Source organism: Bradysia coprophila, assembly GCF_014529535.1.
Source record: "Bradysia coprophila strain Holo2 chromosome X unlocalized genomic scaffold, BU_Bcop_v1 contig_292, whole genome shotgun sequence".
NCBI classification, from domain to species: domain Eukaryota; kingdom Metazoa; phylum Arthropoda; class Insecta; order Diptera; family Sciaridae; genus Bradysia; species Bradysia coprophila.
This window is the reverse complement of record NW_023503319.1, coordinates 6,203-74,801: the sequence shown is the minus strand read 5'-3', so window position 1 is coordinate 74,801 and position 68,599 is coordinate 6,203. Positions and strand designations below refer to the sequence as shown.

Here is a 68,599-nt window from a genome sequence, read left to right as displayed (position 1 = left end):
GTGGTAAAACAAGACACATTTCGCTACACATGTATGTGCTATGCAAATGGATCAAGTAAGGACACCTATCTTACCAGTGGAAAGTTCACATTAGATCGAATTTCTTTTGTAAAATTAGCTGTTACACATCGATGGGTGACAGAGAAATGACACAGATGGTGTTGTCCCCGCCAGACATCCGTTATCATTTCTCTGATGGCTTACAATTGACCTAACGCTGTTGCGTCTATCTACCCCACCTAATGTGCAATTTTAAGGAGAGTTTGCTATAACTGATACACAATGATCGTATAAACAGTTTCTCATTGCCTAACAAGGAGTTAGGTTAATTGATCACCTATCGAATGATCGCTAACCCGAAAGAAATTCAAAACTAATGTGAACTATATACAACGTATACCGGCGGCAATGAGTGGTAAAACAAGACACATTCGCTACACATGTATGTGCTATGCAAATGGATCAAGTAAGGACACCTATCTTACCAATACCGGCGGCAATGAGGGTAAAACAAGACACATTCGCTACACATTATGTGCTATGCAAATGGATCAAGTAAGGACACCTATCTTACCAGTGGAAAGTTCACATTAGATACGAATTTCTTTGTAAAATTAGCTGTTACACATCGATGGGTGACAGAGAAATGACAACAGATGGTGTTGTCCCGCCCAGACATCCGTTATCATTTCTCTGATGGCTTACAATTGACCTAACGTTGCGTCCTATCTACCCACCTAATGTGGCAATTTTAAGGAGAGTTTGCTTATAACTGATACACAATGATCGTATAAACAGTTTCTCATTGCCTAACAAGGAGTTAGGTTAATTGATCACCTATCGAATGATCGCTAACCCGAAAGAAATTCAAAACTAATGTGAACTATATACAACGTATACCGGCGGCAATGAGTGGTAAAACAAGACACATTCGCTACACATGTATGTGCTATGCAAATGGATCAAGTAAGGACACCTATCTTACCATACCGGCGGCAATGAGTGGTAAAACAAGACACATTCGCTACACATTATGTGCTATGCAAATGGATCAAGTAAGGACCACCTATCCTTACCAGTGGAAAGTTCACATTAAGATTCGAATTTCTTTGTAAAATTAAGCTGTTACACATCGATGGTGACAGAGAAATGACAACAGATGGTGTTGTCCCGGCCCAGACATCCGTTATCATTTCTCTGATGGCTTACAATTGACCTAACGTTGCGTCCTATCTACCCCACCTAATGTGGCAATTTTAAAGGAGAGTTTGCTTATAACTGATACACAATGATCGTATAAACGGTTTCTTATCGCCTTACAAGGAGTTAGGTTAATTGATCACCTATCGAATGATCGCTAACCCGAAAGAAATTCAAAACTAATGTGAACTATATACAACGTATACCGGCGGCAATGAGTGGTAAAACAAGACACATTCGCTACACATGTATGTGCTATGCAAAATGGATCAAGTAAGGACACCTATCTTACCAATACCGGCGGCAATGAGTGGTAAAACAAGACACATTTGCTACACATGTATGTGCTATGCAAATGGATCAAGTAAGGACACCTATCTTACCAGTGGAAAGTTCACATTAGATTCGAATTTCTTTGTAAAATTAGCTGTTACACATCGATGGGTGACAGAGAAATGACAACAGATGGTGTTGTCCCGGCCCAGACATCCGTTATCATTTCTCTGATGGCTTGCAATTGACCTAACGTTGCGTCCTATCTACCCCACCTAATGTGGCAATTTTAAGGAGAGTTTGCTTATAACTGATACACAATGATCGTATAAACGGTTTCTCATTGCCTAACAAGGAGTTAGGTTAATTGATCACCTATCGAATGATCGCTAACCCGAAAGAAATTCAAAACTAATGCGAACTATATACAATGTATACCGGCGGCAATGAGTGGTAAAACAAGACACATTCGCTACACATGTATGTGCTATGCAAATGGATCAAGTAAGGACACCTATCTTACCAATACCGGCGGCAATGAGCGGTAAAACAAGACACATTCGCTACACATGTATGTGCTATGCAAATGGATCAAGTAAGGACACCTATCTTACCAGTGGAAAGTTCACATTAGATTCGAATTTCTTTGTAAAATTAGCTGTTACACATCGATGGGTGACAGAGAAATGACAACAGATGGTGTTGTCCCGGCCCAGACATCCGTTATCATTTCTCTGATGGCTTACAATTGACCTAACGTTGCGTCCTATCTACCCCACCTAATGTGGCAATTTTAAGGAGAGTTTGCTTATAACTGATACACAATGATCGTATAAACGGTTTCTTATCGCCTTACAAGGAGTTAGGTTAATTGATCACCTATCGAATGATCGCTAACCCGAAAGAAATTCAAAACTAATGTGAACTATATACAACGTATACCGGCGGCAATGAGTGGTAAAACAAGACACATTCGCTACACATGTATGTGCTATGCAAAATGGATCAAGTAAGGACACCTATCTTACCAATACCGGCGGCAATGAGCGGTAAAACAAGACACATTCGCTACACATGTATGTGCTATGCAAATGGATCAAGTAAGGACACCTATCTTACCAGTGGAAAGTTCACATTAGATTCGAATTTCTTTGTAAAATTAGCTGTTACACATCGATGGGTGACAGAGAAATGACAACAGATGGTGTTGTCCCGGCCCAGACATCCGTTATCATTTCTCTGATGGCTTGCAATTGACCTAACGTTGCGTCCTATCTACCCCACCTAATGTGGCAATTTTAAGGAGAGTTTGCTTATAACTGATACACAATGATCGTATAAACGGTTTCTCATTGCCTAACAAGGAGTTAGGTTAATTGATCACCTATCGAATGATCGCTAACCCGAAAGAAATTCAAAACTAATGTGAACTATATACAACGTATACCGGCGGCAATGAGTGGTAAAACAAGACACATTCGCTACACATGTATGTGCTATGCAAAATGGATCAAGTAAGGACACCTATCTTACCAATACCGGCGGCAATGAGCGGTAAAACAAGACACATTCGCTACACATGTATGTGCTATGCAAATGGATCAAGTAAGGACACCTATCTTACCAGTGGAAAGTTCACATTAGATTCGAATTTCTTTGTAAAATTAGCTGTTACACATCGATGGGTGACAGAGAAATGACAACAGATGGTGTTGTCCCGGCCCAGACATCCGTTATCATTTCTCTGATGGCTTGCAATTGACCTAACGTTGCGTCCTATCTACCCCACCTAATGTGGCAATTTTAAGGAGAGTTTGCTTATAACTGATACACAATGATCGTATAAACGGTTTCTCATTGCCTAACAAGGAGTTAGGTTAATTGATCACCTATCGAATGATCGCTAACCCGAAAGAAATTCAAAACTAATGTGAACTATATACAACGTATACCGGCGGCAATGAGTGGTAAAACAAGACACATTCGCTACACATGTATGTGCTATGCAAAATGGATCAAGTAAGGACACCTATCTTACCAATACCGGCGGCAATGAGTGGTAAAACAAGACACATTTGCTACACATGTATGTGCTATGCAAATGGATCAAGTAAGGACACCTATCTTACCAGTGGAAAGTTCACATTAGATTCGAATTTCTTTGTAAAATTAGCTGTTACACATCGATGGGTGACAGAGAAATGACAACAGATGGTGTTGTCCCGGCCCAGACATCCGTTATCATTTCTCTGATGGCTTACAATTGACCTAACGTTGCGTCCTATCTACCCCACCTAATGTGGCAATTTTAAGGAGAGTTTGCTTATAACTGATACACAATGATCGTATAAACGGTTTCTTATCGCCTTACAAGGAGTTAGGTTAATTGATCACCTATCGAATGATCGCTAACCCGAAAGAAATTCAAAACTAATGTGAACTATATACAACGTATACCGGCGGCAATGAGTGGTAAAACAAGACACATTCGCTACACATGTATGTGCTATGCAAAATGGATCAAGTAAGGACACCTATCTTACCAATACCGGCGGCAATGAGTGGTAAAACAAGACACATTTGCTACACATGTATGTGCTATGCAAATGGATCAAGTAAGGACACCTATCTTACCAGTGGAAAGTTCACATTAGATTCGAATTTCTTTGTAAAATTAGCTGTTACACATCGATGGGTGACAGAGAAATGACAACAGATGGTGTTGTCCCGGCCCAGACATCCGTTATCATTTCTCTGATGGCTTGCAATTGACCTAACGTTGCGTCCTATCTACCCCACCTAATGTGGCAATTTTAAGGAGAGTTTGCTTATAACTGATACACAATGATCGTATAAACGGTTTCTCATTGCCTAACAAGGAGTTAGGTTAATTGATCACCTATCGAATGATCGCTAACCCGAAAGAAATTCAAAACTAATGCGAACTATATACAATGTATACCGGCGGCAATGAGTGGTAAAACAAGACACATTCGCTACACATGTATGTGCTATGCAAATGGATCAAGTAAGGACACCTATCTTACCAATACCGGCGGCAATGAGCGGTAAAACAAGACACATTCGCTACACATGTATGTGCTATGCAAATGGATCAAGTAAGGACACCTATCTTACCAGTGGAAAGTTCACATTAGATTCGAATTTCTTTGTAAAATTAGCTGTTACACATCGATGGGTGACAGAGAAATGACAACAGATGGTGTTGTCCCGGCCCAGACATCCGTTATCATTTCTCTGATGGCTTACAATTGACCTAACGTTGCGTCCTATCTACCCCACCTAATGTGGCAATTTTAAGGAGAGTTTGCTTATAACTGATACACAATGATCGTATAAACGGTTTCTTATCGCCTTACAAGGAGTTAGGTTAATTGATCACCTATCGAATGATCGCTAACCCGAAAGAAATTCAAAACTAATGTGAACTATATACAACGTATACCGGCGGCAATGAGTGGTAAAACAAGACACATTCGCTACACATGTATGTGCTATGCAAAATGGATCAAGTAAGGACACCTATCTTACCAATACCGGCGGCAATGAGTGGTAAAACAAGACACATTTGCTACACATGTATGTGCTATGCAAATGGATCAAGTAAGGACACCTATCTTACCAGTGGAAAGTTCACATTAGATTCGAATTTCTTTGTAAAATTAGCTGTTACACATCGATGGGTGACAGAGAAATGACAACAGATGGTGTTGTCCCGGCCCAGACATCCGTTATCATTTCTCTGATGGCTTGCAATTGACCTAACGTTGCGTCCTATCTACCACACCTAATGTGGCAATTTTAAGGAGAGTTTGCTTATAACTGATACACAATGATCGTATAAACAGTTTCTCATTGCCTAACAAGGAGTTAGGTTAATTGATCTCCTATCGAATGATCGCTAACCAGAAAGAAATTCAAAACTAATGTGAACTATATACAACGTATACCGGCGGCAATGAGTGGTAAAACAAGACACATTCGCTACACATGTATGTGCTATGCAAATGGATCAAGTAAGGACACCTATCTTACCAGTGGAGAGTTCACATTAGAATCGAATTTTTTTGCAAAATTAGCTGTTACACATCGATGTGTGACAATTTCCCTAACGTGATGTCCTATCTATCGCTAAATTATTCATAACTAAACTAAACCCTACTAATACCCTATTCTACCCCTCTGCGTTTTCACGGGCTTGGGACCGTTAAATAGCATGTGAAGCGTGCAATTTAGCCGCATTAGTAGATATTGGTGTCATTCAAGAGACCGACATTAAAACCTTGAGCGCAATATAAGTATGCACACAACAGATATCAACTAGCACAGCAAACGATATCAGCACAACCAAACATACAACAGTGTTGTAACAACATAGTTCAACAATTCTCTTCTGTGTCTTTATTATTCATGAGAGCCTCTCCGGATAACAAAAACAGAAGTACTTTGCTTCAATTGGTTTACATTTTGACAGCCAATCATCAACTGAAGTATACCATTGTTTTGACAGAGATGTTTACTCTTTGACAGCCAATCACCGACTGAAGTATACCATTGTTTTGGCAGAGATCTTTACTCTTTGACAGCCAATCACCGACTGAAGTTATACCATTGTTTTTTCATAGATGTTTACTCTTTGACAGCCAATCATCGACTGAAGTATACCATTGCTTTGACAGAGATGTTTACTCTTTGACAGCCAATCACCGACTGAAGTATACCATCGTTGTGACAGAGATGTTTACTCTTTGACAGCCAATCATCGACTGAAGTATACCATCGTTGTGACAGAGATGTTTACTCTTTGACAGCCAATCATCGACTGAAGTTATACCATTGTTTTGACAGAGATGTTTACTCTTTGACAGCCAATCACCGACTGAAGTATACCATTGTTTTTTCATAGATGTTTACTCTTTGACAGCCAATCATCGACTGAAGTATACCATTGCTTTGACAGAGATGTTTACTCTTTGACAGCCAATCACCGACTGAAGTATACCATCGTTGTGACAGAGATGTTTACTCTTTGACAGCCAATCATCGACTGAAGTATACCATTGTTTTTAAGGAATGTTTACTCTTTGACAGCCAATCATCGACTGAAGTATACCATTGTTTTGACAGAGATGTTTACTCTTTGACAGCCAATCATTGACTGAAGTATACCATTGTTTTGACAGAGATGTTTACTCTTTGACAGCCAATCATCGACGAAGTATACCATTTTTTTGGCATAGATGTTTACTCTTTGACAGCCAATCATCGACTGAAGTATACCATTGTTTTGGCAGAGATGTTTACTCTTTGACAGCCAATCACCGACTGAAGTATACCATCGTTTTGACAGAGATGTTTACTCTTTGACAGCCAATCATCGACTGAAGTATACCATTTTCTTGGAATAGATGTTAACTCTTTGACAGCCAATCACCGACTAAAGTATACCATTGTTTTTTCAGAGACTTTTACTCTTTGACAGCCAATCATCGACTGAAGTATATCATTGTTTTGACAGAGATGTTCACTCTTTGACAGCCAATCACGGACTGAAGTATACCATTGTTTTGGCAGAGATCTTTACTCTTTGACAGCCAATCATCGACTGAAGTATGTCCTTGTTTTGGCAGAGATGTTTACTCTTTGACAGCCTGACAGCCAATCATCGACTGAGGTATAACATTGTTTTGACAGAGATGTTTACTCTTTGACAGCCAATCATCGACTGAAGTGTACCACTGTTTAGGCGAGATGTTTACTCTTTGACAGATAATCACCGACTAAAGTATGTCCTTGTTTTGACAGAGATGTTTACTCTTTACTCTTTGACAGCCAATCACCGACTGAATGTCCTTGATTTCACAGATATGTTTACACTTTGACAGCTCATCACCGGCGGAATTTCCTTGATTTGGCAAAGATGTTTACTCTTTGACAGCTCAGCAAATATTGAGGTTAGTTTCATTGTATCGGTGATAGTGATTTAAGATGCTTAGGAAGTTTAAGAATGAAAAAAAAAACTGATCAAAATTGCATTGCAAAAATTGTTAGTCAAGGGACCTGACCCACCCTGGTGGGACCTAGTTTAAATTAAAATATTGGGATAATTTTTTTGTTTGGTTTTTTCCAAGAAACTCTATTTTTTGTAAAGCTTTGAGAATTTTAGGTTTTTTTTAACCCTAATATAAGTATCAGTTCAGCATTTATGGAATATGAACTTTTCAACATTTATAATTGCAATTGTTAACATACAATATTTATTATTTATAAAAAAAAGTTTCCTGCAGGATAGCTGACAACTATAAAAAAAACTGTTATGCGCGCGCATTTACTGCAATTGAATGCGGTAAAGAAGCGAAAGAGAAAGACGCTGTTAATAAGACGTTTAACTGAAAGGGATGCAAAAAATCGAAATCATAGATACATGTTATATACCATTACACAATTTTCCGCTTTTTCCTTCTTTCACTTTCCTCAATTCAGTTTAATATTGCCACAGACTTGCGTGTATCAGTGAAAAATATTGACATCAATTATATTTGATTATAATCAAACTAACAATTGTTTTTCATACAGTTCTTTAAGTCACTAAGTTAAATGTTTATACAAGACGGTTTCAAGTTATTCTTTGAGTTTTAAAGTGTTGAAGAAGCAGCTGTGTTTTTTTTGTAGATATGCCTGTGAAATTATCTTGTGTTGACAAGAAAACAAAAAAGTGCTTGTAAATTAAAATCTTATTACTTGCCATGAAAATGAAAATCATTGACCGGTTTAATAAAAAAAATACCAAAATGACTTTTTTGAACATGGATACAATGTTTTACATTTTGCATTATGTGTTCTTGGATTTTTTGCTTTTTTCGGGTAAGAACATTCATCGTACTCAGACATTCAGTGTATTAGGGTGGTCTAAATTTGAATGATTTTTTTTTAATTTATGTTGTGGGTCCGTTTGGTGATTCTAAATGCTCGTGACGAGAAATGAAGATTGGTGTAAAAAAAAATTGAAAACAAACGGTCAGAACAGTCAGAGCGACTGAGCCCCGTACGACCCGCGAACCTATTACGTACGAGATCCTAATAAACGGCATTAACCTTATTGCGTCCGTAATCCTAGTACGGGCTTAACTTTATTAAGTCAGTAACTATTGCCTGCATGGTCCTGGTGTGAAAAGTCAATTTTTTACAGAAATTGTTCATCTTGCAGATTCCATAGGTTTCTTTCACTTTTTATGCAATGGCAATCACATGTAATAGAGCTATACATTATGCACGTTCACAAGAATGTAACATCGTAGCCTTTGCTTTTTGTCAGTACGAAGATTGAAAAAGAAGCATTATAGTGAAATGTATTATAAGTAGGTTACTGTGAAATTAGTAATCTTATAAATTATGCATAGCGCAATTACAAAACCCCGTACGAAGTACATACCTTTCAAATATTTTTTTTGCCAAAATTCACTTAGCCCTAAATTTATTAAAGAATATAAGGAACCACCATAACGGCAAAAGTCCAGAAGCGATGTTTTTTTTAGGAAAATTCGGAATTTTGTTTTTGATATGAACATCGTAGCCGCTGACGCAATTTGTGTGTCACCGCCTTTGTGATCAACTCAGAGCTTCCTTAACCTGTTTTTTCAGATTAGTGTGATCAATACCTCCCATTAATAATCCTGCCTAATTTTTAGACCCGTACGAAGTGGAATTCGAAGCAAACTGTAAGGGCAAAGCGTTTGCCTGGGGTTATAGATGACGAATACACAATGGGCATATTTGAGTCGGTCCTTCCTGACTAAGGGCCGCCAAGTGGTTTAGGGTTTTTCGAAGATATCTCCTGACATGTAAACGCTACACTTGTAAGTGATACGTCAAATGAAAGGTATTTACAATACTGATCGGAAATTGGATGACCGATCAGTTAGAGCGTTTGATGGTAACCATAGATGCTGTTTTTCCTTTATTAGATAGATATTGACCGTATCAATCAGTGAAAAACGTTTTTGAAATTCGGTTCACCTGAGCGTGAGCTAGGTCCCTTGGGGTGGGCTCATATTCGGCTACTCTGCCGTACAGTAAACTTTGACCGACTTTCATGATTTTTTTTGTTTGAAAGGTATTAACAATTGTAAAGCGTCGCGTCAGTACTATTTCCGGTCTCCTAACAAAATGAAATATATCTTTCAAGTTAGGTCCCCATGGTCATCTAATCTCCAGACTTCACATATTATTTTACAAAAAAGGTCGAGTCTGAAAAAAAAATTGAGTTCGTGACTGACTGTCAAAGTTCCCCGATGAAGATTTTGAGACTTTACCTTCGCTACAAAATTTGATGAAAATGTGCAAAAATGTAAATTTAACATTAAATATGCTAAATGGACCACGGTGAGTCAAATACAACTTACAACCTGTCTTTTGAATTGGGATGTCTACATTTGATATTTATCTGTGATTTTGGTACATGGAGTTTTAGCGACGAGGGTAGGATTACCTCAAATCATTTTTTTTAGCTTAAAATGTATTCCCAGGTTCTGAAATAACGAATCCTTTATTTTTAAATGTTTCTAAGATAATGTATATAAGAATCTGAAAATGTAACGAAACGTACCCTTTAAAATTAAAAGATTCGTAATATCAGAACCTGCTAAAAAAAGCTAAAAGCTAAGCTAAAAAAAAAATTTGAGGCAATCCTACCTTCGTCTTACAATAGTTTGCAAGGAAAAAAAGTTTAGCTAAATCAGTCCGAGATTAGTGAAAATATATCGAAATGTTACGTAGCGCAACTAACCGCCGACTTCTTCGATCACACAAGTCACACTTCACAGGCTAAAAATACCGAGTTTTCAAACAATTTGTATAACACTCACAATGTTTATGCAGTGTATTGAGCTTGTGCGCGCAAGTTTATATCCGAAGTCGAGCTAATGCGTTGTGCATTGGAATTGTTTACCTTAAATAAAAGCAGTTCAAATATTTGGCTTTCGAATCACGATACACTCATATCCGATCATTTTAATTTTAATTTACTTTATTACAGTTAAAGAATCTTCAATTTTTCGACACTTTTTTCCAGGATGCAAAGCAGGATCCCATGAAAAACAATTGCTACACCACTTACTTGATGCGTATAATGTGTTGGAACGACCTGTAGTGAATGAATCAGATCCACTGCAACTGTCATTTGGTTTGACTTTAATGCAAATCATTGATGTGGTAAGTTTTTTTTAGAGCAGAATTATTACGCTACAGTGGCTAATAGGGGTGGTCGATTTTGTGGGATCGGAAATGGACCCCTCCAGAAAAAATTCTAGTGGCCCATAAGTACCAAAAAACCATATACAAACTTTTTTCTTCATCATCTGCAGGTGGCGATAAATCAAAATTTGAAAATTTTCGAGTAGTTGATTTTTTTCCATTCTAAAAACCACCACGACCAGGTTGTACATTTTTTTCAACCTTAAAACAGCATTCTATCTTTCCACTCTAACATATAAAAAAGAAAAAAAAATGAAAAAGTTTGCTGGTCGAGTTTTTGTGAGTCATCAAGTTTCGCCGAAGTCCGATTTTCCACAATTTTCAATATTAAAAAAAATGTTTTTTTTGGCCGAATTATTTATAAACTTGTCTTGCGATAGCTCATTGGAAAGGTATTTCCTTAGCGGACGCAGAAATAGATCATTTTCATTAAACGGTACTTGTCAACGTAACCCCACTTAATTTTTCGTCAAGTAGTCCTTAACCTCAATCAATTGACGTTAACTGCGTTCAATTTACTGATTTTTATATGAAAATCGTTCGTTCAATTCATTCGATACTTTTCGACATGTCTGACAGTTGGGATCGTGTCTGACGTTTACAAGGTCATGAAACAAATGTTCGCACGATGTTAGTGATACATTCGACTCATATGAGACTCTCTTTAGTTGTATTGTTGACGATAATAAACAAACCACTGTTGCCATTTTTATCTACTCCTGATTATAAAATTAAGTTACTTTGTTTACATGGACCAGCTGGTCGAACAGCTGAATCAAAATAGTTCACAAAATTGAAGGTCCGCCACTGTAGTCAAGCTTTCGGACCACACTGGCATATCACTGGACACGTTTATTGCCATCGACAAAAATCAAACTCAAGAGCTTTGCACCAGGAAATTGTTCGATCGAGCCAATTTCGACATGATCAATCTGGAAATCAACAGAAAACTGAACGAGCTTTGTATTTCGACCACTTCCAACCAAAGTATATTAACACTGAAGGTAATGCAAATTCACAGTTACACAAAGATCCAAACTTTCAGGTGAATTTAGCTCCGTCATGTTGCACACGTATTGAATTTGTTTGCGTCAAGTTGCATCTAGTGGTGAATTTGGAACGATTTAGCGGTGTCATGTTGCAAACATATAAAATTCGTTTGCGTCAAGTTGTATTTAGTGGTGAATTGAAAGGATTTAGTGTCGTCATGTTGCACAAGACTAAGTTAGACAACATACGAAAATGAATTCACCTGAAAGTTTGGATCTGTAATTTCTCTGATCCGCTGAGAGTCTGCATTACCTTCAGTGTTTATATACTTTGCTTCCAACATCCATCGTACTGATATCGATGCAACGATTTCAACGCTTCACAACGTTTTTCAGTCCGCTATAGAAAAACACGTCCCGACGAGCTCAGTGAAATACAATATCCGAATTTAAGAAAAACAAAGATTGTGCCGTTTATTGAATAGGCGACGAAATAACCAACGAGCCAATCAGCAGGAATTCGCCTCGATTCACAGTTCGATCTCTCAAGTTAGTATTAAGAACTCACTCTGCGATGATTTCAGTAAGTTCTACCAACGTAGACTGCAACAAATTCGTTCCAACAGAGATGTTTTCAACGTAGTCCGACAGTTCTCTCAGTTTAAGCGCAAATCGACCGACATAAGCAACATTTTTCTCGATGCAAATAAACAAACTTCAGTGTCAGATCCGTCTGAAATTTTGAATGAATTTGCAGCCCAATTCCTGAAAAATCACGGAGCTTACTCGTAACAATGCCAGCTCCACTGACCCAATGGTGCAGCAATCTATCAACGAGCTAGATGGCATGGATTGTACGATCGTTTTTAACGAAGAAATCAGAGCCGACATTGAGACTGAAGAAGAGGCAAGAGAAGTAGATAAGCTTCTCCCAGAATACCAACGTGGCATTGTCACATCTGTCGAGGAGGTAACTGAAATCATATTACAACGACAAAACAAATCGTCTGCTGGAAACGACGACTTGCCGATAACAGTGCTAGAGAAATTTTCGTTTGCAAATCTGCTTAGCATCACAATTATTTTCAACCAATTGTTAGCGTCTACAATATTCGCACCCGCTTGGAAACACGCTATTTGTTTTGTTTCCAGTTCCGAAACCGGGCAAAGACTCTTCATGCATTTCTAACTGAAGACCCATATCGCTGCTCAACTCAATTTCGAAAATCTACGAAGTCATCATGAAAAGAAGAATTCGAAAGCACTTCAGCGACAAAAACTTGTTTTCCACCGATCAATTTGATTTTCGTCCCAAACGTTCTACTTTACATGCACTGGCAAGACTACGCGATAACATCATGGTCGGATTAAATAATGGCAAAATCACTACCGCCTACTACTCGACATACGAGCTGCATTCGACACTGTCTGGCATGACGGATTAATTCACAAATTGATGTTGTGCGGTTTGTCTCCGCTGATGTGCAAAATTGTACAAAGTTTTTTGGTTGGCAGACCATTCTCGGTCAAGTCAAACGGAATGTTTTCACATCGACGACTAATTCATGCGGGACTCCCACAAGGAGGTTGTGTTTCAGACATTTTATTCTTGGCTTACATCAACGATATGTCATCCCATCCCGGCATCAAAAAATCTCAATTTGCTGACGATTCACTCTTTTATCGCATTCATCGAGACTAGATTCTAGTGTAGAAGACTTTCAACTCATATCTCGGACGCATCGCTAAATTTTTCAAGTGTTGGAAATTGGACATTTGTGAAGGAAAAAGTCAAATGCTTAATATAATCTGACGTTGTACTGACACTAACCGAAAACTTAGATCGGATGCCAAGAAAATTGTAGTGACCATCAAGAACAATGCTATCGAGAAAGTTGATTCGATGCGCTATCTGGGTCAGTGGTCCATGAATATGCATCAGCTAAATCACATATCGATAAAGTCTTAAAAAAGTCCAACGTCGTAACCAGCAAACTACGTCGTCTACTACAGAGCAGTCTAATATCTCCTAACACAAAGACAATGTTCTACAAATTCATCATAAGACCGATTGTATGCTACGCTTCACCGGTTTGGGCAAATCCGTCAACCACGTCGTCTGCACAAATGAAACGAATCAGACTTAGCGAAAGAAAAATTCTACGATCCACCACAAACACGTATCGCGAACGTGGAAACTTCGTGTATGCAAACAACGTTTTGCTGTACCAAAAAGCCAAGACCGATAGAGTGGATCGTTTCATCGCAAACCAGGCCCTAACCTTCATCGATTGTTGTGCTGAAAGTGAGGATCGTGACATAAATGTTATTGCCCGTTTTGATGGAACGATTGACCCCAAATATCTTTCAGTGGCTTTCTGGGCAAAGTGGCGCTCAAACGGATCACTCATTGACAACGATGAAATGCTCATCTACAACCGTAGCCAAAATGGTGCACCGCGTCAAGTTTACAGTACGAACCAGTGAGGGCGTAAAAGTAAATTTTTTAAATATTTTTTCTGGCAAATTGAGGTTTCTGTGTTTCCTCTAAATTTTTTGCTTATGATCAGTGTTAATGTCCGACTTGTTTTTGCTTTTGTATTAGTGCAGATTTTTTAATTACTTTTCATTCTCGAAATTTTTTCGCTGTGATATTTTATAAACTTTCTCTTTCAAACGCGACACTTTATAATGAATCTTTGTCAGCCGGATTAATTTGTTCCGTGATATCATTTGTTAGATTTATTGTATTTGTTCTATCAAACAAATAAAGAAATAATAAAAAAAATAATTGCCAAACTTATCTCGTGTCAACGTCATACAAAAAAAAATATGATTGACATGTCTTTCTCTTCCTCAATAGTGAACTTCAATCTTGGATGGTAACTGTTCAAAGCACTCAGTAATTAGTCTATCTTGTCCTCAGGAACGAAAGCCAATATGTCATCTTCTGCCTCAATTGGCAGAATTTGGGGCAGTCACATATGACATGGATGCCCGTTTTATCTTGCCGCAGGTACATTCGGACATGTCCAAGAGTCTCATCTTTCTAACGTGCTTATTCAATCCACAATGTCCCGTTATCGCCCAACAACTTGGAAGCAGCACTAGCCTCAGTCAGAGCTTGTGCAACAGTGAGGACTTAAGGTTTACATTAAAATGGCAATGACAAGCACGAACATTTGGACGTTACCATACGAATTTTGCTTAAGCAAACCAGTTTTCAAAATCAATTATTAAAAATTTGCAAATTGATACAGTCAAAGGCAGTCAATTTTCAGCATAAATTAGCTTCAGCTGTTTTTCAGCTGATCCATACGGTTTTACCACTATCATGCGCGTGGGTGTAGCAGCTTCAACCGTATGAACAAGGAAAACCAGTTTTGATTGTATGTGTGGATCAGCTGAAGCAAATTTATGCTGAAAATTGACTGCCTTTGACTGTAATGAATTTACGAAAATATAAATTAAATTGATAATAATTGAATAAAAATCGAAGTTTGATTAAAATGTTTAATTTCATTTGAGCCTTTTGTGTCTCCAACGAAATCAAATAACGATATTTTGTTATTGGGAATTGTACTGTTAATTTATTTCAATAAAACAAACAATAGCGTTATGGACGCAGTAGGGTTGCTGCGGACCTACTATGATTACGGACGATCTAGGGTTACGAACGCAATAAATGTACGGGTCTAACATCGCTGTGTGCGGTACGCTCTCTACTCATTTTTATCCGAATGATATCGAGGACCATAATAGCTTAGCGTCAGTACTGGTATCAGTGCCTAAAAAAATGACCTCCATCCGCCATTTGGATTTTAGTAAAACCGATATAAAGTCAATTTAATTAAAATTTTTACTTAAACATTATACGGCTTTAACTTTTTTTTAATCTCAAAACTATTCCAACTATCCAAAAGAAAAAAAAAAACGTGCAAAATCCGTCAAAATCCCTATGTTATAGAACTGGGAAGATGGTTAACCATGTAGAGGGAACCAATTTACTCCCACCCTCATAATTCGTAAATTCCAGCGGAAAACCTGAATAAAAAGTATCCACTTCTTTTGGCAAGTTTGTCCTCCTCATTGAAGTCTATAATCGCCGAGAACATATTTCATTGTAGTAATAAACACTTTTTTAAACGTAAAAAAATAAAAATTTGATTTGTTTCAGGATGAAAAAAATCAACTATTAATAACAAATATTTGGCTTAAATTGGTAAGTCTTTTAACAAAAAATATTAATAGCCGCTACACTTGTCAGCATTGAAACATAGATCTTGTCACTCTGTGTTATCGCCCAAAACCACTTACAGTGGAGGTGTGACGCAAGTCCTGTTATCCACTTACAAAAGAACTGATATCGGTGTAGGTGACGCTTACAGAATCGATACGCAAAAAGATATGCGTCACAAATGGCAGTAGGGATGGGCGATAATGATTTTGATAATCGATAATTATCGATAATCGATAATTTTTTTATCGGAAATTAATCAAAAAAGTATTGATAATCGATAATAATTGGTATATTATCAAAATATCGATATATAGATCCATCGATATTTTCTTATAAAAACCCGATATATTTCGATATGTTGTTAAATCATCATTAATTTTCCGATTAATATCAAAAAATCGATATTTAAATAGTTATCGAATAGTTATCAAATTATCGATAATGATTTGATTAATCAATTATCGATAATTTCTTTCGATCGATATTATCGATAATTTTGAACGTCTCCCATCCCTAAATGGCAGCTGATGAGGAAAGTACGCAAAAGTTTGATCAACAAAAATTTTACCCGAAAAATTTTAGAAAGAAAATTATAATTGCGTTATAAGTGGCAGATGTTGAGGAAGGATAATTTTTAAAATTGTGAAATATATTGCTTTAAAGAATGGAATTCAAACGGAAGAAAGCCGTAATACTTTCTCGAGTTGATTGTGAGATTGGATCGGCTAGGATCATAGTTGATCATGAATGAAAGAAGCAAAATTTCTTGTTTTTTTTTTCAGTATATTTCGGATGTTATTTTGTCATCCATCTTCAGCTATAAATATAAATAACATCGTAAGGATATAAGCTAAATACAGAGTATTCTGGTCAAGTCACCTTTCTTATTAGTTTCTATTAAATCACATCGAAACTTATGGTCTAATAAGACTCAGACTTATGTAAACAAATTTTTTTTCTTTATTTTTATTTTTACCGAAAATTCATGATCATTTTACATGTGATGAGTATTTACATATTTTATAATTTGTAAACTTCATCTAGCTGATTGTAAACAAATCGATTATCACAGATTATACGGTTGTCAAATAAACAAAAACAAAACTACGTCATGACATGAGATTCTTGTCAGATGATATGGCAACAGTTGAAAACTTTATCTCGTATGAAGTTGCTTGAATGAATTCATCACATTGGAATAGGTCGCATGCAATTTGTTACACGATTTGTAGTTCTGTGCCGATTCACCATATAACCAAATGTAACATGCTTCTAAAGTCTTTCGTTTATACCAATCTGATTCACGATCTAAAATTTTTAGTTCTTTCTCGGAAAAATCTGGTTCATGAGTTACATTCTCAAGGCAGTGTCTCTCTAAGTACCATTTTCCCCAAGATATATAACCTTTACTTAAATTCAATATGGCCGCCGGCCGCCATTTTGTTAGGAGACCGGGAATAGTACTGACACTTTACATTCGTTAATACCTTTCAAACAAAAAAGAGCATGAAATTCGTTTTGTGTTGATAGTGTTGTTATGATTGTTGTGAAGTTGGTTGTAATTCGGTCGAAATTTCAAAATTCAAGGTTTTTGAATATTATGGTTTACATGGTGGGCAATTAGAAAAATTTGGTCACTTTCGGGGTATGTTGGGTAGCTGGAAATATTAGGTCACTTTCAGGGTATGTTGGGCAGCTGGAAAAATTTGGTCACTTTTAGGGTATGTAAAGCAGCTGGAAATATTTGGTCACTTTCAGGGTATGTTGGGCAGCTGGAAAAATTTGGTCAATTTCAGGGTATGTTGGGCAGCTGGAAATATTTGGTCACTTTCGGGTAGCTGTGTTTCGTCAAATTTTCAAATTTCGTCAAATTTTCGAATTTCGTCAAATTTTTGATTTTCGTCAAATTTTCAAATTTAGTCAAATTTTCGATTTTTGCCAAATTTTCGACTTTTGTCAAATTTTCGAATTTTGTCAAATTTTCGATTTTTGGCAAATTTTGACAGCCAGCTTGTTTGAACTGATTGTGTGTAAATTTTATTTTTTGCGTAACGAAGCTGAAAGCGTCAACTCTAGCGATATCATTCATTTTAGAAATTGTACCTCAAAGACTGCGTCACACTTTTCTCGAAGAGATTTTTGTTGGGATAAAACATATGTCTGTTTTCCCTTAGTAATGTAGATAGTAGACCGCTAAAATTGGTTTCTTTCCGATTTCAAACTTGAATTTCTCTATATCTAGTATCTTTGTGGCCTACACTCATTTAATGATTTCTTGACCCTGGTAGTGTCTTTGAAAACTGACTTAAACATTTTGTGCTTAGCTAAGTGTCACATGGTAAAGTAAAGAATCGGTAATCCCATTGAAACATTTTAAGACCAAATTAATGTGCTTTTCAATTGATTTGTCCCGCATGTTATGTGTATCTTGTTGGTAAATCGTGTTCGAACTAAATTAACACAAAAGTGTGATTTCAAGACAATCAAATTATAGACGAAAAATTTCTAGCAACAGTTTCATCGTTCAATCTCCAATATTATTGTTTAGTCCTATTTTTAATCCTTGAAGGAATTAATTTTTTTTCTATTTTTAGAGAAGATTAAAAATCTAATCCCCCTAATAATTACTTTTTGAAAGTATTAAATCCCCTCGGACCTAAGAATGGTAATTCCATATTTTTATCTGTGTAGACACGAATTGAATCCTAGAATCCAAAACCAATTTCAAAAAATTTTCCGCCCACTGTGTCGCCAGTGGGAGGTGACAGAAATCTGGAAATTACATACTTCCTTGAGCCACGAGCCATACTTCCCATAGGAATGATTGATTTTTTGTCCTGTGCCCTAAACATTTTGACACTTTTTGGACCACCTAGCACACTATATCATAAAATATAATAACCATTATAGTTTTACCAAATCTCTTTTACAGGAATGGAATGACATGAATTTAAGATGGAACTCGTCGGAATATGGAGGTGTGCGTGATTTGCGAATACCACCTCACCGACTGTGGAAACCAGATGTGCTTATGTATAACAGGTATTGAAATTACACATGAATAAATCAAGATAGTGTTGTAATGTAAACATTATTGTAGTAGATACTAATTAATGTTACTTTTTAGCCCCTTACGAAGTACTAGGGGCTATCAGGACAGTTATGTTATTTGTAACACTTTATATAAGATTTTAAAAACCTTTTTATCTACCTAGGTGAAATAATAGCAGTGAAAAAGTGCTATTATTTCGCCGTCGTCGGTAGATAAAACAGCGTATTCACCTCTGTCCAAATGTTTATTTAGACACTTGGGGAGTTATTGTATGAGCCGAAGGCTGAAGGCATGTGGACAGAGGTGAATAATCTACTATTATTTCCTGATAGGTAATGACAATTGGAAGGTCCCAGAGCCGAACTGTTTCAAAATTTTTCGAGTATATCTGCAGAAACATAAGATAACATGAACAATTTCTGTAAAAAGAGTTTTCGCGTAGAGCTACGCAAGAGTTACGGACTTAATAGGGTAAAGCACGCACTAGGATTAAGGACTCAATAGGGTTGCGGGCGTACTAGGAACACGTTTACGGGTCGTACGGGGTTGTCTTTAACCTATTTCTGAATACACTGAACGAGCTTGAAAATGTCGTGTCAAAACGCTTCATTCTTTACTTCAATTTGCTCCCTAAATATCGACTCGTTGAAAGTCTACAATTTCATGAGGCATCTTCAATTTTTACATTTGAAAGTTAGCGGTGGTTAGCGTTCGGTAATACCAGCCCCTTTCAGGGCGCTAATTTTTGTTTGGTACGAATACAACCCTGGTCCTGAGGGATAATTTTTTGACTATTTTGTCTTATGAATATGTGAATAAAATTACAGAAAAAAGAAACAATCAAGCACTGCAGTCGATAACGTTTTTAATTTGTTTGATTTCAGTATATTTAGCTTATACTTCTGTCATCACCTCTTTTGACAGCTTTTAACGTTTTAATACGATTTCTGTCTCAGCAGCAAAAACCCTATCCTAGCAAAAAAGAAACCAAATCGAATACCGCAAATGCAAATGTGTCGGTTTTCAAAATTCCGTGAGTGTACTTGATTTATCGTTGTCCATTTAATGTACATTTAGTGTCCATTTAATTTACACTTATTGTACTCTTAATGTACAGTAAATGTGTATCAGTTTCAGGACCAGTTAAAGTGAAGATAACTGGACCACATCAATTGAACATATAATGTACATTCGGTGGACATTAAGTGTGACGAATTTGCACCAAAAAAATGTGAAAAACGTCCCGCTAGAGCGAAAAAAATAGCCATTAAATGTTTGGAAGTCATAGCACATTCGGTGTGATGGGCCCATTTTCCGATGGCAATTTATGTACATTTCGTGGGACATATTGTTTACTGGGAAATGTATTTACTCTGTTTTTTATTTTGCTTCATCATCTACAACAAATTGTTAGATTTCCCATGCGAAAAATTTAATTTTAAGATCAGGTCGTTTCAGATAATTCAGGTCATACAGGTTTTTCATAAGTAAGGTCAGGTCAGGTCAGATCATTTCTTTCAGAGCAACCTGAACGTGACCTGATCAGATCAGCCAATTTCAGGCTCAGGTCAGCATCGGTCGACCTGTTTCGAGCCTTAAACCTTAAACCTCACTTACAGCCGTTGAAAAGTGAAAACTAACATGTTTTCTGTTTTGGGACTAGTTTTGGGTTGAATTGTGGGACTAAAGTACTTAATTAAATGAACACTGGCGGCGCTAGTTGTCCGGCAATGTTTTTGTTCAATATAATTCTGACACTTTTGATTTTGGGTGCTCACATTCGCACCATAAAAAATTCAATCCGAGAAGTTAAAAAAGTCGAGAACATAAATGTACGCATTTTATGCGATGCTAACACTTTTCAAGAATTGTTGACATTTTATAGACGAATTACAGTTCAGAAATCCTCGACGTTCTAGTAATTAAGATTTTGTTGATTTGGTCAACGCTTTACCTCGTTCGCGACCGCGATAACTTGTGAACTAGGGAAACGATAGAATAACAGTGTAAAATTAAAAGATCCTTCTTCCTGACACCGAAAACCCAAGGCTGTATACTTTGGGGAGGTCACACAGATGCACACCCACACCCCAAAGTATACAACCTTGCGAAAACCCTCTCTTCTAAAACATGATTTTCGACTTTGTTACACGTCAGATTTAGCATATTTCCAATTCAGCAGTAAAAATGAGTAGAGAAAGAATTTCCAAGGCTGTAAGCTTTGCGGATGCGGAGGATGTGTATCTGTCCTGTGTATTGGCCACATTATCGCTGACCAACAATGCCGAACTGAGTGTGATTTAATCAATGAAAATACAAACCAAATATGGTCTGTCAGTCGGAGGAAATGGCGATTTCATATAATAAAAAACTCATCTTTTAAAGAAAGGTGAGTTTGTTTATAATGAAATCGGTATTTCCCTCGGTCCATACAAATTTTGACATTAGACCATACCTATAGAGTATACTTTCATTGGATTTAATCACTTCAAGGTCAAATCGAGCACTGTTTATAAGTTTTTTGTCAAAAAATCTTTTAGACATAGGCCTTTTCGTTTCTTTGCGCTGCACAGGAAACGTTTAAGATGTTAGTCGGCTTTAAGAGCGCGTCAGCTTTGTGAAAAAAGCTTTACCACTTTCTCATAAACATCGTCATAATTTTGGTAGAACTATTCGGTTTAATACTATTCGAAAATTTGTAACATAGCGAAAATCTTCCATTTGCTGTACATGCGTTACTGTTCCTATTCTTTTTTGATAAAACACGTAATCAAAATTCAGCCGGTATAAATTTTGTTAATAATCATGAAAAGTCTGTCCAGTTGAGTAGGGAAATCACTCCCATCTGCAAACCTCCTCATTAAAGATTTGATATTTCGATGGTAGGAACCTAGACCATAGTATTATTGATCACAAACCGATCATTCCAAGAGCTAAATTTAGCTTGATTTCTAAATAGAGTGCGGAAAATTGACAGTCTCTCCGAGGCTGAAAAGGAGAGCATTTTCTTCAGCATCAGCAATCTCGAACAATTTTTGGCACTGTAGAAAGTCAGTTCAGTACAGCTCTTACGACGCTGATGCACATATGTGTCATTAAATATTTCGAAAATATTGATGTACACAAGAGCTGCAAGAAACTTTTTGAACAAGAAAACCTCATGAAATTTGATAAAAAAAAGCTTTTCAGTTGAACAAAAACAAATAATTTATTGATTACTTCTGCCCACGTGAAACTTGGAAATATTCTCCGAAGTAAAATTTTTAGATTTTCTATTAGCAACTAGAAATTATTAGTAATTAAACGCGACTTAGTTAAGTTATTATTATTTCACTTTTCGTATCATTTGTGTGAGAAAACACAATCAAAACATTGTGTCGATGTTTAAATTTGAAACCGACAGCAATGTTTTAATGTGTATCTTCTGCACACGTAGAGCTTCCACAGTTTCCCTCACACTTTTAGATGTTCCCAAAAACTTTAAGCAATTTATCTAATATGTTTACGCATTTAAAAATCACGAATTAAGCACAAAATTTAACAGAAATATTCTCACATCACAACTGAATCTAATTGACACAAGAATAATGAATGCGCGAACAATACTACGCGAACAGTTGTTTCTGACATTTGAATTTTGGCTGCTCATTACCGTACCATTGAAAAATGTAACCAGCAGCTACAATTCGAATGCATCAAGATTTCGCGATATTACTTTATAATTTCACAATTAAATATGAGGATATTGTTTTTATTTCAAAATAAAATGTCAACAATTCTTGAAAAGTGTTAGCATCGCATAAAATGCGTACATTTATGTTCTCGACTTTTTTAACTTCTCGGATTGAATTTTTTATGGTGCGAATGTGAGCACCCAAAATCAAAAGTGTCAGAATTATATTGAACAAAAACATTGCTGGACAACTAGCGCCGCCAGTGTTCATTTAATTAAGTACTTTAGTCCGACAATTCAACCCAAAACTAGTCCCAAAACAGAAAACATGTTAGTTTTTAATTTATGTCGTGTACGTTCGGTTGTCGCGTCATTTGAAAGTCTTAAATGTAATTGTCGGAACTATAAGGCTGATATAGCTGATATACCTAAAAATTAATTATTAAGTTCCACAGTGCTCGAACATTAATGTTTTTTCGTGTTTTTTGATATTCTCGTTGGGCATTAATTCATATATATGTTAGTTTTCACTTTTCAACGGCTGTATATCGAAAATATCCCAAATCCCATAGAAGTTAGGAAGTTCCAGAGGAATCATCTGTCATCCCAAAATTTAGCAACCAACCTAGTGGAAGTTTATCATTTAACGCAAATAAACGAAAATTTCTTTCGTTTGAGTACACAAATTTGGATAAAGAATAGGACATTCCACTTCCATAATGTAAATGTAACACATAAACCATTGATTGGGCTTTGTTTAAATTACATGCAAATCACTGATATTGTTTTATTATAAAGATGAACATTTGGTGTGATAAAAAAGTATTTCACCGAATGTTCGTTTTTTAAATGAATTTGCGGTATTCGACCTGGTTTCTTTTTTGCTAGAATAGGGTTTTTTCTGCTGGGAGAGAAAGCGTACTAAAACGTTAAAAGCTGTCAAAAGAGGTGATGACAGAAGTATAAGCTGAATATACTAAAATAAAACAAATTAAAAACGTTATCGACTGAATAAAGAACCTTATTTTCTATGCCTTACAGCGCTGATGAAGGATTTGATGGCACATATCCTACAAATGTGGTTGTTCGTAACAATGGATCTTGTTTATATGTTCCTCCAGGAATTTTTAAGTCGACTTGTAAAATAGATATAACCTGGTTTCCATTTGACGATCAACGCTGTGAAATGAAATTTGGAAGCTGGACCTATGATGGTTTTCAGGTAAGTCATTTTTAAACATTATCGTAAAAAAATGATATTTGTCTTCAATTTATGAAAAAGTACTATGTGTAACATGCAAATATGGTCATGATCGTAGTTAATTTATTTAACACAGATACCAAATGTCATGTGGAATGCGTGGAACGCGAGTGCTTGGAGAAACAGCGACTGCTACGCAATTGACATCTGATTGTTTTTTTGTTGATTTGTTGGTTTTGTCGAGTGCTTTTCAATTTTAACATTTTCTTTCGCTTTGGTGTAACAAGGACTGAAACAGCTTCTAGTTTTGTGTTAAAATTGTTTCAAAGTCTTCTAAATTTTATAGGTTTCAGATGTGTTCGTATATAATAAGCCCTAATTGGGCCGTTAAATCGTGAATTTTGCTTTGTGTTTGAGTGATTTGTTTCCGTACAGAACTTATTCTGTTCTTATCTTTTTTAAAAGAAAAATTTAATTACAGTCGAGGAAATTTAGATTTCGGGTTTTCCAAAGGTATTAATCTTATTTAACCCACACTTTATCCCACAACAATGGAATCCACAAATTTAAATTTAGTTAACACAACGGTCACAATGACGGCGCTGCAGTCACGATTTCAAAATGTGATATAGGGTGGCTAATTAAATTTTGGTTTTAGCTACATTTTCTCTTGGTTTTTAATTATTATATTAGGCTTCTTAAGAGTAAATTTATGCAATATAAACCGTTTGAGTTTGAAAAAAGATGTTTTGTATCAGTGAACGATATAGGAAAGCGTTCAGTACGTCTCAACATACAAAAGAACGTAAAATATAATTGTACTGTGGTGACACAGCAACCTTTTAAATTGTATCAGATCCCAGTAGCCCATCTAGGGTATAAATACGTGTAAACTATTATTAAATAAATCATTCAATATTCGGCTTCGGTCGAGAACACATCTACGAGTATTCTTTGTAGTTAGTTGACTGTAGATAGAATATCATATATGGTCGAGATAAGCTCCCATATAATTGGTGACCCCGACAAGTTCATTAGCAATTCTGAACTGAGTCTTATAATTTCAACTAGCAATAGCCCTGAAATTATCTTATGTATGAAAGACCAAATTGGCACAACACCAATTTGCACTGTTCTTGATAAAAGTTCAGTGGACTGTACCAATCAAATAATATAAATAGAAGTGCCCACAAGCATTACAGTCGTCAATAACGAATAATAAAATATAAAATTTGCAATAACGAAGTAATACCATCTATACTTCGGTCGACAACATTTTAAAATTGCGTTTTTAGCAATGAAAACCAATGACTAAATTTAGAAAAAAATTGTAGCATGTAAGCAAACAGAGGCTCTGCCACTAGCTTAAGTTACAAAATTAAAAATTTAGTCGTAAGATATACACATAGTTTTATCACAAAACACTTTTGGCTAAAATGTTGTCGACAATGTTACCGTAACTTTACCATCTAGTTACGATGAACTACAGTCAACCAAAAATAATCTTTTTTGGCCCAGAAATTTGGTCTCACAACCATTTTCATAAAAATTATCAATCAACATTTAGTGAAACTAAATCGTTCGATCAGAGAAAACCGTTTCCTAAAGAATTATTCACGTAAAACGATACATCGAAACTTATCAACAACACTTTCCACCAATCTCGATAAGACGCGATTGGGATGTCCACCTCAAAATGGGTGCGTTACATCACTGTGAAGAAGATAAGGTCTTTTCGTTTTTCGTACAAACTCCGAAAGAGTTTAACGAATATTTCAACACTTCAAAATTAAAACAATTTTTCGTAAAAAATATCCAAAAAAAATCCTTCTGACGAACACCAAAAGTCAAGTATTCCCTCATTACAATTTAGAAACGATTTGCAACAATCGCTAATTCTAAATTAGTCCAATCACCCGGCTCAGCGTTTCATTAATTAAGCTCTACGACCAACCGTCTTGAGAAACGTCTTCAATGACTGAACTCATAAATGACGGAACCGTTTAGCAAAACCGATTCGTGTCGAGGATTGAAACTTCTCGTTTCTTACTATTGTAATTGAAAACACTTGATACATGGAAATTGATCATATGAGTTATCCACAGTGCGATAACACAACCTTTTTCCATGTAAATTAGTTTCACAAGTTCTTAACATCACAGAACATAACGAAATCAAAAGTCATCGTGTATAAATTTACCACCCTTGAAATTAACATATAGCAATTTCAAGTTCACGAATGACCTAAAATTACAAAATCTGATATTAAACCACCAAACCGGCGCCAATAGGTTTAAACTCATTGACCGTAGAATAGTACAAAAGTACAACCGTTCAATGAGTCATATATATAATATCAGTCGAAATGTACATAGCAAATATACTGCCTAAAGTCTGCTACCACAGACAAGTATCACCATACCATACATAAGAAGTACATTTCGTGCAGTGCGTATCCCTGCAAAACAAAAGGCAGCACTAAAATAAAATTCAAAATCACCCTACATATGTTTTGAATCACTTGATCTGAATTAATTTCAAAATAAGTTAAGAGTTGGATCAACCACCGTCTATCACATATTTCCCAAGTTCACTGAACAAACGACATTTACAATCAAAGTCGTCCGGCATACGGAAATCACTCTGTAAAAACAAGTGAACTGCTAGATTTAAATGAAATTCAATCAAGCAACCCTTGAACAAGCCTATAAATACGATTGTTTCCACCAAACAAATTGTATTCTTTCTACAGCCCTCGTTGAATAAACAAGTGCTAAAGAAAAAAATTAAATAATTCAAGTTTTCAACTTTGAAACGGATTAGCTATGCCACCGAAAAAAAGATTGGCAACGGCATTAGCCCCATCGCTAAACGATTACGTAGCAATACGTAATGGTTTACAAACCAATTTACAAGCCCTCAACTGTCTTGAACAAAGACAATTGAACGCAGAAACCAAGACGTCATCTGAGACAACACTGTCGGAAATAATGGCCATACGCAACACCCTACAATTGTGCTGTCAAGCAGCAAATCGTCTCGAGCACCGTGAACTGGCCGCTAAAAAATCATCAACGGCTGTCCGCCACTCCGAAAAAATGGTCGTACCGCCGCAACGTGAATTGTTAAATAAAATCTACAACCGTTCACCACCAAAACGGATTTGCCTTCGTCACCGGGAATTTGGCTCAGCAACTCCTATTAATGACTGCCCTGGACCAGATCAATGCTCTTTCGAAACTACCACCAAACCAAGAAATCGTGCCATGCGTCGATTGGAAAAATTTAAAACCATCCCTACGTCAACCAACGGCAATACAAGAACCAATGGTCCCGAATCAACAACCGCGGCAATAACAGGCCCATCCTCCCAAACGGCAACAATCGCTACTCCGATCCAAGCACATTTGGCCAACCCAACACCGAAAACACATTCATTAATACCAATGGAAAACCAGCATCCCTCCGCCACCTTGCACACCAATAACACTGACTCCGAGCAATGGGCAAATTTGGTTGAAATGGCCGATATGGAACTCGAACAAGAAGCCGACCTCCTAGACATGGCCGTACACAACGAACTACTCAAGGACCGTCAAAAAGAACTTGAGGACGAATTACTAGATGTTTCCGATTAAAGTTTCTTCCTCATGGGGGAAGTATCTGTGGTGACACAGCAACCTTTTAAATTGTATCAGATCCCAGTAGCCCATCTAGGGTATAAATACGTGTAAACTATTATTAAATAAATCATTCAATATTCGGCTTCGGTCGAGAACACATCTACGAGTATTCTTTGTAGTTAGTTGACTGTAGATAGAATATCATATATGGTCGAGATAAGCTCCCATAGTACATTTAGCCACCCTACGTCCGTCATCGCTTCTATTGTCTTCAAAAACATATTGTGTGCTTGTCATGATATGTATCAGACGTTTGTTTATTTATGTGTCTCATCTAAAATGCTGGCCAGCAAAATTTTAATCATTAAATTCAACGGCAAAATTGATCTAAATGTTAAAATAATTGTGAATAATAGTGAAGTTAATGTGGTTTTGTTTTCTCTTCATAAAGGAATTTGCATCAGTTCGATGTAAAGTGCGGAGCACCATTAGAAAAAAAACTTGTCGCTGAAGAATGATCAAAAAGTTGCTGGACGCAATAGCTTCAACTAATGCTTTGCAGGATATAGAATCAAAATTAGAGAAACACCAAGAGCCGTCCATTTGAAATCTTCATCATCATCGTTTCAACTAAAGGTTTTTGTTAACGAAACGGAAGTTCGCTCGCAGATTCGGATCGGAACATCTCATTCGTTTTCGCTAAAACTCGTAGCCGTCATTAATCATGATTCCCATGAAGAATCGCCAAAAATAAAAAATTGGCAAGGGATGAAGAAACGCCGGCAAAAACAAAGAATGATAACTTTGTCTTTGTTGCGTTTCTTCACACTTTGGCGATTCTTCGTGGTGATTAAACAAATCCTTTGAAATTTATTCTTTTACGAAATTTATCTAAAAGGCGTTATTTGTTCGAAGCTAGTGAATCTATCCTTTTATAAAAGTTACGAAATGCTGCCTGGTTCGATCCTAAGGAAACTCTTATTTTACGTCAGGTAACGGCATCTTGTTCGATCCTAGGGAATTCATACTTTAACGAAAGATCCCGAGGACACTATCATTTTACGAAAGATAATGTAGAGGCATTTCAAAAACGTATTTTTACACTTTGGCGTTTCCTCACACTCTGGCGTTTTTCTCTTCTTCCCTTCACACTATCGATTTTTCTTGGCAATTCATCATTATGGTTGATTCGTTAAATCAACAAGAAAAATCGCCATAATGTGAAGAAAAACCAAGAAATATCGCCAAAGAGTAAAGAAACTCCAAGGATCATAGAGAATTGAAAATTTGTCTTTATGGCGTTTGTTCACACTTCTGAGACTTGTCTTGATGATTTAACAAATCAACTAAATATGATGAATTGTCAAGAAAAATCGCCAAAGTGTGAAGAAACTCCAAAATATGACAAATCGCCAAATAATACAATATTGTCGATTTGACTATAACTTTTATTTAGAAAAAGATTGTACGGGACAGTATGTACTGCATATCATATAATTCCTCTATCTTGTGTTTATCTGTGTTCTACGAAGCCAAAATATAATTTCGGACTACAAGTAAACCGTCTCGACTGCCCAGTAGTTATTTTCCTAAGTTCCTAATGAGTGCAAAAAGGCTATTTCAACATTAGTTAGGAAAGCATAATTTTTATGTGAATGTTTCTGAGGTTTTCCATCTTAATATTTTCATGAAGTTACAAATAATCCACAGAAAATTTTATTACCCTAGAACGAGGTCGGAAATACATCAAATAAATCAAATAGAAAACAGACTTGGAAATTGTTATTTTGTCTAAAAGTTGATATTAAAATTCTTTGGAAATCGTAAATCGCATAATTGCATGAGCAGGCATCTCAGGATTATAAATCAGGAACTTTGAAGTTCGTCATATATTCATATTCTTATCTTATTCCTGACCAGATTCTGTTTTCATGATTGAGCTCAATCATGAGCTTCACTTATACAAAGAGTTGAATTTATTTCCTATGCCAAATTGTAATTTGGCGAAAAAGAATGTTCCGAATCTGCGTTTCGTTTAAAAAAAAGCCTTTAGTTGAAATGATGATTGTGAAGATTTCAAATGGACGGCTCTTGGTGTTTCTCTAATTTTTATTCTATATCCTGCAAAGCATTAATTGTAGCTACTGCGTCCAGCAACTTTTTGATCATTCTTCAGCGACAAGTTTTTTTTTCTAATGGTGCTCCGCACTTTACATCGAACTGATGCAAATTCCTTTATGAAGAGAAAACAAAACCACATTAACTTCACTATTATTCACAATTATTTTAACATTTAGATCAATTTTGCTGTTGAATTTAATGATCAAAATTTTGCTGGCCAGCATTTTAGATGAGACACATAAATAAACAAACGTCTGATACATATCATGACAAGCACACAATAGGGCAATTCCCGACCCGAGTTTAATTTTTTATACTGGAGTATAAAAGTTTAGAGTTGAAGATTTTGACATTATCGTATAAATGTGATGATTGTTGACTGAAAAATAATTACCTTTTTAGTCGACGGATTTTGATCAAACTAACTGCCAGTGTGTAGCAAATGATGTCAGCATTCCGGTAAACTAATTAGTTTTTCAATTAGACAAATACCTTGTGAGCGATAAGACTTTGAAATCATGAGGTGATCAATATGTAAATTCCGTTTTTCCAAACTCTTATCGCTCGCAAGATAGTTGTCCAATTGAAAAACTAATTAGTTAACCGGACTCCTGAGATCATTTGCTACACACAGGCAGTTTGTTTGCCAAAATTCATGGACTAAAAAGGTAATTATTTTTCAGTCAACAATCATCAAATTTATGCGATAATGTCAAAATCTTAAACTTTAAACTTTTATACTCGAGTATAAAAAATTAAACTCGGGTCGGGAATTGCCCTAATATGTTTTTGAAGACAATAGAAGCGATGACGGACGTAGGGTGGCTAAATGTACAATTATATTTTACGTTCTTTTGTATGTTGAGACGTACTGAACGCTTTCCTATATCGTTCACTGATACAAAACATCTTTTTTCAAACTCAAACGGTTTATATTGCATAAAGCAAATTTAGAAGCCTGATGTAATAATTAAAAACCAAGGGAAAATGTAACCAAAACCAAAATTTAGTTTATCCACCCTATATCACATTTTGAAATCGTGACTGCAGCGCCGTCATTGCGACCGCTGAGTTAACTAAATTTAAATTTGTGGATTCCATTGTTGTGGGATAAAGTGTGGGTTAAATAAGATTAATACCTTTGGAAAACCCGAAAACTAAATTTCTTCGACTGTAATTTGATAATACAGTAGGCAAAGTATCTAAATTGATAATTTTCCATTAATTCGTCACAACTTTTAATTCATAATTCAAGCCTGAAAATTCGTCAATCTAAAAATACACTGCTCGTCCGCATTCACATCCGCAATCAACAAACGTCAAACGGTTTTCATTGTCTCATTAGATTTTTTTGTGAAAATGTTTTTTGCCTACCTATTAAACCAGAGCTCTCAATATTTCCGAAATTGTTTCATTTATTCGATTCAATAAATTGTTTACAAGATACTTCAATTGATAATTTTTATAAATTTCGAATAAGGAAAGTGCTCTTAAAATCAACAAATCGAAAACAAAAAACAATGTTTTTATTCTTGGAGTTATTTTCAGGAAATTTATGCTCCGCAAGTGTCGGATATCGATTTTTTTTAAATAAAACTTAAATTTATTGATCAAAAACAGTTAAAGAACTTATATAAATTGTTCTTCGCTTGTTCGATACTGTTTTTAATTCATTCTCATTTAAAATGTGTTTTGACTACTTATCTACTCGAAAATAAAGAAATATCAGGAATTCCTAATAAGTTGCAGATGTTTTCGATTCAAAAGATTTTTTCCTCTATTTCAATGGATCTTTATTTTAATATTGAATAATAGAAGGGTTCTGTTAGCCGGGCTCACTGAATATCTTTGAATTTTGACCTAATCTCTTTTTAAGTATCTGCAGAAATTCTTATCAAGTCACTTTGGAGGAATTATTTCAGCAACCCCTTCTTAATAAGATTTAAAAAATCCATTAGTCGAAAAGATAAATCTGATAAATTTATTGCACTCTTAGCGCTGGTTTTTGCATTGAACTTCTTGAAATAAGTACGTTACTTCAGTTAATTCATTCTTTATTTGGTTTTTCGTTGCTTTTTTTAGAAAAATACCTCGCAGTGCTGCTTGATAATTTATTAATCCAGTGGGGAATAATATCCCTCACCTATGGCATTATGTAATAAATCTCATGTTTCTATCTCCGAAATGCTGCGTAAATGTCGAACATTAACAAATTTGGACAATTGAAAAATATCAGAAAATGTGAGTGTAGAAAATGGCTTGACTACTACACCTCGTAGGCTTATCTCAAATCTTAATAAAATTCTAAGCTCTAACCGTAGCTCAACTTTTTTTCGTTTTTCGTCAGAAGGATGTGCTATGTGACAATAAACTGTGGTTTGTAAATAAAAGACGTTAGTTTGCGCAATATTTCGAGCTTCGGCTTTGCTCTTCATCAGGCTCTTTTGACTACTAATTACATTACTGAAAATCAACAAAAATATGAAGCTAAGACTACTAACTCCTCTCCACATGCATATTACAAATGTTTTGTAGCTTTGACTTTAATTTAGCCAACGGCGAAGAAACAAAATCCAACATGTGTCAATAAACATCAGACGCATCTTCATTGTATTTTCGTTAGTAATTTGAAGGACACCACGAGTGTAATCGAAAATCATTGAAATAGGAATAGCCTGAAACCTGATATGATCTGGATCAGATCTGATAGATTTTGACTTGATCTGATTTGAGTTGAACCTGAAAATACAGACACTGACCTGAAGTGAATTGTATCAGACCTATTTCGCAAATTATTTTAACAATATCTTGAGAAATTTGTTACTTCGATTATGTAAATATCCTCCGTGAAACTACTAAACGAAAATTACTATTTTAGAACTCCGCGGCAAAGGAAACTAACAAGAAATATGCAAATGAATCAGGTCAATCCTGGTTATTTCAGGTTAAATTTAAAACATGTCAGGTCAGATCAGGTTTTTGATTTTCATGTCAAAAACCTACCTATTCCGAGACATAAGTGGTTTGTAGTGTGGCTAAGCTAATTCACTGACCGAAAACAGCATGGTTGCCTCACCTTTTTAAGTACAATCTTCAAAACAACGGTTGTTTAACAACCTTCAAAAGAAATCTTTTCCTATTTGATTTTCCATATAAACTACATAGTTTTCTGAAACTTTGCCTAAATCTTTTGCCGATCCCAAAATGCATTCCAATTTGCTGTAAAGATCTTCGAATCATCAATTAAATACAACAGTCGATTGAATTGACGATTCAAAGGCTTGCGTAGCATAAATTTCCTGAAAATAACTCCAAGAATAAAAACATTGTTTTTTGTTTTCGATTTGTTGATTTTAAGAGCACTTTCCTTATTCGAAATTTATAAAAATTATCAATTGAAGCATCTTGTAAACAATTTATTGAATCGAATAAATGAAACAATTTCGGAAATATTGAGAGCTCTGGTTTAATAGGTAGGCAAAAAACATTTTCACAAAAAAATCTAATGAGACAATGAAAACCGTTTGACGTTTGTTGATTGCGGATGTGAATGCGGACGAGCAGTGTATTTTTAGATTGACGAATTTTCAGGATTGAATTATAATTAAAAGTTGTGACGAATTAATGGAAAATTATCAATTTAGATACTTTGCCTACTGTATTATCAAATTAATTAAATTTTTCTTTTAAAAAAGAAAAGAACAGAATGAGTTCTGTACGGAAACAAATCACTCAAACACAAAGCAAAATTCACGATTTAACGGCCTAATTAGGGCTTATTATATACGAACACATCTGAAACCTATAAAATTTAGAAGACTTTGAAACAATTTTAACACAAAACTAGAAGCTGTTTCAGTCCTTGTTACACCAAAGCGAAAGAAAATGTTAAAATTGAAAAGCACTCGACAAAACCAACAAATCAACAAAAAAACAATCAGATGTCAATTGCGTAGCAATCGCTATTTCTCCAAGCACTCGCGTTCCACGCATTCCACATGACATTTGGTATCTGTGTTAAATAAATTAACTACGATCATGACCATATTTGCATGTTACACATAGTACTATTTGCTTCTTTAATATTTTATTTTGTTCAGAAATTATGAAGATAAACTTCTTGAAACTACCGGGACGAATTCGTGTCTTTAAGTACGTGACTTTGAATAACTATTTTTCGATTATTTTCTTACGAATCTTTATTAATTGAACGAACAGAAATTCTTCGTCCGCCCTTTTAATAGCTATTTTGCTAACTAGTTAGCAAATGGGGTTTTCTTGCGTACTAGATGTGATTGAGGGTGGTACATCAACGAAGGATGCCGTTTTGTTCGTAAAAATCAAAATTTGAATACTGTCAACGTTTTAGACTCATACAATTTCTATTTGTCAAACAAGTTTCTGTATGCACCTGAAGATTACAGAGCTGTAAGCATTTACAAGGGTTTCGGGAGATTTATATACAACCAACTCTCTGAGCTTAGCTGCCAACACGGCCAAAGACTGTCACAAGCCAGTTTGAAAAGCTTGAAGTGTCTTCAGAAATGAAGATAAAGAAATGAAATCAAGTGCAGTCAACTCAACAGTCCACACCAACAGATGAGACTGTGACGTCAATAAACATTTTTAGAACTGGTCCCAATAGTATCCATTCAGCATCAAAAGTCAAATCAATTTCAGCAACTGGATAAGACGTCAACAACATCAGCCTTTTGCTCAGTTAGGTTTAGGAGAATGGGCAAGCTTAACGGAAAATTCGGCCAAGAATATTATGAACACTATTCTGCTGGGCACTACTATCTTAGCCAGCTAAGAAATTTGCGTCATCAGTGGAAGATGATTCGGTTTTCTTCCGTATAAATTCTTTCAGTACATTTTTGAACCATTTTCCCAACAAGAGGTTTCTCAACGTCTGTCACTTGTAACGCAAATTTCTTTTTGTAAAATTTTTGGGTCAATTTTTTGTTTATAAAACTTTTGCGTACAGCGCACAATGCGTCACCCTCAGCGATATCAGTTATTTTATAAGTAAAATGAAGGGCTTGCGTCACATATACCTTTAATATACCTTTAAGGTTTTTTTAACTGATATCACCACTTTTGTAAGTATGTCATTTCGACAACATCAAAAAACCTTATGGAAATTAAAAAATTCTAGACTAGACTAGACTAGAATCTCAAAATTTAGAAACCAATCTTGGAACACCTCACTTATATCAAAAATAACCCGTCGAAAAGTGTAAATATGCTCCGCCGTCCCCAATTTTTTTAAAAACATTTTTGGTAGTGGACTTGCGTCACGCCCGCTTACTAACGTGCGGGCATGATTCAAGATTAACAAAATCAAAAAAAAAATCTTTCTTTTTTCAGTTGGATTTGCAACTTCAAGACGAAAGTGGAGGAGATATAAGTAGTTTTATTACTAATGGAGAGTGGGAATTACTTGGTAAGCAAAATAATATATTTTATCACATACGCGCGGTGTTCGGATGTCAAAATTACTTACCTAGAAGTTTAATTCAAAAATTACACTTCAGGTCTATGTTGTTGTCTCGTTTTCGCTTATGTGATAAAATAGAGTATACACTTGTCACTATCAGTCTCGGCAAGCCTCGACTTCTTCGTGACAAATGTGTAATATATATTACATGCTACATGCGTCGAAAACCGTACTTTTCATGTTTGAAGCACGTCTTTCGACGCCCTCTGCATGTTACATTCCATTACGTATTTATCCTGAATATGAAAAGCCTCGATTTTGTGTGTTTATTGATCGGATCAACAAAATTCACACGAGACCTCTACTTTTCATCTTTTTATCAATCCCTTGTCGTGTAAAATACACACATTTTTTTCTGGTAATTTAGGCCCCCAGTATGAAAAGTACTTATTTTATTTACTACGATATTAGATCTGTGTTTCATATTTTGTCGATCAAATTGATAATCTTTAAGTATTTTCGGTTTATAAGTTCCGTTCCCGCCCAAAAAATTGTGGAATCCACATAGAGTATTAAGTTCATCCCGTATGAATTTTAGTTTATTTAATGTAAAAAAATGTCAGTAAATTTTTTTCTTGAAAATATTCTCAGCAGAAAAGTTGTGTTATTTCCACTAATTTGAGGTGATCTACTTTAAATCTTTGCCAGAAAAGAGGGTTGTGATCAGTGAAACTTACAAAAATTTCGACAAATTCTCCTAAACCAGTTTAAAGCTAAATTATTGTGCGGAAATATTTTGTGTCATCTAAAATTTTGATTTTTTTACTAACTCGGTTTATGATTGTGTAAATAAGTGATCATTTTCCCAATGGGACTTGTTCTTTAATCGCCTAAAATGCTTTAGAAGTGTAATAAATGTTAATAATTTACAAAATTTTGTGAAGAAGTAAACAAACATTGTAGCCACATCTGATGTGAAGATTGTAATAAGATGTACTCATATGTCTAAAATTATTTTCGCGGTCAAATTCAAAACTACTTTCGGCGGTAGTACTTTGTTGCGTGTTTATGGTGAAATGAAATAGTTTTCCAGCAAAGGTCTTAGGGCACCTTCCAAATGTCATCATTTGTCTATTAAACAAAATACCATCGGGCAAAATTTCATCTAGCTAGAAAGGACGAAATCGCTGATACTATAAAACAATCAGGCCACTTTGTTGAGCCCATTGTGCTGTACCCTGTTATAATAAATAATTTTTTTCAGCTTAGTATCAGGCCCTGTCTCAGAAGCGGAAAAATATTCTTCCTAGAAAAGGATGGACTTTCATAACTAAACCATTAGCTCATAATCGAGAGGTCCCGTCTTCAAATCCGCGGCTGATTTTTCCTTCATTCGCTTTCTATGTAACACGTACTCGTAGATATTCTAATAGTCTGTTGCAAAGCACTATCAGTGCGTTGTCCGTTGCCAATTCGTAACGTTAAAAATATCGAATGTCCTCGTTTTTAGCGCCGCTAGAGTGTGTGATTACAACATACACGGAATAAATTCTTTCCTGAGGCAAGTAACGCACGGGGCAAGTAAGGAAACTTTAACACATAATAAGTGGAAAAGTGGATATCAGCCGTGTTTCGCTCATCCTTTTGCAAAATGTAAATCAGCCTTTTGTTCAATCCTAGCGAAAATAAATTAGCTGCCAACATTTGTGATTAATCGTATCTTGCATGTATAGGGATAAAAAGATGAAAAGTAGTGTTTTCGTGAGAATTCTGTTGATCCGAGGCGTAGCCGAGGTGAATAAACACACGAAAACGAAATTTTTCATTTTTATCGCGAGTTATGTAATGGATTTTACACATATTACACATTGCGTCGAAATTACTGCTTGAATTATTCAAGTTGAAACATGGAAAGTACTGATAAAAAAAATCTGAATTATCCTAAAAAATATTTTGATGCCTTGAATTTTTGCTGATTTAAATCCTTGAGATAGGATTTTAATTCCTAAAAAAAAAACGTAATTTTGATATAATCGAAATGTAAATCTGATTTCCCTGAAATATTATTTTGAGAGCAGCCTTTACTGCAGATCTCTTCCAAAGTTTACCTGCTCTTTTTCTTGATTTCGTTCTTTTCATGTAGCAAAATTCGGGAACGGCTCTGTACCGCACGCTTTGCCTAGTTTGAAACTGGAGGTGGCTGCGCCTCATCGGTTGAGACAGGACCACCAAATGGCGATGTTTTCATAATACGTTTGATCATTCTCAGTTTCCGTTTGACCTTTTTCGCCATTTCTGCTCTCACAGGATCTCACAGATGTTGTAATGATATTGTTCGGTGTGTTACACGGCCTTTTTTTGGCAAAAGTTTTAGCAAAACTTTTACTACTACTAATATATGAATTTGTGTCAACACAAATTATTTTTGTGTCTCGTGTCCGTATGTAAAATCACAAAAATTATTTGGGGCCATCCATAAATTACGCACGCGGTGGACGCGTAGTTTTTGACCCCCTCCCCCCGTTGTGAATGGCCCCTTTATGTCAGGAAATTTGTAAATTTTTTGTGTAGAAATATTATTTGTGTGGAGTTTTACAAAGCAACATGTAAGAGTTGGAAATAGTTGAAAATGAGTTCAATGAATTTCTGCTATGGTTTTCTTAAGAAAATAGGGTAGCAAATAAAGATAAAAATTTTTGCTCTACTTTTTTAGTGATAGCTGCCTTTAAGACATATAAATGCATCTGTTAATTGAGAAAAGCTTGGAACGTCGAAACTGTGTCAGTTCGAATTAATAAATGTTTCAAATCTGATGCTAAGTAGTTCCTACTAGACTCGAGATGTTAATATCAGCTGAATCCCGCTTTTTCACGACGAAACTAAAACTTTTGCCAACAAAAACGCCGTGTGTGTTACCACCAAATTAGATCTCAAGCTTTTTTACTGGAATGTTTGAAATCCATGTTGTTCACCAAGTTTTCTAATCTGATTTTTCTCTCCTGATTCAACGTTCGTTTTGCCAATTTCTATGTCGCCTGTTTTTTTGTATTCTTCCCACAGCGATTAACAGCATGTTGTCCAAGTTGGAATATAGCTTTAACGAAAGCCACGTCGAATGAATTTCTTACCCACTCCAGCGACTACTCCGAAGGTACAAATTTCGGGTTTCGAATATTCCGAGTCCACAGTTTTCTGAAACCTATTCCAATCAGCTTTTCTAAAATTCCATCTCGCTACTGGTCTTCATGGAATCTGGAAACTGGCCGATGTTGGTTCCTTGGAAACTGATGGTGGACCATGCATGCTAATAATGTTTCCTTCCCGTTATCTAAGTCAAAGTTCCCGGTATCTGAAGTTTATGACTCCAAGTGGTTTTTTATTTTCTTCTTTAATTTCAAAAATTCTTTTTAAAACTATTCTTTTGATATTAAAATGAAAAATCATAGTGAAATCGTCCAACAGAGGTCTTCCCGCTAATAGATATTTCTCGTTGATAACTATTTTCCAGTGAGTTGTTCCAACTGACAAATGTTTCCCTGTGAGGACTTCCCGCTGATAGCTATTTCCCGGTGAATTCTAATTTCTAGTTATTTAACTTTTGCAATTTCGTTCGTCTCTTGTTGTGTTAGCCCTGAAACGCTGTCGTCATTTTCGCATTTGGAAAGATTAACGCCCAACTGTGTTTAGGTCTTCTCTTTTACGCACTTAGCGGATGTCTATCGAAAGGTTTTTTCAAAGGAGAAATCACTACAGATATATGGGAAACTAGAATAACATTTTATTGTAATAGTTTATTATTATATTGTTGTAATTTCCAACTTATAAGTTGACTTATAAATTATCCGTCATTTGCGCAAACTGTGTCATATCGACCGGAATGTAATAATGTACTGAATCAGAAGGTTTAAAAGAAATATTTTATATATAATCAATACAAACGATTGTACCATACCATATACATTTCAAATTGTTGAATATAAAATTGATAAGAAACTGAACAATCAAATATTATATTTTAAGTGATAATTCATAGTTAAGACGATATCATGAACCGAAGCGATAGCGGAGGTTCGTGACGCAAGTTCTACTCCCCTAAAAAAGAAAAAAGAACAACCAACGGGAGAACTAAGGAACCTATATATAGGCGAACATTTTAAATTTTCCATACTGAACCAAAAAAAAAAATTATGTTCAAACGAAAGTGCTCTTCAATACGAGTTCAACTAGTTATAGATCATTAAAAACGGTGGTCTACAACCGGAGAAAACCCCACTTGAAATGAAGCATCTTCACACATTTTCAGCACAGTCTCCATATTCGAGTTGATAGAAATGTTTCATGTGGGTTTGATATACGTATCGAACCACTACATTTGTTTACGAAAACTGCGCAGGCACTTTTGCTAAAACTTATATTAATTCAATCTTAACACTTTTTCATCGGCAAATCAATAAATTTTTATTGAAGTTTTTTACTTAATTTCTGTACATTTAATTAAAACATTTTCATGCACATTTCCAAAAAACACACTTAAAACACACTTATATGAAAGCCATTATTTCATTCATATGACAAAAATATGACAGCTATATTTCTATTATAATGATTGTGTAGTAGATCAGTGTTGCCGTGCTTCATATAAAATGTGCGCGAAATTATGAATTTGAATTTCAGGTTTCAATGTGGAATTTGTTTTAGGGTTAGAATGTCCAACAAAATGGTGGAAAGCAGCCATCTTGGAAATTCTTTGAATTTTTTGTATTTATTGTATTTAGGCCTATATGGCACATACACAGTTGCAGTAAATTGATAATCATAGAGTTTCGTTGACGGATAACTTTTTCCGGCATTTCAAGAAAATAACGGCCATCTTGAAATTTCGTATTTTTTAGATATTTTCGGCTATACGGTATGTAGAGAGTTGGGATAAAGTATCGTTTGTACAGTTTCGTTGGTGGAAAACGTTTTTCGATATTTCAAGAAAATTGCAGCCATCTTGAGATTTCGTATTTCTGAGATATTTTCGGCTATGCGGCATGTAGAGAGTTAGGATAAAGTATCGCTTGTACAGTTTCGTTGGGGGAAAACTTTTTTCGATATTTCAAGAAAATGGCGGCCATCTTGAAATTTCGTATTTTTGAGATATTTTCGGCTATACGGTATGTAGAGAGTTGGTATAAAGTATCGTTTGTACAGTTTCGTTGGTGGAAAACTTTTTTCGATATTTCAAGAAAATTGCGGCCATCTTGAAATTTCGTATTTTTGAGATATTTTCGGCTATATGGCATGTAGAGAGTTGGGATAAAGTGTCGTTTGTACAGTTTTGTTGGTGGAAATCTTTTTTCGATATTTCAAGAAAATGGCGGCTATCTTGAAATTTCGTATTTTTGAGATATTTCCGGCTATACGGCATGTAGAGAGTTGGGATAAAAAGTCACTTGTACAGTTTCGTTGACGGTAAACTTTTATCTACATTTCAAGAGTATGGCGGTTATATTGATATTTCATATTTTTGAAATATTTTCGGCTATACGGCATGTTCAGCTTAAGAAAACGAAATTTTAGATCATTTATCAGAGTTTTTATGTCCATCGACGCAACCAGTACATTAAGTGATTTCCAGTGTATGATAACTTGGCGCAAAATATCATAAGTGGAAACAACTCAATTGACTGGGAACATCGATGACTGCTAAAATTCGAAAATGTCTCAAAATGTTCCGAACCAAAAATAGCCCACTGTAATTGTACGGTATGTAGACTTGGGATAAATTGTCACTTGTAGAGCTTACTTAACTCTAAATATTACCCAAAACTTCCAAAATAACTGATATCCCACAAAAACCTCAAAGAGGAAAAGGTGACGCTAGTGTAGTAAATATTAAACTTCCAAAACATTTGATATCAGTTTTGGTGACGCATTCTGCGCCTCAACGTAAACAATTTTCACCAAGAAAATATGTCAACGAGAAGTTTACCGATGAGATTTTACAACGAAAGTTTTACAAAAAAAAAATGCGTCACAAGTGGCAGATGCTGAGGAAACCCCTCATACGACAATAATCATCTGCCACTTTGTGACGCATTTTTTTTGTAAAGCTTTCGTTGTAAAATCTCATCGGTGAACTTCTCGTTGACATATTTTCTTGTTAAAATTTTCTTGGTGAAAATTGATTACGTTGAGGCGCAGAATGCGTCACCAAAACTGATATCAAATGTTTTGGAAGTTTAATTTTTACTACACTAGCGTCACCTTTTCCTCTTTGAGGTTTTTGTGGGTTGGATAATTTGCGCAAATGACGTATTAATTATAAGTCAGCTTATAAGTTGGTTCGACACCCGGGTTGTTACACGGAGTAACTGCCAGCTAATGTGGATTAACCACACTAGGGACCACATGCTTTACGTGAATTCCGAACCACGTCTTCAAGTAATGAAACTAGAAGGATTTATTTTTTTCGATATTTTTGCGCGCTTAGTACATCTGGCAACAACTAAGTGCGATCTCAAACCGGTTTGAATCACAACTCAACCAGTAATTTGTTGTCACTCTTTTTTTTGACGTTAAATTATTTTTTTTTATTTGGTTGTGGTTGGATTCGAACCAGCGAGATCTCGGCCAGAGTTTTGAGTTGAAAGCAACGGTGCTAACCGCTGAGCCACTCAGGCCACTCAGTGCGATATTATCAACATCTTGTTTATGTTATTAATTTCTGGGCGATATTGTCGTCTTCTGGGCAAGATTATCGTCTTCTGGGCAATAATATTCTCTTCTGGGCGATATTATCGTTCGGGTTGATAATGATAGTGTAGAAAAGACTTCTTGATATTAATAAAATTTTGTTTCAATATAGGTGTGCCAGGAAAACGTAACGAAATTTATTACAACTGCTGTCCCGAACCATACATCGATATAACATTTGCAATTCTGATACGGCGAAAAACGTTATATTATTTTTTTAATTTAATTGTACCTTGCGTTTTAATTGCGTCGATGGCATTACTTGGATTTACACTCCCGCCAGATTCCGGTGAAAAGCTTTCTCTAGGTAAATAAAAAACATGACAACAGATTAAAAGAGTCCTAACATAATATTATATTAATAGAAATATCTCGTGACCCATTTGAGCCCCCACGGAGCATCGAAAAATAGCTGTTTCTTCCTGTAGAAATTTATATCAATTTTAACTTGTTAACGCCTAATATTACATATTAAAAGTAATTTCGCTAAATCTTAGACCAATTAAAATTGAAACGTGATCTGATTTCAATATATGGTCCACCATCTTCCCAGCTCGACAAAGTTTTCGGATTTTGACGGATTCGTTAAATCTTTTTGGGTTCCTTTCGGCTAAAGTCGTTGTTTGACTATTTCAATTAGTGAAAAATTAATAATCAGCTAAAAAGCCGCAAAAATAGTCAAAATCTGTTCAAATTTGGCCGACCCATTTGCAAAAAAAGCTTGGCGCTTTGAATCATTTCTTACACTCACGAGTCGGAATTCCAATTTCTGTCTTTCTTTTTTTTTCGGTTGACATATCAATTACGTAGCGTAATTGACCCAAAATCGCCGATCTTCAAACCCTTTCTTTTGACATTACCGATCATAAATAGAGTACTGCGCCGTTCAGCCACGCCGAGGCCGCTGCCGAAAAAGCACATCAGCCGGAACAGCCTCCGATACCCTTCTCAACCGCCTCAGCCGTGTGAAAAATCGGCGGCGGAAGATGGCTTGCGAAAGTTTTGGTTTTAACACAGTTTGCGAGAATTTTGCAGCATTTTTTTTCGTTGGCTTACAAAATTGTGTACGCACCTGTCGACTGGTAGAGGGCAGTACAATAAAATCATTAATGTACTACATGCGAAATGGTAAATCGTGCGCGTGTTTTAGTTGTAGTACGAGTGAGATCAGCTTAAACAGCTAAAGCCTTTGTTGAATGTTTGATTCCTTTTTTGAATGGAAGCGGTTTCGCCTAATCCATATGAAACAAATATCTCTGTAACTGACTTCTGACTTGCGTACTTCTGTGAGATTTGATTCGATTGTAGCAATACAGTAGAACAAAAGTGAATATCGTCAGGTATTTTGATTTGGGACTCATTGTGGATTCCAAATGATTCCACACAAAATGTGTTTAACAAAAGAGGATCTAGATTAATTTCATTTCAGCTGGCGATCGCGTGCCTACCAAAAATTCCAAATGTGAAATATTAGTCCTTTATTGGTTAAACAAATTGTGTGTGGAATCATTTGAAATCCAAAACTAGTCCTAAATCAGTAAACCTAACGGTATTCACTTTTCTTCTACTATATTTTAATTAGCTAGCCGCCATAAATATCATACTAGCTGGCCGCCGAAGGGTGTCGGCTACGTTTTAGCCGCCAACTGTCCATCGGCTGAACGGCGCAGTGCTCTAATCATAAAAAAAGAAATTGGATACGTGTTACTCACGTTAAAGAATGAAAAAAGGTGAAAAACAGACATTTTTTCAACCGTCTGATTTGGTGGCTTTGTTCTTCGTAGAACCGTTACGATTGCGGATCGCGACAGTTGGACGATTTAACACTGACCCCGTAATTTCCACGCAATGCTCAATGGCTTCGGCCCTTCGAAAAATCTTGTCTTTTGTTCGACGGCTTCATACCATCGCCTTATTACTTCCAGTTCCAATTGAACTGCTCCATCCAACAGCGCTACGTTTTCCTCCTCCACGTATATATAGACAAATTCTTCGTTTGTAGATGACGCGTCACTTTCAGTTGTATGCATACAATCCATTCGAAAAGTTGTAAGATTCACAAATCGAGAACGACTTTATGCATGTAATGAGTAACCACATCTAAACTCATTCGATCGACGTGAAAAGTGGAAATGTGGACTCTCTCTAACCTAAACTCTACGCTCTGTCTAGTTTACCCTAAATTGTTATTTTCTGTTTAGTGGTTTCACTTGGCAATTAATAAAAGACGAAAAAGAGTCCACTTTCGAATAGTAATATTTCTTGGGATAAGAAATTCAAAAATTGGTTGGAGACAAAAAATTCAGTTTTGGAGATAATAAAATAAATAATGGAGCATTTGCTGCGACTGAGACCCGTACGAACCCGTGTATCTATTGCGTACGTGACCCTAGTGCGTCTGTCCCCTACTTTCACCAAGTTAAAATTAACAAAAAGTCAGTGAATCACAAATCAGATGTGTCGGTTTTCAATATTCCGTGCGTGTAGGCTAACAATGCTAATAATAATATTAATATTAATATGTTTTTATGCTTTCAGGAGTCACAATTTTGTTATCTCTTACCGTCTTCCTTAATATGGTGGCAGAAACAATGCCGGCAACAAGTGATGCAGTCCCACTATTAGGTATTTAAAAAAAGAAAGAAGAAATAATTAGTCTTTAATATTTAAAATGTATCAATTTTTTTCTGAGAATCTCATTGTAGCATTACAAATTCACAATGGCATTCTCTGAAAAAATTGCAGTTAGACATAGATTGAAATACAGGAATATTACAGGAAAATATTTCATTCGTCCAGAGGTCATTTCTGAATCAAGAGTTTTTGTTGTTTGTAATCGTTTTTCCAAAAAGTTCGTTTCACAATTGAAAATCTTGATATAAACTATTATATTAATTGTCTTTCACCTAAAGGCGCTTTCGAGTTTTTCTTGTTGTAAATGAGCGCAGATATTTTCGAGAAAGGATAAGGATAATGTATAAAATCATGGTTCGACAGTTGAAAAATGGTTCGTTTTCCGACACTTTGAGATACGAACCTTTTCGATGCAAAAAAGTGAATGAATATCAATAATTTAGTGCAAACTATGATTTTTTCCAATAAACCCAATTATTTTCCTAATCAAATGATTGATAACTTATCAAAATCGAATCGAATATGTTTTCATATTTTAAATTGTCGAAAATGTTGACCTTTGCAAACAGTGACTTTTTGGGTGGAATTTCTATGACTTTAGATTGACGATTTATCAAAAAAAAAAAAAAAAAAAAAAACAACTTAGAAATCGCATTTTTGTGATTGTCAATGCTTATTTTTATGTTTTTGAACAAAGGTAATGGTTCAAAATGATAATTTATATATTTATTTTGAATATTGAATTCGGAGCGGGCTTCGATGCGGAAAATATTGCGGTTCTACACTGCTTCTTGTGACTCAAAATACATGAGTTTATTCAAAATTTGAGTGGTTTTTGCATTTTAATGGTAGGACTTAGCAGATTTTTTTAAATTTACAAATAATGTAAAATTCTGTTAGATAACACTTAGTGTACACGCAAAAAATGTATCTGTTTTCCTTCGAAAACAGAAATTCTAAATATTTTCCGAGTGAAGACGATTTTTGCTTTAAATAATGGTTTTAATGTTTTCAAATCGAAACTAACTGCCAAATAATAAATTTTGTACCTATACTGCCGAATCGTGATCCGAAGTGTCGAAGCCAGATTTGGATTAAAACCTTAACAATTAACTGAATTTAACATTAAAATTAACAAAATTTAGTTATTTGAATAGAGAATTACTTGTTCATATGATTCCGAACATACTATTTCAAAGAAACAGAAGAAATGGAGTTCAAACTCAGATTTTCCAAATTCGGTCGAACCGTGATTTTTTTTACCTTATTATTCATAGGAATTTCACGTTTAACGGGTCGAGATATACGGGTCGTACGCGTCTTCTATGTCTACTCTTGTTTTACTAAATACTTTTTTATTTATATATTTTTAGGAACCTACTTCAATTGCATTATGTTTATGGTTGCATCATCTGTGGTATCAACGATATTAATTTTAAATTATCATCATAGAAATGCTGATACACATGTTATGAGCGAATGGGTAATAATTTTATACTTAACACGAGTACTTATTCCCTTGACTGTAAGTCATGGGTTCTACACCGTACATAACACGTTCACTATGATTAAAAATGTATGGAAATGTGATGAAGAAACGTTAAATATTAAAAATTTTTGCCCTTTGTTAACACGATAACTTGAGTAAATCTCAACCGATTTTCAAAAACTTTTTTTTAATCGACGAAGTATTGAAATCCTCAGGTCAAGTTCGAAAATGGGCCGTATCGGTTCAACCATCTGGTGGTAGTTCTCGAAAGAAGCCTATTCTGCTCTTTGTTAGCACGATAACTGGAGCAAAGTTCAACCGATTTTCAAAAACTTTTTTTTTATTTGACGAAGTATTGAAATCCTCAGGTCAAGTTCGAAAATGGGTGGCATCGGTTCAACCATCTAGGAGTAGTTCTCGAAAGATGCCTTTTCTGCTTTTTGTTAACAACTGGAGTAATTCTCAACCGATTTTAAAAAAAATGTTTGGTGAGATGTTGCTAACAGAATTTTTGTATCTATTTCAATAGTATTTTTCTTGTTATGTGACTTTACCTTGTAAACAAAACCGAATAAATAGAACAAAAATTAACGAGTGTGAAGTCACACGAGTAAGAGTGTAAGAGTGCGGCCAGAGCGAAGCGAGGGCCGCAATTCACACGAGTTTAAATTTTATTGAAAACATACGTCATTTTTTACCGGGGTACAAAGTTTCGAAGATTTTCAGTGAAACTAAACAGAATTAAATCATCAATGATAGATTTATTAGACCGTTCTAATAGTTATTCTTCTAAATGCGTTTTTATGGCCATCAACACACAAAATTTCATTTCATTGAAATAAATCAATAAATCACAATCGCTAAAATGAACTGGTCTGCATACGTTACTTTGCACCAGCTGCACAGATAAAAATATGGACCTAGATCTAAATCTTTTTGGGATTAACAGTACGCGACCGAATCTTTTTTAGAATTTAAATTTAATCCCCTCAAGGATTTCTTGAACTTATCCCCAAATGAGTAATCCCTAGACGAATTAAATTTTAATCTTTTAGGCCCTGACGTTTGACGCTTGTTTACTAGTTTACTCATTTTAATCTGATCTAAATGTTATTTGTAATGCAATAAAAGAAATATTCAAACCCTTCCTACTTTTACTTCAGAAAAAAAATTAAAACATAGTTAACGCCGACCCGTACGAAACACCTATTCGTATCAAAAGCCTTTACTGTGAAACTCTTCATTTCTTTTACTTCATTCTCTACTGAAAAGCTATTCGCCCTTTAAAATCACTTCAATTATCTTTCTTTGCCTTGTTAGCATATACAAATAAATTGCCGGAGGCAATATAGACAGCCTCGTACGAAGTCAACTTTCATAAATTCCTATTTAAACCGCTATATTTACCTATATTTTCCTATAAATAAACATTTCACAGATGAATATGCTATTATATAGCTCTATATGCCTGTATATAGCTCAATATAGGTGAATATATGGAATGCCTGACACACACATGACAAATTATTTCCATGTTAACAGAAACTCTCTAAGTACCATTTTACCCAAGATATATCACTTTTAATAAAATCCAATATGGCCACCAGCAGCCATTTTGTTAGGAGACCGAACATTTTACCGACGCTTTACATTTGTTAATACAAAAAAAAATTCATGAAATTCGGTCAAAATTTACTCGAGATATTGACAAAATACTCCACGTTCACTGTACGGCCGAGTAGCCAGATAAGAGCTCACTCCAAGAGACCTAGCTCACGCTCCAGAGAACATAATTTCAAAAACTTTTTTTTCTCTGATTGGTACGGTCAATACCTATCTAATAAAGCTAAAACAGACGAAATATGTTCAAATGTGGCCGACCTACAAGCAAAAAGTGCTTGCCGCCCTGTGCCTGTTTCACACCAAGGGTCTAACTCACGAGTCGGTCATCCGATTTCCATAAACTTTTTTTTGTCGAACGGTATTGTAAATACCTTTTATTTGACGTATCACTTACAAGTGTAACGTTTAAATGTCCGGAGATATCTTCGAAAAATCGTAAAGCACTTATTGGGCCACAGCTCGGGAGGGGTCGATCCAAAATCACTCATCTTCGAACTTAGACTGTCTTTTGACATTACCAAACGGGAAAAAAAGAATTTTCAAAATCGGATGCGTTTTACTCAAGTTATCGTGCAGACAGACAGACGGACTTTTTTTCACTGATTTGGCATCTCTAGACAACCACAATAGGTTTCCCCTTACTCAGGGAGTCCAATTCGACGTGTTACAAACGTATGCGTAAACCTATAAGACCCCTGTACTTCGTACGGGTCTAAAAAACGATTTTTACGGATGTGATATTATAGTTTTTATCTAAACGTCTGAGAAATGTTTTTATTAAACAGAAATTATTTTTAGCCCCGTACGAAGTACAAAGGGGCTTATATGATTACGATGCCGTGTGTAATTGATGGAATTCGAAGCAGTCGGTAAGGGCAAAGTGTTTGCATATGTTTATAGATGACGAATCCGCAATAAAAATTTTGTCTGTCCGTCTGTCCGTCTGTCCGTCTGTCCTTCTGTCCGTCTGTCCGTCACGTCGATATCTTGAGTAAATCAAATCCGATTTCAAATTTTTTTTCCCACTGAAAGATAGTCGAAATAGTGAGGCTAAGTTCGAAGATGGGCATATTCGGGTCGGCCCTTCGTGAGTTAGGGCCACATAAGTGATTTAAGGTTTTTTGGTGATATTTATGGCAAAACAAACGATGGAAATGTAAATGACATGGCAAATGATAGGTATTGTCGATACCGATCCACGAAAAAAAAGTTTATTAAAATCGGGTGAATGGACCGTGAGTTAGGGCCCTAGAAGTGAAAGGCTACTCGGCCCTAAGTGTATTTTGCATATAACTCGAGTAAATTTCATCCTTTTTTCGTAATTTTTGTTTCATTTGAAAGGTAATCGAAGCCCGAATATAATGTGGCGAAAAACGTTTTAAATTTGGGTCCTTGGACTGAGGCCGCTCCTCGGCCCTAAGTGTATTTTGCGTATAGATCGAGTAAATATCTTTTTTTTCGTGGATCGGTATCGACAATACCTATTTTTTGCCGTTTCATTTGCATTTCCATCGTTTTTTTTTGCCGTAAATATCCCCAAAAGACCTTAAAGCACTTAGGCGGCCCTAACTCACGAAGGGCCGACCCGAATATGCCCATCTTCGAACTTAGCCTCACTATTTTGACTAACTTTCAGGGAAAAAAAAAATTGAAATCGGATTTGATTTACTTAAGATATCGACGTGACGGACAGACAGACGGACAGACAAAATTTTTATTGCGGATTCGTTATCTATGAACATAGGCAAACACTTTGCCCTTACCGTCTGCTTCGAATTCCATCAATTACACACGGCATCGTAATCCTATAAGCCCCTTTGTACTTCGTACGGGGCTAAAAAGTTTCAAATTTGGTCCCTTGGACTAAGGCCATTACTCGGCCCTAAGGGTTTTTTGCACATAAATCGAGTAAATCTCATCCGATTTTACTAGTTTTTGCTTCATTAGAGAGATAATTGAATGTCGAATAGAATGATGGCAAAAAAAGTTTCAAGTTTGGGCCCTTGGACTAAGGCCGCTACTCGGCCCTAAGTGTTTTTTTGCACATAAATCGAGCAAATCTCATCCGATTTTGCTAGATTTAGTTTTTTGTGGAAGGTAGTTGAATACAAAGAGGACGTGGTGAAAAAACTTTCAAATTTGGGCGTTGAGCCCTTCGACTAAGGCCGCTTTGTGGCCTTATGTGGTTTTTGATCATAAATCGAGAATATTTCATCAAACTTTGCTTTGTTTCGTTTGACAGATAATTCAATACCGAAAGAAAATTGATAAAAAAAAGTTGTAAATTCGGATTCGTAAAATTACATCGATTTTTTTATACTTGAGAAGTACTTCGTACGGGCTTTTGTAATTGCGCTAAGCGCAATTTTAAAGATGAACACTTACAGTTAATTTGGAATAATAGGCAATAATGTCAAGTACGCAATAAGGTTACGGAAGCACTTTGATAACGGACGAATAAGGGTTACGGGCTTATTAGGGCTACGGTCGTATAATGGTTTCGGGCAAAATAGGTTTACGGGTAGTACGGGGCTCAGTCGCAGCAAACGCTCCGACTGTTCTGATGCCTTGTTTTCCACAAACAATATTCAATCAACAGATATGAGGAGATTTATTTTCGCCACTTTCACGTATACCTCGTAAAATAATTAAAGCTCGCAACAGATCGCTTTTATCTGATCTGAATCTGAAAAAAGACTATCTGAAATTTTCAGATTCAGTTCAGATTTCAAATCTGAATTCAAACTGAAATCTGTCACGGTGGGGATGAACACCTTTATTTTTCGAAGGTCGTGAACATGGGATATTTGTGTTGAAAATGATAGAGGGATATGCTGTGAGTAATTAGCAAGCGAAATCGAAATCCTTTTGCAGGGATAGCATGTAAAATTTCCAAGTATTAACTCTTTGATGGGACACTTGGGATACAGAATCAAATCTAATGATTTTTTAAGAATCCAAGTGGTGGTATGTGAATGAAAGAAGCTGCTAACATCCATTTGAGACCCCATACGCAACCATTTAGTCAAACGAAATTCAATTTGAGAAGATTCGATATCATCTCGAAACGATCGATTTACACTTTACATATGTTCTTCAAAAATTCTAATTTCCTCACTTTTTTTGCAGTTATTTTAGTTTTAACCAAAAAACCACAATATTTACATTTATTTAACGTTTTTCCCATAATTTTTCTCTTAAAATAAAAAATATTAAATTAAGATCAATTCATCATTTGAGTTTTCTTAAGAATGACAAGAATTTATATCAAAAACAGATTTTAACAAACAGTTTGTATATTCTTTGTGTGCAGGGTCCACCTGATAGTTTTTCCAGTACGTTTTGAACTCGTGATGAATAGACTCCATAGCCTGTTCGTTGTTAAAACCGTTAGATTTAATATATTTTCTGCAAATTTGTGGGTCGAGTTAATTAAACATTGACGTAAATGTTTTGCTTCTATTTTCGAACGAAAAATTAGAATTTTTGAAGAACAAATGGGAAAAGACTCGAAGTTATATCGAACCTATTCAAATTGAATTTCGTTTGGCTAAATAATTATGTATTGGGTCTCAAATGATTGTTAGGAGCTTCATCTATTCATATACCACCAATTGGCTTTAAAAATAGGCATGGGCGATAATGAAAATGATAATCGATAATTATCGATTATCGATAATCGATAATTATCGATTATCGATAATCGATAATTATCGACTTTTTTTATCGAAAATTATCAAAAAAATATCGATAATCGATAATTATTGAGATTTTGGCAATTATCAAAATATCGATATTTCGATAATTATCAAAATATCAATAGTACCATATTCTATTCTGACGTCTGCTTTAGAACTATTCAATATTCTTATGTCTACATGAATGAGTATTTCTTGTGCTTTCCTCCTTCTTATGAGAGAGTAGCTTGCCGTATTACAAGATTGTTGGAGAACAATTTGAGAAGAAGAAAAGAAATCGCTCGCCCGTCCAATATCTGTGACACGAATATAGTATCAATTATGTTTAATAATTATAAAACGATAGATATTTCGATAATTATCAAATTTCGATAATTTGATAATTATCGATAATTATTAATTTATCGATAACGATATGATTAATCAATTATCGATAATTTCCATCGATTGATATTATCGATAATTTTGAACGTCTCCCATCCCTATTTAAAAAAACAAAAAACATTAGATGTGTTTCTGTGTCTTAAGCGTTCCATATGACCCATGAAAGAGTTAATACATGGAAATTTTATATGCTATCCCTGCAAAAGGATCTCAATTTCGCTTGATAATTACTCGTAGCATATCCGTCCATCGTTTTCAGTAAAAATATCCCATGTTCACGACCTTCGAAAAATAAAGTTTTTCAGCCCCACCGTGCTGAAAGTCTGAAATTTTTTAATCTGAAGTACTCAGTTCAGTGGCAGATTCAGATTATCTGAAAATTTCATACAAAACTGAACCACTTTTCGTGACACAAGCGTCTGGACTAATATTCTGTTTGTTGTTTTGCTGGGTAAATAATATAGGGCATTTAAAAAAAAGTGTTTTAATTTTGGGGGCGAAGAGAGGATGTCAGTGAGGGTGAGTGGTGGGGACATTCAAAAACACAGAAAAACGTTTGATATGTTGTTGACCGGAAGTTGATGGGATCATTTTTGCCCATGGAAGTTTGGTATAATTTTCTTTCTAAAATTTTTTGTGTCAAATGTTTCTTGACTCAATCGTATATTCAATTTTTTTAAAAGTCTTTTGAGTTAGTCCTAAATTAATACAGGTCCAGACCTCAACCTCAATTTTTAAAAAAAATATTTTTTATTACATAACCCTTACAAATTTTAGATTCGTATCGTATTTTTATATTGGTTACCATGCATTTTACGAATGAGTCGTCCAAACCAAGAAGCGTATGAGTTAGAAAAAGCTGAGAAAAAATCGCAACAAATTCAAAGTGTGGAATTAAAAGAAAGGTAAGTATTCACAGGGATCGCGAATATTTTTTTTTTTTGGTTTTTTATTTAAAAGCGAAAAAAGGCTGCAAAGCGCAACCAGTAAAAAACGACCTTTTCAAAAACAAATATTTACAATAATTTAATTTACAATTTTTTTTTTGTTTAAATAAAAATAATTTAATAGATCATCAAAATCGCTGTTAGCAAACGTACTTGATATTGATGATGACTTTCGTTGCAACCACAGTTGCATTGGTGCTACATTGCCACATCAACCGACTTACTACCGAACAGTTTATCGGTAAATACAAGACTAAATTTTTAATTGTTCCGCCAAGAATGCCGCTTTTTATTAGCGTTGCTAATAGCGAAGACTGTTTGAAAAACCGGTTGAATCAAACATTTTTTATTGCAACACTTGGAGGTAAGTTTATATATATATATAAAGCACTGCTCGTATTTAGATGTTCACCCTATATATATTTAATTGGAAGACGGTGTCTTTATATGTGTCTATGTTTCTATAAATCTACCTCTAAGTAATTTGTTGTTTTACTGCAACGCAACTTTCTTTGTTTTATTTTTGTACTTGGCTAATAGCAACGCACTGTTTTTAGTTATTTAGTTAAGAGTAATGGACACTGCATTTGTGCGTGAAAACGTAGTACATCTATCAAAAATTAGTTAATATCACATTTTTGTTTTATGTAGGATCTGATATTTCTAGTCCCACAGACTCTGACAGCTGTTATATTGAATGAAATATTTGAACTTTTTCCCAGTCGAAGTTTTTGTCGCACACATGTAACGATACTGGGATACAAACCAAAAAACCATAGAATCTGTTGAAAACGAAAATGTGATATAAAGTAAATTTTTTTAAGTGTAGTTCTGATGACATATGTTTAAGAAATATTTTTGAAAAACGAAAAACCGCAATCCCGATCAAAAATGTGGAAAAGTACAACAACATCCTGAAATCACACCCATTTTCTAGTGGAATAGATAATTTTTAGAATTATGGAATCCTTATGGTAGCTACTGCCGTCACTAGTGTAAAATTTGTAAACTCTCTAATAGCGGCTAGCGCTTACTAGCGTACGAAGTACTGGAAACTGTTAGGAATTGTTTGACGTGGAACTGAAACGCGAAGTGAATACCGAACAGAATGTTGTTGCTGAAGGTTTAATTTCGGTCCTTGGACTTTGGTCGAAGTGTTTTCCGACCTTAACGAAGAACTGATATCTTATAAGTTTACACCTACGTTTGTAACACGTCGAATTCGACTCCGTGAGTGCATGAGTAACGGGAGACCTATTGTGTTTGTTCAGATATGCCCTACTGGCCCTATGGGCATTCGGGCGGCTATAGAAATGTTATTCGTTTTTGTGTGCATAAAGGGTAACGATGTGCTTTTTAAAAATTACGGCCTCTGTCTACTTACTTACTTAGGCGGGCACTACAACCTACTATTGGTTTTGGCCTCTTCCATCAATCTTCTCCAATCGGACCTATTCCGCGCCAACGTCCTCCAGTCGCTCACTCTTAGTACTTTTAGATCAATTTTCGTGAAATTCTCTTTAACAATGTCAATGTTCCATCCAATTAAGTCTAGGTCATCAGCATATCCTAACAACTGACTCAACTTTCTGAAGATTGTACCACTGGTTTCCACGTCGCTCTCTCTTATCACCTTCTCAAGAACACTGTTGAAGAGTAAAGCTGCCAAGGCTTCAAAGGTATCAGATAGATTGTTCCGAATTCTGACCTTGGCTATCACATGTGACAATGTCATTCTAGCCAAATGAATAGGTTTTTTGGGGTAACCAAGTTCCACCATCGCATTCCATAGTTTCCTCCGAAAAACCCTGTCATATGCCGTTTCAAAATCAACAAGCAAATGGTGTAGAGCAACATTGAACTCTCTGCATTTCTCCATGATCTGCCTGATGCTAAACAACTGGTCTGTTGTTGAGCGATCATTGCGGAATCCACCCTGGTATTCACCAGTTGTTGGTTCCGAATACGCCATGTGACGCTGCCGTAAAATATCCGCAAATATTTTGTACGCTGTGTTCAATAGATTAATTCCTATGTAGTTGCTACATTCCAATTTGTCACCCTTCTTATACTGTAACGTGCTTATTGAAAGAGTATCAATTGTCGACTGACTTTATTAACCACATTATAAATCATATGCGATGATGTGATGGATTACATTAGTGTTAGTGTCATACATGCTACATATACACTGGACAAATGATTCCAAGTCCCATTCTTCTGGCATTTCTTCACGTTCCCAAATCATCACAATCTGCTCATGTAACTGTGCACACAGCGCATCACCTCCATATTTAAAAAGTTCTCCGAGTAGATTGTCTGATCCAGGGGCCTTGTTATTCTTGAGCTTGAGAACAGAAGCCCTAACTTCCTCCAGTGTAGGTTCCGTCACACCTTGTGCGTTCGATTGTGAATCCGGTTCCGCTACTTCTTCCGTTGTTACTGTTTTACTCTGGCATAGCAGGCTCTTGAAAAATTCTGTCCATCTTTCCATGCACTGTCTCTCCTCTGCTAGTACTACACCATTTGAATGCTTGCACAGTTGGGGCTGTTGACTGTATCCGTTTTTAATGTTTTTTACTTTTTGGTACATTTTTTTGTGTCCTTTCTTTCTGCTAAATTTTGTATTTCAACGAAAACCTTCCTTTCATTTTCTGCTTTTTTCTTTCGGAGAAGTTTTCGCTCATCCTTACGTTTGGTTCGATATTCTAATGTGGCTGACCGTGTTGCTCCAGTTTGCAGAGTCCTCAACCTTGCATCGTTCTTCGCATGTGTTGCAAGCTTACATTCGTCGTCATACCAATCATTTCGAATACCTCCAGTTTTCCACCCAATGGTCTCTGTTGCAACACTCTCTATTTCTTGATTAATCCTGCTCCATGTATCATTAATTGCTGCCGGTTCTGCCTCCATGTCTGCAATTATCCGTTCCTCTATCTTCTCCACATACAGTCTGCTTGTGTCCATGTTCTTCAGCTTATCGGTGTCAAATCTCCTCACCACCTCTCTGTTTTTAGCCTCAGCCCTGATCCTAGCTCGAAAGACCACCCTAACCAGATAGTGGTCAGAGTCAATGTTCGGTCCTCTGCAGCTTCGTACATCAAGGATGTTAGAGTTGTGGCGTGTATCGATGAGCACACGGCCTCTGTCTATATAAGTGAAATTAGCAAAGAATCAGTCCGTCTGTCCGCCTGTCGATACTGACACTTGTGTAAAACGCATCCGATTTACGCGAGTGAAGCGTTTGCGTGGCTCAACATCTGCTGGTGTCGGTTAACGGAACAATTATCAACGTAACAACATTCATCGATAAACATAAATACAGGCTTTCGATCCGGTGATTCAATAAACATTCGATTGGTGGCATTCAGACAAGCAATTGACTGGTGGTTTCGATGCGTATTCTCAGGCAATCGGTCGACGAACGAGTTGGATGGAAAAAGTGCAAGCAGACGATTGGTATAGTTGTGATTGGATTGAACATTTGCCAAGCCAGGCAAACGTGGAAAGTATCGGATAACGCCATTTATTGTATTTTTTGAATTTGTACAATTTCGACAAGAAATATTGCGTTTTCTTAAATACTAATTAGTTCTGCGTTTCGGAAAATGTCCATTTTGAAGCCTTATAGCATCTAGTTGTTTCACTGAGAATTGGTTTTTATTAGAAAACTATTCACGATTAATCGAGAATTGAAAGTAGAATAAAAGCAGGGTCGTGTCCACCTCAAAGAAAATAAGATATTCCAGAAAATCGCTTGAGACAAAATGGGATCCCGTGATGCATTTCATAGTTAAAAATTTACTTTTACAAATGACTGTTAAAATATGTGATGCAGTTTGCGTTTTACATAGATTCGCCAGCAGATCCACAAACGCACACCCTTTTTAATGTGCCTTTTCGCACAAACCATTCTGTCTCGTAGTATGTTTTGGATTACTTGTACTTGTACAGTTTACTTTACACAGTGTACGCGCTAGTAGGCCAGCCGGAAACCATCTGGTAATAAATATTTTGCCTTTAGACGAATTAACCAAAACCAGCTGAGCTCCTAGTGCGAATATAGCCTCATTTCATACTTTCCGTTCACGTTCACTTCGTGTAAAAGTTTAGTCCGTTGGAATTTCCCACTCGGAAATATATATTATACACTTGTCACGAAGAAGTCGAGGCTTGCCGAGACTGATAGTGACAAGTGTGTTGTGTGTACTCTATTTTATCACATAAGCGAAAACGAGACAACAACCTGAAGTGTAATTTTTGAATTATTCTTCTAGTTAAGTAATTTTGACACATTGCAAACAGTGATAGTTATACGCGAATTGCAAAGCCTTCTTTTCATCGAGGTTTGCGGTCAAAAAGTGTTTTTTAAGCGAAAAATATATAAAACTTGTAACGTTTTTAGAATGAACCAAATATTTAAGTAATATTTTGACATTTTTTAATAAAAATTGTTAAAATAAGCCATTTGTTTTCGATTGACATGTCTCTAACATATATCTTATTCGTCTAATATCGCTTGGCAAATATAATTAACGCTTAAACGTTTTAACGCACATTTGAAGAGTGTTATTTATATTTTAATGTGAGTCAACCAGTAAATTGAATTTATTGCCTAACCACCCGGAAAGTTGTAGTTACATGTACATTTCCTCCCGCTCCACTCCTCCCCCACGGAAAGTGATCATTACATGAAGCACCTTTTTGTGACCGTGAAGGAAAGCTCAATCCCTACCAAGTAAAGGAAAGCTCTTCCACCCCCGAGTGAAGGAAAGTTCTTTTTTCACAGGAAAAATACCTCATTTGAAATATTGTTTTGAATTATTGAACGCTGAAATCGATATGTCTATTGTTTTATTGCTGATACCATAAATTTGTGGGTTGAGTAAATACGCACATACATGAGCTAATTTATGTAAAATTCTCGAAAACAAAAATAATAAAAAGCATGGAATTAAAAGTCGCTCACTTATTCACTCTTTTCGCAAGAAAAATCACATGCCGCTCTGCATATTTACTTCCCTTCACCACAAAATTTATTAAAACACCAAGAAAATCAACAAATATTCAGTAAACTAATAGAAGTTGCATGTCACCCAAGCAGTGGTATCACTAATGTAGCATTTGTGATGTTTTCGGAATCAAAATTTTTTGAAGAAATATGAACTAGGTTCGTTCCTATGCGCTTCAACGTTTTTTAGCCCCGTACGAAGTACAAAGGGGCTTATAGGATTACGATGCCGTGTGTAATTGATGGAATTCGAAGCAGACGGTAAGGGCAAAGTGTTTGCCTATGTTCATAGATAACGAATCCGCAATAAAAATTTTGTCTGTCCGTCTGTCTGTCCGTCACGTCGATATCTTGAGTAAATCAAATCCGATTTCAAAATTTTTTTTTCCCTGAAAGATAGTCAAAATAGTGAGGCTAAGTTCGAAGATGGGCATATTTGGGTCGGCCCTTCGTGAGTTAGGGCCGCCTAAGTGCTTTAAGGTCTTTTGGGGATATTTACGGCAAAAAAAAAACGATGGAAATGCAAATGAAACGGCAAAAGATAGGTATTGTCGATACCGATCCAGGAAAAAAAAGTTTATTAAAATCGGGTGAATGGACCGTGAGTTAGGGCCCTAGAAGTGAAAGGCTACTCGGCCCTAAGTGTATTTTGCATATAACTCGAGTAAATTTCATCCTTTTTTCGTAATTTTTGTTTCATTTGAAAGGTAATCGAAGCCCGAATATAATGTGGCGAAAAACGTTTTAAATTTGGGTCCTTGGACTGAGGTCGCTCCTCGGCCCTAAGTGTATTTTGCGTATAGATCGAGTAAATATCATCCAATTTTGCTAGTTTTTGTCTTATATGAAAGGTAATTGAATACCGAATAGAATGTGGTGAGAAAAATGTTTGAAATTTGGGTCCTTGGACTGAGGCCGCTCCTCGGCCCTAGGTGTATTTTGCATATAAATCGATTAAATCTCATCCAATTTTGCTAGTTTTTGTCTTATATGAAAGGTAATTGAATACCGAATAGAATGTGGTGAGAAAAACGTTTTAAATTTGGGTCCTTGGACTGAGGCCGCTCCTCGGTCCTAAGCGTATTTTGCGTATAGATCGAGTAAATATCATCCAATTTTGCTAGTTTTTGTCTTATATGAAAGGTAATTGAATACCGAATAGAATGTGGTGAGAAAAATGTTTGAATGGGTCCTTGGACTGAGGCCGCTCCTCGGCCCTAAGTGTATTTTGCATATAACTCGAGTAAATTTGATCCGATTTTCCTAAATTTTGTTTCATTTGAAAGGTAATCGAACACCGAATAGAATGTTGTTGAAAAAAAAAATTAAATTTGGGTCCTTGGATTAAGGCCGCTACTCGGCCCTAAGTGTATTTTGCATATAACTCAAGTAAATTTCATCCCTTTTTCCTAATTTTTGTTTCATTTAAAATGTAATTGAACACAGAATAGAATGTTGTGGAAAAAAATTTAAAATTTGGGTCCTTGGACTAAGGCCGCTCCACGGCCCTAAGTGTGTTTTGCACATAACTCGAGTAAATTTGATCCGATTTTCCTAATTTATTTTTCATTTGAAAGGTAATCGAACACCGAATAGAATGTTGTTGAAAAAATAAATAAATTTGGGTCCTGGGACTAAGGCCGCTACTCGACCCTGAGTGTATTTTGCATATAACTCGAGTAAATTTCATCCGATTTTCCTAATTTTTGTTTCATTTGGAAGGTAATCGAAGGCCGAATAGAATACTGTTGGAAAAAAAATAAATTTGGGTCGTTGGACTAAGGCCGTAACTTGGCCTTAGGCCTCTCAATAATTTAAAATTTTAGGTCAACTTGAAATTTGTGTTACATTTGAAAGGAACGTCGTATGGGGCTTCGTAATTGCGCTATGCGCAATTTCTAAGATGTACACATTTCATAATAATTTGACTTCAACTACGTTTACGGGTGCAATAGGTCTACGGTCAAAGTAGGGTGACAGACGCACTAGCGTCACGTACGCAATAGATATACGGGTTCGTACGGGGCTCAGTCGCAGCAAACGCTCCGACTGTTCTGATGGCTCGTTTTTGTTTTGTTTGCATTTAGTTTTGTATGCATACGATATACGAATTCATTTTACATTTTATTTCTGAGCCGATTTTCCAGATCTGGTAGGCGTAATATAAATATGCGAAGTAATTTATCAATTATGAATATTTTTTTTTTGGATTTTTACAAACCAAATCCTAAAATAATATGTTTTTGAACTTCTGCTTCCTCGCGGTACAGATGCACTTGTAACTACAACTTTCCGGATGGTTAGGCAATAAAATACCATACATTGGATGCTTGGAAAGCATTCATCACTCGGGATCAATTTGTGATACTTGCGAACTCATTCGTGTGTTTTTAAGCAACTCGGTTTGGAAACTGTTATTTTGACTTGTGTTACTCGGCTCGTATCACAAATTGATCCCTCAGGTAATGAATGCTTTCCGTCACATCCAATGTAATCTAGTCAGTTGCCTCACGTTAAAGCAAAATACAGAAGCCATTTACACGGTCTCTGCTGTAATCTACTATTGATTTGCTGATTTTTGTTTGTTTAAAAAAAAATCTAAATTTTTTATTTCGTTGCACTCGATTAAAATTAGGAAATAGCACATTTTTGTTTTTCACAGGTACAATTTATATCTAGACCCCCAGATTCTGACAGCTGATGGCATGAATTTTTTGAATTTTTTGCCAGTGGAAATTCTCACAAGCCCTAAGACAATGCCCTAAAAACCATTTAATATTGACAGTTGTCAAAATCTGTGAATTTAGAAAATGTACTCACGGAATTTTGAAAACCGACATATTTTCTGTTTCTGTGTTTTGCTTGAGTTTCTGAGTTTCTCCATATAAAAATACATACAAAATTCACAAGAAACCAGTAGACCACAAAACAGAAAATGTGTCGGTTTTCAAAATTCCGCGAGTGTAGCATCTGTTCAAATAAAAATTGTCGTATTTCGTAATTTTTTCAGCTGGGAAGTGCAGGAAAACAAGAAAAATATACCTTTCAAATACTTTGTACAACTTAAATTGTGACGACAACTTTTGCATCCATCGTTTGTTACTTCAAATTATTTCATCTGAAGATTGACGTAAGAAAATTTCACAAAAAAGATGCGCTGTTTTTCTGATCCACGAACCCAATTTTCAAAAATTGATGGATTGGTCTAGTCAATATCTATCATGTGACATGTAGAACATCAATGTTGAGCAGGTTCTTCTAAAATTAACCGTAAGGCATTTTCGAGCCAAATTGAGTTTGCGATGTTTTTCACGTGCATCTCCGGAAGTTTGCGATGATGGCCGATATGTCAAATGAAAGGTATTGACGAGAACAATAAAAAAATGAATATCAGGCTCGTAGATGATTTAGTCCACAATGCAAAAGTTGTTGTCGTCAAAATTTGAGTGTTAAAAAGTCTTTGAAGGGTTTACTTTTCTTGTTATCACTGTATGTTTTTTTTTATGTCCTCCACTGTGAAACCGGTTCTTTACTATTAAACAAAATTAAAATTATAGACAGTCTGATGATGGTCATATTGGTGAAGGAAGATTACATGAAACAATATCACATTCGTGCTTTAGTTCGTCCGCTGAATACGAATTAGCACTAATACTGAAGGAGCTGCGTTGGATTACCGATCAGGTTGGAAAATTAATTACATTATATACGAGGCATCATTCTTAAAATACTCCCGTTCTTACTAAATAATCACATTTATACCCAAATATAATTTTCTTATACAAAAAATGATGAATCACACATAATACTAATGATAATATTTGATAACCAAAAGTGGTAATGATAATGATAATGATAATCCTAAAAGCGCAAAAGCTATACTCGTAATATTTTAAGAATTTTCGAATTTTAGAGCCTCCATTCTCAATTCTCAAACGTTCGTAACTTTAAGAATTCGTAATTGACAGTTCTTATGGGATTATATACAGGAAACTGTCGAATATTTGGAAGTACGCACGCATGAGAATCGAGCTCCGTTTCATATTTTCGCCAGCGCGTTTTTTCATATATTTCATAGAAAGTTCGTTTAAAAGACAAAGTTATAGAGTTTCACATACTATTCGACACGTACTTCATTTTTCTTGGTTATACCAGATTTCCAGGAGTAGTGAATAAACCAGTAGGATACAAAATATATAGAACTTTATAGTAAAACGTCCATTCCAATAGAATATTACAATTAGATTGACCAGTATACTGAAACAATGAATTAACTGAATTAGAACTAGTGAACTACGTTAACTCACTTCAACAAGAAATCTAACAATTTTATCCCCAAAAGTCTCCCATTTGGGAGCTATGAAAGTTTTAAGTGCGAGCTATGTCAGCCTTAACTCGGAAAATATGGCAGATATAAAGTTCGGTTCAAAGAGAAAGTTATAGAGTTTGGGATTTTAGTCGACACATGTTCCAAGGTTTTTCAACAAAGTCGATGATTTTATTGCGTTGTACCAGATCCTCAAAAAAAACTTCTTACAAAAGAACTGATATCGCCCAAAACCACTTACAGTGGTGGTGTGACACAAGTCCTTTTATCCACTTATAAAAGAACTGATATCGGTGGGGTTTACGCTTACAGCTTCGACTCACAAAAAAACGAAAATTGCACCGAAAAAATTCTATAAAAAAAATGGAAGAGACTATTGGCACCGGGTGCCAATAGTCCCTTTATAATACTGTGGCTAATGGCACTGGGTGCCAATATAGTATCTTTATAATACTGTGGCTAATGGCACCGGGTGCCAATATAGTATCTTTATAATGCTGTGGCTAATGGCACCAGTTGCCAATAGTCTCTTTATTATACTAATGCTAATCGCACCCGGTTCCATTAGCCACAGTATAATAAAGAGACTGTTGGCACCCGGAAAAATAAAAATAAAAAATCTGGATATTTCGAAAATTAAACTTGTTTTGTACACAATCCTAGGGAATTCATCTTTTTACGAAATGGAACGTAAAGGCGGATTGTTCGATCCTGAGGAATTCAACGTTTTACGAAATGTAATGTAAAGGTAATTTGTTCGATCTTAGGGAATTCGTCCCTTTACGAAATATAACGTAAAGACGGGTTGTTCGATACTAGAGAATTAATCCTTTTATGAAATAGAACGTAAATGTGTTTTGTAGAATACGAGGGAATTCATCCTTCTACGAAATGAAACGTTAAGCCGTTTTGTTGGATCATAGGGAATTCGTCCTTTTACGAAATTTGACGTAAAGGTATCGAAGGTATCGGCCTCTACGTTACATTTCTCAATAGGATGAATTCCTTAAGATCGAACAAACTACATTTACGCTATATTTCGTAAAAAGATGGATTACCTTGGACTCTGTACAAAACAAGTTGATTTTCAAAATAATCGGAATTTTTATTCAAATTTTAATTTTTCCGGGTGCCAATAGTCTCTTTATAATACTGTGACTAATGGCACCAGGTGCCAATCATCATTTATTTTATTTTATCACGTTTAATGACCAAATAACAGGCTATAGGAAGCCCAATAACAATTCAGTCAGTACAATAGAAAATAAATAATCGAAAGAAAGTTACATCAAAATCAAAACCATTAATCACATATCGAAAAGCGAATTTACCAAACAAGCCAAGACTTCACTGATTTTTTAAAAGCAAAAAATTTAGAATTTATAACATCGACACCGCGAAAGTATAGATCGTGATTACGCTGGCATCTATAAATCGGTGCATTAAATTGGAAATTAGTATACTTTGGCAAATAGAAAGTTTGATTCTGGCGAGTGATTCTGGATGGATGATTAAAGGACAGCTTCAGACAAAGATTTGAATCAACGTGACCGTGGACCATTTTGTAAAGCATAATTCCATCGTTAATCACACGCCGACTTTCCAAAGAGCGAAACTTTAAATGTTGCAACCGATCACGATAAGGAGGTCTCGGATGCGCGATGTTATCTGTAATATAGCAATCTCGTAAATTTCTTCTGCACCTTCCTTCTCAATACAATCAATGGCATCTGCATAAAATGGGCACTAAACTGTCGAACAATACTCAAGCCGGCTGCGAATTAACGAAGAGTACATACTTTGTTGATGTGAAAAGTACCTGCCGCACCGGAATATGAAACCAAGAGTTCTGAATCACTTACGAACAATGTCTTCGATATGCTCATTGAAGGATAGTTTATCGTCAAAAACAACTCCCAGGTCTCTTTTTAAAGAAACTCGCTCAAGCACAACATCTGCAACGGCATAGGAGAATAATGTCTTATTTCGGCTGTGAGATGTCGACATTACGGCACATTTTTTCACATTTAGAGCCATGTTGTTGATTCTACACCACTCCACCACTTTCTCGAGATCGTCTTGGAGTAATTGGCAATCATAACTGTCACTGATAGACCGGTATAGCTTAAGATCATCCGCAAAACCAGAACAACTTGTTAGCGAGGAAAGAAAATGATAAACAACAGCGGTCCAAGGATGGAGCCTTGGGGAACACCCGAAGAAGGTACGAATTCGTCTGATCTTAAACTACCAACAACTAAAGTCTGGGACCTGTTGCGCAGGTACGACGAGAACCCAAGCACCATACAAACCGGTACACCGAAGCTGATTAGCTTACGCAAAAGTACATTGTGGTCCACTTTTTCAAATGCCTTTGCAAAGTCGGTATAAATCGTGTCCGCCTGACCACCATTTACAATAGCATCAGCAACCGTTGAAACGTATTCTATCAGATTAGTCTGCGGCGATATCTTCGTAAAAAAACCATGTTGGGAATGGTGGATACCAGATTTCATTTGATCAAACAGTCTATTAAAAACTAACCTTTCATCATCTTGTCTTACTCCGCGGGGGAGCATAATACACCAACAAATTGCCTTCATCGCACACGGTTCAGCGCCAAGGCTGTCACTTTCACCAGGTGCCAATAGTCTCTTTATAATACTGTGGCTAATGGCACCGGGTGCGATTAGCCATAATATGGGTGCCATTAGCTACAGTATTAAAAAGAGACTATTGGCAACCGGTGCCAATAGCATTTTCGAAAAAAAATTACCAAAAAAATTTTGCGTCACAAGTGGCAGATGTTTTTTTATAATTGTCAGCCTTTATTCGATATAATTTTACACATAATTTAAAATTCTTCTTCGCTAGATTTTTCACCGACTAGTCAGGTCTCTACATTATAATCGAAATTAGATATCCGAAAAAGTGATAGACACCACCATCATAGAATCGTCAAAGCAAAAATTTGGCAGTTAAAAAAACCTCTTTAAAATTTTTCAAAGAATGAGAGAAAAACAAAAATAAAACAAATTAAATTACAAATTAAAGATAGAAAAAATGAAGAAAAAGAAAAAAGAAAGGATGAAAACAATCATAATCACCGCGTTATGTGCCTGATTCAATGATTCATGCCCAGAAACTGCGCACTTGTTAAAAAATTCATCGGCTTGGCGTTGCACCAAGCGGTCGACAGGATCGATTCCGGACATTCCTAAGAGCACGTTCGTTGGGAAGGTCCTCGGTACATTTTGGATGTATTTCAGAATTTTGAGTCACCTTCAATTTTCCGTGATTCGTGTGTGATGTGCCTATCCATACTGTCGACGCGTACGTCGCGTCATCTTGAAACGAATTATGGTTTTATACAACTTCAGCTTGGATTCGGTTGATAGCATTGAATGACTGCAGAGGAGCGGATAGAGTGCTTTAAAGCTGTTTAGTGCCTTTGTCCTGCACGACTCATTTTGTCTTGTGAAATTTAGCAGATTGCAGATCTTGAGGAAAGTAATGTTAAGAAAATTGTTAAAATACGGAAAAATACGTCCTGAAACAAAGGAGAAGCGGAAAAACCGAATCATCTGCCTTTTGTGACGTAGGCATGGGCGATAATGATTTTGATTATTGATAATTATGAATTATCGATAATCGATAATTTTTTCTATCGAAAATTAATCAAAAAATATCGATAAAGCTATAAAAATACTTGAAATTCTATCAGGAATTCCATTTAAATATTTAATGCATATAGTATGCAAATGCAACAGTGCGAAGTTGTCATTTTCGATCATTTTCGACCATACGAATAAAAAAAAATTAATAATTATCGAAATATCGATTTTTTGATAATTATCGAATCTCGATATTTTGATCATTATCGATAATTATCAAATTACTGATAATGATATGATTAATCAATTATCGATAATTTCTTTCGATTGATAATATCGATAATTTGGAACGCCTCCAATGCCTGTTGTGACGCAAAATTTTTTTGGTAATTTTTTTTCTATAATTTTCTCGGTACAATTTTCGCTTTTCTTTTTATGAGTCGAAACTGTAAGCGTCCCCTCCACCGATATCAGTTCTTTTGTAAGTGGATGAAAGGACTTGCGCCACACCTATACTGTAAGTGGTTTTGGGCGATTTCCCAGATATGAGCCTTAAAACGAGGGAAAAAGCGGGCAGTTTGTAACCACTCTGTAAAATAGATGAAAGAACGGACGACGCCTATGGTGGGAGAAATTATAGAAGTCAAATTTTCAACGATTAGCGTCCAATTCTCATAATTTATAATTCCACATTCGATGTCCATGTTAACACACATACGTCTCAACTAGAGATGAGCGGGCACGGGCATTTCCTTAATAATTTGATAACGGGCGCCTAACCGATGCACGTTAAAAGCCCGGTTCTTGTTTTCGGAAAATTTTAGATCGAATTTAATGTTTTACTATGAACAGGATTTAAATTTATTGTCAATCGCAATCTAAAAATCAATGTAATCAAATGATACGTGAGTATAAAGAGAAAATAAAAGTTAATACGATAATTTCTAGCATGTATTGAAATGGGTTTACGAAATTGATGGGCACGGGCGCGGGCTTATCGAAAATCTGCGGGCACGGGCACGGGCTCTAAAATTGAAATTTACGGGTAACGGGCGCCACGGGCAAAAAAATTAGGTATGCCCGCTCATCTCTAGTCTTAACATTGGTATGCATGTGGAATGAATAAGAGAATTGGATTGTGACTTCTTATTTTTTTCGCCGACAGTATTGCTAGTATTTTGCAATTAGTGGCAATCATAACAAACTGATTTTAATAAATTTTCTGTTTATCTTTTTCCAACAGCTCAAAAAAGAAGATGAAAGCAGTGATGTTACTCGAGATTGGAAGTTTGCTGCAATGGTGGTAGATCGTTTGTGCCTTATCATATTCACGCTTTTTACTATTATTGCAACTTTAGCAGTGTTAATATCAGCGCCAAATTTCCTTGTTTCATCGTCGTAACAAAATAGTTATTTATTTTTTTATTTTAAAATACAGGGACAGCATATTAAGTTTACTATTTTATTGGTTACATTCATTCCACACGTTCGAAGTTAATTTCATTGCATAAGGTAACATTTCTACGCGAAAATCATATTTCCAATATGATCTTATTAATATTTAACATCGGCAAAATGAAACAGCACATATCTTACTAAATTCATGTTAAGCAACATTTTACGACTTTTACTTGTTTTCGTCCAAAAGCAGTAAGTGTTGCTCAGCATGGTTTTTTAACTTTCTTTTTCATATTTTAATTTTTATTTTCATAAAGTACAGTTAGAGGCAGTGAATTTTCAGCATTAATTTCGTACAGCTGTTTTTCAGCTGATCCACACAAACCATCAAAACTGTTTACACGTCTTTATAGGGTTTTACTACTACCACGCACGCGCGTGTAGCAGCTTCAACCGTATAAACGAATATAAGCAGTTTTGATTGTATGTGTCGATCAGCTGAAAAACAGCTGAAGCAAATTAATGCTCAAATTTCACTGCCTCTGACTGTAATTGGAATTTATTCTACACTTTTTATCTAGCTGAAATAACTTATATGATTTTAGAACACCCTATTCACATGGTACAGACAGGAATTTTAGGGTGGGGGCAACGGCAGAAAAAAAGGTATGAAGAAATAAAATCATCTCAGGAAACTCAGACCCGTCCCACTCTAGCCCAATAGTAGTTACCGCCCTGAGTACATGGTCTATTTTGGGAAAATTTATGTACACGAGTCAGAACAACTGATGCAACTGAGTCTCATATGACCTGTAAACCTATTGTGAACGTGACTCTAGTGGGTCCACAACCCTAATAAGTCCAACCTTTATGCGTCCACAATGCCGAAACCCTATTGCGTACTTGGCATTATTATCCACTTAGCTCAAGTGTGGAACAACACTTTTCGATTGTATTCCAAAGAACTTTTGCATTTCTGAGATCAAATGACAAAACCATTTTTCCTCATTCACTGGTTCCACCACTTAATTTGCTCTAGAGCTTAGCGAATGTAAGGGTTTTTCATGGTCTTTTGAGTAGTATTGTAAACTTTTGGGGCTGCTGAGATGGATTCATGCCAGTTCCTAAAATTTCGTCACTTACTCATGCTTAAACATCGTTCCAGTACTAAATCTTCCGACCTATAGACTTAAAAACTTATTAATTTTACTTTTGTTAGGAACAAAGGCGACACTCGCTCAAAGAAATCACTCATGAATCTGGCAATAATCAAGAAGGCTCTTAGAATGAACTAAATCAAAGGAGACAGTTGTAAGACGATGTAAAAATGATGAAGTAATAAAAAGGTCATTGTAAAAGAAGAGGTTCAGGGGACAACATCCTCAAGTGATTCGTTTGATTGTATCGTAGTGAGTGGTTCTAACAACTTTATAACTAGTGACTTATGTTTTATACGTCTAACTTAAAACTTTTAACTACAATACCTTTAACTTATAAGTTTAGACTTATAAGTCTACTTATAAATTATCCATCATTTGCGAAAACTATCTAATAAAATTTGAATACTATGTTACTTTACCACCGCTATTAATGTTCCTCGTCAACTATATATGCTAAGAAAACTTGGTGTCAAATTTGTGTATTTTTT

General features: G+C 35.7%; 1 protein-coding gene and 1 long non-coding RNA gene across 3 annotated transcripts; one reads left to right on the top strand and one right to left on the bottom strand.

The window, feature by feature from the left end:
* Positions 1 to 7,996: 7,996 nt before the first annotated feature.
* LOC119069385 (neuronal acetylcholine receptor subunit alpha-7) lies at positions 7,997 to 68,282 on the top strand. Of its 2 annotated transcripts, XM_037173440.1 has the most exons (13): positions 7,997 to 8,358; positions 10,565 to 10,704; positions 15,913 to 15,957; positions 18,908 to 19,017; positions 23,742 to 23,922; positions 35,016 to 35,091; positions 41,939 to 42,133; positions 44,365 to 44,451; positions 45,834 to 45,943; positions 52,432 to 52,559; positions 52,726 to 52,842; positions 61,170 to 61,296; positions 66,797 to 68,282. In XM_037173440.1, exons 1-13 carry the CDS (start codon positions 8,241 to 8,243, stop codon positions 66,953 to 66,955), a joined length of 1,593 nt encoding a protein of 530 aa, XP_037029335.1. In that variant the 5' UTR covers positions 7,997 to 8,240; the 3' UTR covers positions 66,956 to 68,282. The 2 variants fall into 2 exon arrangements, 1 of the variants encoding a protein (XP_037029335.1); XR_005086318.1 differs by lacking the exon at positions 66,797 to 68,282 and having other exon boundaries at positions 52,726 to 52,965; positions 61,170 to 61,291.
* LOC119069387 lies at positions 31,939 to 36,175 on the bottom strand. The gene is made up of 3 exons (XR_005086319.1): positions 35,823 to 36,175; positions 32,734 to 32,736; positions 31,939 to 31,949 (listed from the first exon to the last, which is right to left on the bottom strand). It is a non-coding gene; the product is annotated as an uncharacterized LOC119069387 (long non-coding RNA).
* Positions 68,283 to 68,599: the final 317 nt, after the last annotated feature.

What these genes read in the sequence shown, in the direction of transcription:
- LOC119069385 (XM_037173440.1), top strand. Translation starts at nt 8,241, where the DNA reads ATGAAAATGAAAATCATTGACCGGTTTAATAAAAAAAATACCAAAATG. An exon ending in CAAATATTTGGCTTAAATTG is followed by an intron (nt 15,958 to 18,907) that starts GTAAGTCTTTTA and finishes TCTCTTTTACAG; the next exon opens with GAATGGAATGACATGAATTT. An exon ending in TGATGCAGTCCCACTATTAG is followed by an intron (nt 44,452 to 45,833) that starts GTATTTAAAAAA and finishes ATATATTTTTAG; the next exon opens with GAACCTACTTCAATTGCATT.